General features: G+C 38.4%; 4 protein-coding genes across 5 annotated transcripts; 1 reads left to right on the forward strand and 3 right to left on the reverse strand.

Moving 5' to 3' along the window:
* The first annotated feature begins 12,028 nt into the window (after positions 1-12,028).
* LOC105040138 (putative mannan endo-1,4-beta-mannosidase 9) lies at positions 12,029-19,345 on the forward strand. The gene is made up of 5 exons (XM_010916538.4): positions 12,029-12,614; positions 12,810-13,004; positions 17,711-17,833; positions 17,977-18,182; positions 18,767-19,345. The coding sequence occupies exons 1-5, from the start codon at positions 12,282-12,284 to the stop codon at positions 19,185-19,187; spliced, it is 1,278 nt and encodes a 425-aa protein (XP_010914840.1). The 5' UTR covers positions 12,029-12,281; the 3' UTR covers positions 19,188-19,345.
* A 1,349-nt stretch (positions 19,346-20,694) lies between these two features.
* Positions 20,695-29,401, reverse strand: LOC105040139 (glucose-1-phosphate adenylyltransferase large subunit 4, chloroplastic/amyloplastic). 2 transcript variants are annotated; one of them, XM_010916539.4, is made up of 16 exons: positions 28,863-29,396; positions 28,364-28,492; positions 27,609-27,782; positions 27,414-27,506; positions 27,024-27,107; positions 26,874-26,929; positions 26,252-26,345; positions 25,977-26,089; positions 25,450-25,522; positions 25,155-25,235; positions 24,967-25,053; positions 24,782-24,886; positions 24,109-24,215; positions 23,969-24,029; positions 21,102-21,243; positions 20,695-21,004 (listed from the first exon to the last, which is right to left on the reverse strand). In XM_010916539.4, the coding sequence occupies exons 1-15, from the start codon at positions 29,115-29,117 to the stop codon at positions 21,142-21,144; spliced, it is 1,614 nt and encodes a 537-aa protein (XP_010914841.1). In that variant the 5' UTR covers positions 29,118-29,396; the 3' UTR covers positions 20,695-21,004; positions 21,102-21,141. The 2 variants fall into 2 exon arrangements, with proteins under 2 accessions (XP_010914841.1, XP_029118864.1); XM_029263031.2 differs by having other exon boundaries at positions 20,695-21,243; positions 24,119-24,215; positions 28,863-29,401.
* A 19,157-nt stretch (positions 29,402-48,558) lies between these two features.
* Positions 48,559-49,438, reverse strand: LOC105040141 (uncharacterized). Its single transcript, XM_029263032.2, has one exon. It carries the CDS (start codon positions 49,184-49,186, stop codon positions 48,839-48,841), a length of 348 nt encoding a protein of 115 aa, XP_029118865.1. The 5' UTR covers positions 49,187-49,438; the 3' UTR covers positions 48,559-48,838.
* A 3,591-nt stretch (positions 49,439-53,029) lies between these two features.
* Positions 53,030-57,431, reverse strand: LOC105040142 (2-methoxy-6-polyprenyl-1,4-benzoquinol methylase, mitochondrial). The gene is made up of 9 exons (XM_010916542.4): positions 57,300-57,431; positions 56,983-57,156; positions 56,006-56,132; positions 55,850-55,911; positions 54,990-55,145; positions 54,754-54,898; positions 54,371-54,442; positions 54,006-54,114; positions 53,030-53,490 (listed from the first exon to the last, which is right to left on the reverse strand). The coding sequence occupies exons 2-9, from the start codon at positions 57,086-57,088 to the stop codon at positions 53,389-53,391; spliced, it is 879 nt and encodes a 292-aa protein (XP_010914844.1). The 5' UTR covers positions 57,089-57,156; positions 57,300-57,431; the 3' UTR covers positions 53,030-53,388.
* Between the last annotated feature and the right edge of the window lie 14,658 nt (positions 57,432-72,089).

The raw sequence follows: 72,089 nt of genomic DNA on the forward strand, positions 1-72,089 counted from the left end.
ACTCCCACTATTTCTACAAATTCCAACACTTCTCGAATTGGAAAGTGAAAACCCCTACGCGACTTAAGGTTTCTAATGAATATTGCGGTCCCATTGATATGAGCACATCTTACTGTATCCGAAATATTAGGCTACACTATACCGATGAGTGGACAACTCTTGTCTAATATTTTTCTAAACATGTTGCAGCCAACTTCGATTTCTAATTCATGGAGCCTCACCGTGCTCGAAACATTGGCCTACTCCTTAATTAAGTCAGACCCACTGTTTATGTGAAATGAAGCCGTCATTGAGACCATCATCATATTCAGAATATTGAGTCCAACCCCATCTCTATCTTGTAGCATCTCATGCCAATAGCATGGTTGCATCTTTTCGATGCAACTGAACCATCGTGACCAGCCAAGAATAATCAACCTTGGGAAAAGCCCACACAACTACAATGGTGGAAGACTGTAAAACTTAATATTTGTTGAGAAGTTTGATTTAGGTCTTTTCTACATAGTCACAAACATCTCATGTAAATAACTGGTCTGATTCAGGTCAGCACATCTTATATCTGACTAACCTGATTTAGGTCAGTACATCGTATATCTGATCTAACCTAGTTTAGATCAATACATCTAATATCTAATCCAACCTAGTCGGTATAGGTGCATTCGAATGACCAAGCAATCTTATTCAAGACATGATCGACCAAATTGACTAGGTAAGTGAGATCGGTGGGAGGGTCAGCTGATGCTTATCTTAGACACCAACGAATTAGTCAGATAAGTATGCTTTCAATTAAAAATCTATGGTCAAATGCCAAACTTACCTTAGACACTAGTTGGTCAATCAAAATCGAATAGGTCAGCTTAGCTACTCGGGCTCGAGCCATTGAGTCAAATTCGGTCTTAAGTCAATCAATTCATATCAAAATGTAAATCGATACGATCAACTACAACTAAAATCAATTTTGAGACTCTTTGACCTAATTCTAATCAATAATTAATCAGATTCGATAAACTACTCAAATCAACAAGGGTTCTAACCTAATCTAATAAAAGAACCTAATTATAGTCAATCATTAGACCTAATTTGTTCAACCCACATCCAAAACCCCATATTTTATGCAATAAATTTTAGATCTTAAATTCTCAATTTTAGATCTTTTAAATTCATATTTTAATTTTCAATTAAGTGCATTATATCATGGATTTAGTTTAGAAATTGAAACAATTTCAGATCTAAACAATTTTATGTTTTGTATTTCATACAAAATTTTCTATCTACTGTAATGAGTTGACTCACCCTGAACTCGAGTCAACTCATCATAGTGACAAACAGAAATCCTGTAACCTCAGCCTGCACAACTGAGTCAGCTCACCAGCAAATTGAGCCGACTCGCCAGGATCTTGAGTCGACTCAAATAAAAATTGAGTTGACTCAACAAGTGTATCAGCCATAGATTCAATATTTCAGATCATATGTGCATTATTAAAAGATCTAGTTTAGATGTGAAAATAATTTTTTAATCTAAATAACTTAAAATGCAACATATATAAATAAAAAAAAAATTTCACTGTTTTTCTTCATGAGATATCACAAGTGGCACTCCTACATGCCATAAGAGAATCCGTCGATTGGACAAGAGAGGGACTTTAATATCTGCTTCTTCTTATGATCGGACGGCCATGGTGATGTACCCATTATGAGTACTAGGCTATTAAGACAACAAACTAAATCTATATATCACATATGTACACTTTAATGCACATATCTTATATGCACAAACAAACAAATATTTAACACATCTCATGTACTAACAATATCCAATTCATCTCATATATTATTAATTAGATCTAATCTAATTGTATAATCTAATTTTTTAGATCTAAAATAGAAAATTCATTCCATGCATGTTAAAAATGATGTGGCTCTAATACCACTCACAGGAATTTTTTGGTGATTCGCATGCAAAAATTTCATCACATGAATGTAGTGCAGCAGAAGATAAATATTAAAATAATTTTAATATTAAAACATGTCTTGATCTAATCAAGAAATTATCTAAGGATCGATTAACATACATGAATAAATTTCATTAATAGATCTGAAATCAATATCAAGGAAGGAAGATGGTTACTTTAGCAGCTTTTTTTTTTCTTACTCGAATCGGATCCTACGGATGTCTGAGATTTCTGATGTAGCTGCACAAATATTCAATCTCTGTTGGTATCTATATGGAGATGATCTGATCAGAGCACCGAGGCCATCGGAGTGCTAGCACCTTGTAGACCTCACTCCTTTTGCTTGGATCTGGATCATCTTCTTTTAGATCTTAAAAATTGGACTACAGCACGAATCCTTCACGCTGATCTGAATGAACAAGACCATCAAAAAGAGAAGAAAACATCCTTTACTTCTCTTCCCCTCTCTTTGATTTCTCTCTTTCAGATCTCATCCAGAGGGAGAAGGGGTGTTAGGAGATGTCAGAAGGGGAGGGAGAGGTGGCGTGCGGCAAGAAAGAAATCACATCTCTTCTGGAACAACCATTCAGCACACGCCCATTCCTCTCATCTTTTATTTGTCGCATTAATAAAAAGATTCCAAACAAACACCATGCCCAACCAGGGAAGGATTGACCCAATTTGAATTTCAAATTCAAATTAGAATCATATCTAGAAGGTAGTTCACGCCCAACAAGGGAAGGCGCACATCCCATGCCGCCAAGAAAAGAAATCATGCAAAAGAATAGTGGGTGTGGTCTTTCTATCCTTTATTTGTCGTACAAATAAGGATCCCCATGCTCAAATACCAGATAAGGATGATCTTGACCAATTCAAATCAGATTTGAATTGGTTTAGATCAAATCTTATCCATAAGGAGAGGGAAGGTGCCAACTTGCACCTCCACACGCGCATAAGGAAAAGAGCCGGTGATTTCTCATGCCCCACTTCCCCTTTTTTGCATGTAAGATGAGAGAGAAGCCCAATCAAATTGGGCTCAGGTAGTCAACTTTAATTGGGTTCAAATGGGATTCAAATAGAATCTAATTCGAGCCTGATTCGAATCTAATTCGAAAAGACTGTCAATCTTGATCTAATCAGGATTGTAATCTAAGTCCTACTTGGATAATTAAACCTAATAGCTTTAAATTAAGTCAAATTCAATTAAATTGAATATGATTTAAATTAATTAAAACTTAATCCATAATTTAATCAAGTCCAATTATATTACAATATTTATAATTAAGTCCCTTATACTAACAATTAGCAGTTTCTAAATTTGTAACTCTTACAAATTGATCCAAACCATTAATCTAATTAAAAATTTGATCATGATTCAAGCTATTGATCAGGATGAACTCCTTTTGTATGTAATCTTTCAGATTTTATTCTGTCTGGTAGTAAAACATACCATGATATTTATCACAGTATCATCGAAACTCCTTTCAATGAGCTAGAACAATTCCAACTCACCCCAACAAAGATTGTTGATCCAAAAATGATCCTAGTGAGATCTCATGATCCATCAGTGATGTCTAATAGCATATAGTGGCAATCTGATAGAATAGAAAGATAAATCCTTAGATGTTGTTACCTGGGATTAAGTTCTTTTATCGAGAGTCCTGACAAGATGTAGGTCATGGAAACTAGTCAAACCCAAAGCATCCGTCATATGCCAGACTTAATTAGCTCAAGTCCAATCATAAATCTCAGAAAAACTTTTTTTCATAATCACGCTACTATAGCCATAGATTTGTGGACTCAGTCTCTTAGGTCGCATAGGATTACTTCTCAACTACTAAGATCGATAGATCTCTTATAAGTACACTCCTACTCCTACAACGAACCTACTGCAACCAATATACACCTCAAGACTCCATATGGCTAAGAGATCGAATTATGGTGTAGTCAAACTATAGCAACCATACTATGAGTAGTCGAGGCACCGCAGGTCAAAGAACCACTCACACAACTACAGCATTGCGAAGTCACTGATGAGTGAGTAGGCATCCATGTGACTTCTCGTTCTTGATCATACTCAATACCGTGATTTTCTAACAACCATTTGTACTCTCGCTCCAGTGTCATCACACTATAGACTCAAGATCTGTTTATCCAAAGAAAAGCGATCCATGCACCAATCTACTCCGATCTATCACTGTCCCTATGATGATCATCGACTGAGAGCAGTTTAGAAATTAATCTATAATGACACATATTTTAAATTCTCAATTTTTGAGAATATGTGTCATTGACTATTAACTTTTTGAACAATTCTAGGAGACATTACTCTAAAATAAAAATAATTATCTATAATTTTAATTTCAATAAATCAAGTACAAACTTATGTTCTGAAAAATTATAATGTGTCAACCAATAATTGACTTTTCAGATCACACATCTAACATTCCAGTGGAGTGGAAGCAGATCTTGGTCACCCTCATTCCAAAGTGGCCTGACGCTTTGATCCCGGAGCACTTCAGACCTATCAGTCTCTGCACTATCCTGTACAAGGTGTGTGTGAGGATTTTGGTAGGGCATCTGAAGTCATCGATAATCTCTGCCTGCAAGTGCTCCACCTATTTGTTGAGTATCTCTTTAAATTATTCCTATGTCCAATTAGACTAGAATGATGAGCTATCTGGCTACATGAAAGAATAGGATGCGGAAGAACCTTCAAGTACAGACATTGCTTTCATTGTGGACCCAAAGCACATAATCGATTCTTATTGGGTCCTCTAGTTGCTTCCATCCATGCATCAGTATCAAAAGGAGACTGCAACGAGATATCATGACCATACTTGGATGAAATGATCGATGCATAAGACTCCTACAAGTACAATAAATTTAAAAATTTTTTAGTAGTAAGAAATATATTGAAATAAAATATATTCATGCCTCCCAGTAACTTCGTTTAACTTGGCATTAACATATTCTGACTATTCCTTCAGCAAATAAATATGTTTGAACAACTAAGAAAAACATAGTGCAAAAGATCATTTAAGAAAATATTGCATTGGAAGACTAATTGTTATAAAGACTCTTCAAACGATAACAAATAAATATAAACAGGCTATTAAAGCTAGTTTTGGAATGTTAAAAATATGGACACCCAATGTCTAAAGGATTATCAAGACAAACATGTAAAATTGGCTAAATCGTTTATAAAGAACGACTATATCTTTGACGAACAACAAATAGTAACAAAAAAATGAATTAAAGCTTTTAAAAAATATGATTGATTTACTTTAAGCATGTTTTTCTCAAAGCAACAAAGCCATTGAAATAAATCATGAACAAACATCTGATAAGAGCTATTTGGAGCTACTTTCTCCATATAGCATAGCCTTCAATGCTATATAACTTATATAAAAGAAATTTTGAAATGGTAAAGTTGACAGTACCTCTTAGCTTCTCCTTTCAATTACTTTGAGAACTCACTGAAGACTTGACAAGGCCTTAAATTTGTGTGTACCATGGCAGTCGGCAATGCATATTAGCTGCCTAACCAACAAAATGATACTGATGTAAGTAGACAAAGTTATGACCAAGAATTTGTCTCTGGACAAATCCAAACTGCAAAATGAATAAGCATAATAAATAACAATTTATTTTTATATTTATAATTAATAAATTCTACGAAGAATTACTACAAAAAAGCATTATTACCTCTTCCCATCTACTGCAATGAATAATGGAAGCAAGACAACAGAATCATAACGAAAAGAGGATAGGACCTGTTGCCTATTCCTTCCCACATTCCCTTCTTTAACTACATATGTATTAACAAATAAGAATTAAAAGCATCCAGTTTTTGTCCCACTAAGTGACCTTCGGAGCTCCCCCCCATCCTCTTCTCCTCTCTCTAAGAGGACCTGCTATCCATATAAAGCATACCCAATGCTATGTCTGCAGAGATTAACGTTGATGGTATGTGGCATGGTACCATGATTTGAAGAGGATGACGTTTGGCAACATGATTTTGATTAACCATGAGAGAAAGACGACCATATAACAATAATTTTTGAGAGTATTGTTGGGGGATAACACGTCGACAACTACAAGCTAATGGAAGTGGGGATCTCAGACCCTGTCTGATATGACATACCCTGAGCACTATTTGAGTTCCATTGATAACCGGTCGGGAAGCTCACCGACTGGACGTCCCAAAGGAACGCCTATGAGAGAAAAAGATATAGATGATACTAAGACTGTTGGGGGTTGGTATCCCACTCAACTTTGCCAACCACTTGGAGGAATCGATCTCTGTGAGGGTTTGGCATCGCCTTATCTGTTTCGGTCTCCGCAGCGAGCACATCATCAAGAGATACGAATCCTTGGCCGTCTACTTCGGCGAACTATTAAGAATCGAGCAAAGAATCTCCGCTTGGAGCTCAGGTTGAGGAACATCAAACGATTCCCCGTGTGGACCAGCTGGACTCCATTGTCAAGTCGCGTCACTCCGCCTATCAATTGCATCACCTCCCTTCCACAACTACACACCGAGAGAATTTATGACCGCTATCAGAGATACTTAAAATACTTCACACAACTCCATGTGATGAGATAAAGTCATAATGACCCTTTGTCCTCTCATCCTTGAGTTTAATTCTCTCCTCGTTGAAGAAGAGACTTCTGCCAAAATTACGGCACCGATTCTTGACTCAACCATAGGTTCTGACACCCTACCGATCTATACGTTACCCGATCCTCCCCAAGATGGCACGCGGGAGCCAAGCATTGAACCAAGGATGGTCTGATCGTCTTCGAAGATTTTGAGTCAATCCTTACATCTAATCAGTCTTTGGATTATACACTATTACAACTTATTGAATATCGGGGGACTGATCCTTTTTCGAGCCCCATGCGATGGGCTAAACCGATCCTTAAGTCACACCGAGCCCCACTTGTCCGACCCTTCGCTGACCTTGAATAATTCGCTCCGGAGAACCTTGTAGCCTTCTTCCTGGCCACTGACCTCCACCATAGTCAACCAATGGATAAGCTAATCTAAGTGAATCAACTAATGAAGACATTCATAAACTCTTGAGTTTCAATGTATTGGGCAACGACTTTCCATCTAAAATATGAGTTAAGATGCACCAATTATGATTTTTGTTTGCATAAGTCAAGTCAGGATATACCCTTTCAAGTCATTATCCTACTTGTAACCCACGTGCTGGATAAACTCACATCACCTAGCCTCCCCTAATCAACTATATGCCGCACAGCTTTGCATGATGGGATAGTCGGAATATCTTTCCACCCCCCTTTGCTTGACTTTAGGCCCCCCCCCCACCATTAATGAAAAGAGTAGAGGATTCTTGAGGAACGTACAAATAATGAGCCATCTGGGCAATAAGCTCAAGGTCAGGAAAAACTCGGTTTTGGCATTATCTCTAGGGATTCTGAGCCGATCCTTACTCCTAACCGAACCTCGGATCCTTCATTATTATAACCTATCACTCTAAAGGTAGTCCATACCATATTGACCCTCCGAATAGGATGCCCTAAAAGTCCGATACCTATAGTCCTGCTCATGAGCAGGTTCGGACCAACTGGCCGATCCTCCCCACCTGGCCAGCACTCTCCATGTAGCAGTAAAGACTTCCTGGCCTCCAAACATCGACGTCGGAGGAATCGAACATTGGATAATAAAACAGGCTCAAGAACTAATTATGATTCTTATCCGCACGTGTTAGGCCAGAATATATTACCGCCATTTTGCGTGCCATCCACATGCCCACCAAGCCTATGTCACATCATCTTCCTTACCAACTGTGCGCTGACTAAAGATCTACTTGCCAACTGACATTATACGTATGGCTCATTGCGTCACCAATCTCCCTATAAGTAGAGATAAATAGAAGACCTTCAGGTACGTATATGCGCCTATTATACTAGTGCCCTCTGGAGATTTTCTTTTCTTCTCCTCTGTTGTACCATATTTCTGACTTGATCGTCGGAAGGTCCTTATCGGAGTCAATTCCGATCGAAACTTATTTGCAGAAATGCCATTTTGATGGCCTCCATCCGTATTCGTGCGTAGTCGGAAATCTTCCGTAACAAGTATAAAATAAGGTGGCAGCCTTAGAACATAATCTTGTAAATATAGCCACCAAGAATTACCATATTTGAGAAAAATATAGCATTCTTTCACTGGCAGCTCCGAACATCAATTTTACTTTATGTATGCCTGCTTACAGGAACAAGCAGAAATTACAATTTTTTGGAACAGCAGGGTTTTAACTAAAAAAATAAATGCTTTCCGATGAGATTCAAAGGCCAACTAAAGAAAATAAAAAAGCCCATGTGTTATAAGCACCAAGAACCTAAAAGAAATCCTTCACTTGTAAATTATAGGGGCTCCGTTATCCATGATGCAAACAATCAGATCAACAAGTACCAACAAAGTCATAGAACCGTTAAAGATGTGGAATTTCAAAATCAAAGAAGCACGCACAAGCAAGCAATTTATGCAATAGCATCAGATTCATTTTGTTCATCATGATCCAACCAAATTCCCAACGCAGGTTATGTATAAAAACAAATTGTAATTAAGTGGCTCGGTGCCTGATGGATTTCAAAATAGACTGTCAAAGGAAGACCCTGCAGGGAGAGAACAAGAAAAATTCAATTATACCTAAGAGCAAAGAAAGAAATCTGTCCTTAGCAGTCCCAACTGGGTGGGAGGCTTGGAGCGGTGCCCGACTAGGGAAGCTTTGACGATGGCTAGGGTTTTGTGTTTTGGGTATTTCTTTTCTTTTTTCCATTCTCGGAGTCTTAATCGAGTGGGAGGTTTGCAGCGGAATGAAGAATGTGAGGAAATGGTGCGTGAACAAGACGATGGCAGAAAACCCATATTCTGGGGCAAACAGGATGATTAGGGTACCGTCGACCGCTGACTTCTTGCTGATCGGACAAAAGAAGAGAAGATAGTAGAAGAGAGGGAGAGAGCTTCCGCTGCTTAACTTCTGAGAAGAGAGAGAGAGGGAGCGAGAATTTTCCACCATTTTTCCTCCATTTTTTCCATCCTCAAGAGTCCCAACGAGGTGGGAGGCTTGGAGCGGCTGAACAGGGAAGCTTAGACGATGGCTGGGGTTTTGTGTCGGATATTTTCTTTATTTTTTTCATTCTTGGAGGTCTCAATCGGGTTGGAGGCTTGGAGGTATCTGGATAATTCATATTTCGAGCGGGTTGGTCAAGCGGCAAACAAAATTTTAGATTTAAAATCTGTTAATTCCATCTTAGATCAAGTCGGAATGTACGTAGATTGGACCAAAAACTTATCAATCCTATTCCAATCTATTTGAATTAATAAAATAAAAATTTTGATTTAAATTCAATCTATTCATTAAACAGATAACCTAATCTGATCCATATAATCCATTTATTGATAGATCAAATTAAATTAGATAGGTTAAATATATTAAGTAAATTTCAAACAGATTTAATGAATTTAAATATGTTAAATGGGTCGGCTTAAATACCATAAAAATAGATTAAGTATATTTTAAATAAATTAGTGATCCACAAGGATCATCGGACTTAATGTGGATCATTTTGACTACTATGGATTAGTGATCTAGGTGGATCACTAGACTTGATGAAGCTATTGGCTCAAAAATTGGAGTAGTCCAGCTCTATTGAATTGTTGATGCATCAATATTATGAAATGCATTGTCCCGAATCTCATTGGTGTTGTAGGATCTGCAATGGCTATTATCATTTACCAAGATCGATAGGGCTGTCGGCTAGCTCACCATCAAGAAGCACTTCAATGAGCTCACTGTTGATGGTACCCCACCCTGTTCCTTATTTGGTCAATGCAAGTTCCTCTCTCTCGGTTTTTTGTTCTACATTCTTTTAAGACTAGCCCAAACGAGTTCGGGCTAGGTTCAAGCCTCAGTTTATAAATTGGAAACCTTTTGCTTTTTAATCAATTATTTTATATTCTGGTATTGCAAGTAATCATGGAGTTTATAAATTTTAGACTCTATGAGGCATTATACAAGCAATTGACTAAGATATAACTTAAGATTTTGCAGATGCTATTCCCTCAAAGTGTGAGCATAGAAGACTAATCATAGCATGATACCAAAAGCATTAGTAAAAAGCTTTAAGAACTCTCAGAGCCCAAAAAATGCATCCATGGAGAATCCATGCCAAGAGTGAAACATTTATGATCCCTTGGAATAGATTGATTTCTTTTATGGGCATAATATTTTTATGGATCCAAAAGAATTGCTCACTAGGTTTGGATAGCAAGGCTTAGTGGAGCTTAAAATTTTATCTTAATTTTCTAGATGATGCTCTGGTCCAAAATATTCTCAAAATATTATTGCATATAATTTATCTTTGCGTATAAAACCTGATAAAAAATACAACGATTAGTAGAAGAAAATAGTCAAGATCAAGAGAATCAAGAGCTAACCTCATCAAAGACAATAATTGGTTAGGCTTTAGTAGTTAAAGTAGTGGATGAGCTATTAAAGGATTTGTAGTTCAAATCCTTTTATCCATCTATTATAAGTTTTTTTTTTTCAAACTTGTAATGCTAATTTCTGATAGATTATCTGTCACAAAATTTATTTCTGTTTGTTAAAATATTTCCGATCATTTTTCTGTCAGAACAACTATTTCAATAATTTAAAAATTATTGACATGATGCTTCTGATGAAAATTTTCCATCAGAAATGTTACTGACAAATAATTTATCACTAAATCGATCACAAATATTTTTTATATATTTTTTAAGTTTTTAAAAAATATTTTTAATGAATTTTTTAACAAAATTATTTCTGACAAATAATCTATCAGAAATTTATCAGAGATTTTGAGATATGTTAATTATATTTTGTTGCTTCTTTTTTGATGGCAATCTGCCAGTAATCCGTCAGAAATTTTTGACATATCATGTCTGTCAGAAAATTCCGTCGGTGAAGCTCTTATTTCTAGCAGTGTGTCCCAGGTGTAAAGCTTCATACTGTCTGGACAGATATCACTTTCATCAGGCAACAGCTTCACGCAGGGAGGATCTATCTTGAGGGTGATCCTGCTACCATCATTGTTTGGATCCAGGGAGGTGCAAGGCAATTCGGAGTTCATCCACTTATTCGGGATATTTGGACCTCCTTTCGTCAAGCTGTTGAGGTCAGAGTTCAGCATGTTTATTGGAAAGTAAATACTGTAATGATTGGGTGGCGTATATGTTGCGGAGCACTTCGGTGACTGAATTTGGAGACAGGGTGAGGATTGTCTGTTGGTCCTGCGGAATTTTGTGTATTTTAATTTTTTTGACTGCTTTTGCATCAGATTAGTGTGATCGTTCGTTTGTAAAAGAAGAAGAAGAAGAAGAAGATGATGTTGTGAGAAGATTCTAGTACGAAATGGCCTGCTTTGGATGCCCACCTATTAAGCAAGAAAGGAAAGTCGGTTATCCATTTATAACTCTATATATGTATTCACACACTTTTAAATAGCCCGATCATGGAGCGGAAATTCAGAATAGCGTGACGGACTAAATCAGCCCTGCCAGGTCGGAATCAATTCCTTGTCCTATATATGCTACCCAAAAAAAGAGATTCCTTGTCCTAGACGTCAAGGGAGTGGTGGACCGCCCATCCGACCGAGCGTCGGCGGGCGGAGGAATCGCCAACGCATTCCATATAGCTGATTTTTATTAGTTCTCGGGTAGACTCATTGGCACGTAACGGAACCGGCCATAACAAATCAAATAAAATTTGTGCACTAAGACCCAAAGAAGGGTCATATTAGATGGATGATGTATAGAGACCGGTTCGGTAGTCATTCGCCGCATTATCTCTTGTATTTAAATAAAATTCAACATGGTGCCTGGTCCACCGGACGTGGTCATGTAACAATTTCCCGAAGGAAGGTTCGCCGGTTGGCCATAGCTAAAAACTTTGCGTACAACCGGGACCCACACAAGGATCGCAGGTTGAGGAAAGGTATGAAGCCAAGACCCGGTGGAAGGAGACCAAAATCTGAGGAATGCTTAACGAAATCCCTTGCTTTCAGCAATACATCTCTCTCCATGCTTACATGATTCATTGCATCCAATCTTGGCAGCTTATAATAATAAGGAAGATGCTCCGTGGTGTGTGGGTATATATATATATAGCATATGCCTTTTAGGCCCTGATGAATAAATGTCCCTTGCAAGAAAATTCCATCCACGCCCATATTAATTAATTACATCCACCCAGGCGATTCATCATATATATCTCGGTGTCTCGGCTGGCTAGCTAGCTTTGATTCCGATTGACGATGCAAGGAAACCGATTCTTCTGCAGCTTCTCTCTCCTGATTCTGCTGCTAGCTGTAGCTTTTGGACATGGTAGAGCTCACGGTGGCGGAGGTTTCGTGACGACCAACGGAACGGGCTTCGTCATGAACGGGCGCCCGTTCTACTCGAATGGCTTCAATGCTTATTGGTTGATGTACATGGCGTCCGACCCGGCGGGAAGGAGCAAGGTATCATCTGCTTTCCAACAGGCCTCCAGCCATGGGATGAAGGTGGTCAGGACTTGGGCTTTTAGTGATGGCGGACATAAAGCCCTGCAATGCTCTCCGGGCTCTTACGATGAGAATATGTTCCAGGTATGCTAGCTTTTTGCATTTTTCCCGCGAATGCTACCTTCATACATACTTCGAGATCATGCATGCATGCATGGGTAGGGAAACGCGTATGTATGTGAGCATGTATATATTTGGTGGATATTATTATAGTACATCAATTAATTAATAAGGATTTCTTTCTATCCTCATCTCTGAATTCCGTGAATGCTTTTTCAGGGATTAGACTTTGTGATTTCTGAGGCCAGAAAGTATGGGGTCTACCTGATACTGAGTTTGGTCAACAACCATGAAGATTTCGGGGGAAAGAGACAATACGTGCGGTGGGCAAGGGACGAGGGCCGGTCTACGGGCTCTGATGATGACTTCTTCCAGAATGATGTTGTCAAGTCTTTCTACAAAAACCACGTCAAGGTACATACTGCTCTCTTCTTTGTCCCGTTCCTCTAGTGCCCTCATCGATCCCTTGATATGGCCTCGCGATCTTTCTCTTAAAAAAATATTGTAGCTAGTCTTACTGTTCTATTGGACGTACCTTTGGTATTTACTGCAAATTCTCTAATAAATAATCTGTAAATGTAATATATATTAGTGCCATACACGTAATGAGCAACACTCGAACACGTTGGCCCCGCATCTAATCGAATATAATCTTACACGCACCCGCGCACACGCGCGCATATATATATAAAAGATTAGATTAGATGTATAATACATTAATTAAATAATATTTTATTAATAATAATAATAATAATAATATTTTAATAAAAATATATTTTAATAAAATAATATTTAATAATATTTTTAGAAGTTTAATAATTTTTAATGATATCAAGATAAACAATATTTATTTATATAATAATAATAATAAAATAATATATAAAAAATAGAGATGACATCTTATATTGACTTAAAAGATTATAAAATAATAAAATAATATATCGGTATTAGAGATGATATTTCATATGGAGGTATAAAATAATAAAATAATCTCTCATCGTATCATGCGTTAAATTTGTTTATTAGAGATGGATTATTTTCATCACCTAAACTTCTTAATTTGTTCCGCCGCTCCAAGCTTCCCACCCAATTGGGACTCCTGAGGACAGAAAAATAGAGGAAAATCGAGCATATGGGATTTTGTTTTGAGTTCTGGCGGTGTGAGTTGGTCCCAGGAGGTTTTGAGAGCTTTATCTTAGTAGAAGCATGATGTTTTGTAGGTTTTGTTTTCCTTTTCATTGTCTAGCCTTCCCTATTTGGCCGCTCTAAGCTTCCCACCCGATTGAGACTCATGAGGACGAAAAAAAAAAGGGAAAAACAGGGAAAAAAATAGGAAAAATCAGGGAAAACGAAGGAAAGACGGAAAAACAATTAAGGGTAAGACCTCTCCCCCACATAGATGATCATTTTTTTCCCTTTTCATTATCTTTTTCAGAGATTTGTGGGAAAGGAGAGCACTTGAGAGAGATTAGAGGGGTTTCTTAGGTTCTGATTGGGTTTTTTTTTCAAGCATACGGGATTTTGTGCAGGTTGTGGCGGTGTGAGTTGGTCTCAGGAGGTTTTGAGAGCTTGATCTTGGTGTGTGAGTTGGTCCCAGGAGGTTTTGAGAGCTTAATCTTGGTAGAAGCATGATACAACGAAGGAAAAACGGAAAAAAATTGGTGTGTTTTAAATATTTGTGTTGCTAGATATCCATGTATCAATTGTGCGGCAAATGCGTGAACTTGATTAAACAATTTTTAAGCTCCCATGGAGTCTTTAGCTCCAGTTGATTATTATTGCAAAGTTTTCGAGCTTGGTGCTGCCTTACTAGGAAACAGAATCTATCAGCGTCTTATATATATCAGATTCAAGTTAGGAGTCACATTATCATGATTTGGGTTTAGTGAAGCATTGTTCAAAATATATCACTAATGAATGTTATAGAGAAAATCTGGCTGTAGTCAGAGAGTATGGAATTGACAAAGGAACATTGGGTTGAAAAAGATTGGGCATACATAATTCTTATTGAAAAGTTTCACAAGAAGGGATGTAAATCCAGAATTATTCATGATGAAGGTTATTTTGTCAGGCAGTTGAAAATGAATCAGTAACCTGGTAGCTGTTTCTTGGTAAAAGAAAGCTTAAGAATAATTAGGACAATTATTTAGAACCAGACCCTTTTTGTCATGGTAAGTTTCCACTTTCATTTTGTATTTCTAATCAGAGAAGAGGTTGACAAAACCTACAGAAGTGGCTCAGAAAAAATTTTATTTTTACATTAGATTTGTTTGTTGAGACATACGATTCTTAGGTATGGCTGGTTGGGCCTCTGCATGACTTTTTTTTTTGCCTAAGTGATAGATAGCATGGAGTAAATAGGGAGAATGTTTGCAACCAAAAAAATAAGGAGGATGTTCATTCATGGTTGCTGTCATTCTGCATGTGATTGTCATTTAGGATAATCTACATTATGGAGTCATGTGATGTTGCATCAATTTTGATGCATGCATATATTAGTTTTATGTATTGTCAACCAATGTTCCTGCCAGTGTATTTATGCTCCTATTTCTGTTTTCTGGTTATCTTTATTGGCGTGATAAAATATGATAATTTTTGACATATCTAACTTTGACTTAATTTCATCTTAATCTGGTCAGAATAAACCCATGCATAATTGATATGATCCATTAATGCACATGGTTATACATTATTGGCTTCTAACAATTGACTTCTATAAAGGAACGGGATCCTTTGGGGTACTCAAAAAGTACCGCAGAGTGTTATGCATATATCAGGACATCCATCAAAAAAATATATATATTGGGACATCCATAAAAAAAAGAAACGATTATGTGATGTTTATCTAAACTATTCAAATATCTTTAGGGTTTATCCATTCCTCTTTTCTTAGTATTTTAATACGCGCGTGTAAGCGTACGCGGCCACCCATCTTTTGATAGACGTCTCTGAAGCATACATAACATCCTGCGGTACTTTTTAAATACCGCAGAGGATCCGTTCCCTTCTATAAAATATGAAAATTTTCAAATTTTATCTTTTGGTGCATCATGAAGTTTTGTGAAAAGGATTCTTTATTGGGATTATACAGAGAACTGAAGGATATTGTGGTTGTCAAAAGAGCAAAATGAGATGATCATGTTTTTTCCTTTTTATTATCTTTTCTAAAGATCTATGGGAGAGGAGAGCACTTGAGAGAGATTAGAGGAGTTTCTTAGATTCTGATTGGGTTTTTTTCCCAAGCATATGGGATTTTATTCGAGTTATAGCGGTGTGAGTTTGTCTCGAGAGGTTTTGAGAGCTTAATCTTGTTAGGAGCATGATATAACAAAGACAAGATAGAAACAAATTAAGGGTAAGACCTTTCCCCCACATAGATGATTATTTTTTTCCTTTTCGCTTCTTTTTCTTTTCGTTTCATTAACTTTTTCAGAGATCTGTGGGAAGAGAGAGCAGTAGACAGAGATTAGAGGGGTTTCTTAGGTTCTGATTGGGGTTTTCTCAAGGATATGGGATTTTGTGTGAGTTGTGGTTGCGCGAGTTGGTCCCGAGAGGTTTTGAGAGCTTAATCTTGGTAGAAGCATGATATGTTGTAGGATTTGGGAATTTTTGGTCTAAAAGATTCTTTTAAAGCTATAAAATTTTAATTTTTTGAGGCATTATTCTTGTGATAATGATCGAATTTTTACTTATTACATTCTTTTTGCTACTCTTGAAAGGGCAATATCTTTTGCATAATGCGATGGTCTATAATGGAGAGAGGAATGTCATGTTCTGCAAAAGTGCAGGCAGTTAGATATTTTTTTTAATAATATATTAACAAAATACTATAGAATAATTGAAACTATGTTGATGCATCAACTCTATAATTTATTTTTCTTTGACCAAATTTCTTTTCAACTTATTATAAATCTCATATTAAAGATTGTTCTTTTTGTTTGAAATATGTAAAACTTACTATTTTAAAAGTTATCATGGATCTAAGTCTGTTTTATTCTTTTCTTAATTTTTTTTAATAAATTTACTAACTTTCTAATTTTTAATTTCTTTCTCTTTTTTTTAAAGAGTATTAATTTCTTTCTCAGGTTACTTCTAAGTTTTATGTTGTGAATTTATATATTAGAATTGTCAAGATAAAATTCAGAAAAGCAGAGCTTTCCTCTATGTCATTTTGATGCTTATAGAATATGTTCTATAAATCTACCTAATCGCATCATTGGTTTTAGACTTACTAATATTAATAGCATAAAAAAATATTATTATTATTATCGATTAAACCCCTGCAATGTCGGAGTTGAGTGCTGGTTCTAAAACAAACCAATATGAAATAGATATATATAAAACAATTTTTCTGATAAAAATATTTATTAATAAAATAAATACTTCATCTTAATAAAATGTATATTAATTATCTTCTAAGTATTTATGTAATTAATAAAAATAATATTTAAAATAATATATTTTCTAAATAAAAGATATATTCCATGCATCATGCGGGTAATATACTAGCATTTATAAAACTCAAACAATAATATATATACCATCTGTTTAACAATCTTTTTGGATGATATCAATTTGCTATATTGTTTAGAATCATTATTTAAGGTTTTAAGACTATTTTCTTGAGAAAAGGAGAGAGCATTCCACCTTTTTCACAGAATTTGGGGCTTCCAATTTTAGAAACCTATTTACCGTTCTTACCAAAAAATTGTATCTGACACACACATATATATATATACATATATATGCACACATACATAAATAAAACACATGCATAATAGATCTACACGTGCATTCATACATGTATATGTAGATACATTTACACATGGAATCCTAGTGTTCCCATATACATAAAACATAAAAGTAAGTATTAATGCACACGTGTACCCCGATGCATATGCTGAGTTTCTACGCCTAAAATTAGTTTTCATACAAGACCATGAAATATTAAAGTATCTATAAATATCCGAATCAGTACCATTCTCTTTGTGTGGCCAAAATATTTTACTGAGTTCTTGAACATCTATATATGTTTGTTGACACAAGATCATATTGCTGTGATATTAATTTTGCCTGCACTGTAATATGACTAACTATTAGATTCCGCTTGCTTGAATCAGACAATCCTCACTAGGAACAACACAATGACAGGAATGGCGTACAGGGATGATCCAACCATCTTCGCATGGGAACTCATTAACGAGCCCCGGTGCCAAAGTGACCTCTCTGGCAGAATCCTACAGGTTAATACATCATTTATCTACTCATTCATAGCCTGTCAACATTTACTGAAATATAGCAAAAGAAAAAGAAAAAGAAAAAAAAATATATATATATATATATATATAACTATGTCACATGTACAATAATTAGACTGCCTTAACAGGATTGGATTACTGAGATGGCTGCTTACGTCAAGTCCATAGACAGCCGGCATCTGCTTGAAGTTGGAGCTGAAGGGTTCTATGGAGATTCGATTTTTGGAAGGAAGCAATTCAACCCTGGGGGCTGCGAGGTTGGTACAGATTTCATCGCCAACAATCAGATCCCCGAAATTGATTTCGCCACCATTCATGCGTACCCTGATCAGTGGTAAATCTCAGTCTTCATGGCCACAGCTTTTCTACTTGCTTCATTTATGATGGATATATATATATAGAGAGAGAGAGAGAGGTATGTCATAAGCTGACCCTGACCATATGATCGCCAGAATAGAATGAAGACAGACCGATGCGTTGCCTGGGTTTGAATGAATAGTATTCTTGTCCCGTAAAACCACACCACGAGCAACCCCAAACCCCAGGAGTAAGACTAATCCTCCAGCCAACGGCGCACACAACACCATCACCAACACCGGTTTAATGTCTAAACCTCTCCGGGTGGTATGACCATTAATTGTACCGTTGCTCCAATTCAATAGGTGAATGAGAGTTGCGAGAAATTCAAGTGTTGGACGAGCTCGATCGAAACGAAGTCCCCCAGTAAAATAATCTTGTCACCTCTCACAGCTAAATATTCTGGTACAGGTCCAATAAAACTCCCACACTACACGAGAATTGATGATATGGGTCGGACTTAAAATTGCTTGAAATAAAGATGCTACTTGATGGAGCAAATCCTCAACCTAGCTACTCTACCTAGCTCCATTCATGAGTCTTTGCGCTGCTCGCGTGCAGGATCCCAGGATCAAGTGAGCAGGCTCAGTTGGTTTTCCTCCAGCATTGGATACAATCCCACATTGGAGATGCAGATGCAGTTGTGAGGAAGCCACTAGTCATTACGGAGTTCGGCAAGTCCTCCAGGCTTTCAGGCTACACGGTTCGCAAGAGAGACACCATGTATCGGATGGTGTACAACTCAATATATGCATCAGCCAGAAGTGGCGGCCCCTGCAGAGGTGGCCTATTCTGGCAGCTGTTGATTCAGGGGATGGATGGCTTCAGAGATGGCTATGAGATCATATTTTCTGAATGCCCCCTCATTGAAAATATCATCTCTCGGCAATCCCGTAGGACCTCAAGCCTAATAAGCACCCCATATACACATCAAAGACGTGAACATTTCATTCAGAAACAACAGCAAGGGAGCTGCAAGTAGCAGCAAATGAGCAGACCACCTGAGAAACATCTCTCTCTCTCTCTCTTTTGGGTGTACATGTGAGAAACTAGTTCGCAAGGGTAGGGATTTTAGAGATTTGTTGCCCACTCTAAAGCATTTGAAACAGTTGCTCTGGGACTGAGCAACACATTCTACTATGCAAGGATCAGGTTAGGGTTCCCTCCTATTTTTTTATTAAGTTTATTTATCAGTTCTTTTTGATCTTGACAATCAGTAATATGTTATTGAGCGTTGACATATTACCGAGCTTCCTCTCCCCAAATCCCCATGGAGCTTCCTCCCATCCTAAATAAACGTATGGACGCACGCCAGTCCATGCACACGCGTGACACACACACACACCAACACACACACACACAGAGAGAGAGAGAGTAATCATGTTGGCATGGTCAGCTCTTATACATACAAAAGTTAAAATTTTGATTTCTTTGTGCATAACTGTGACAAACCTCATGATTGTCAATTTTTTAATGTAATCTATGTTTCCTCTCAAAAAGATGTGATCAATGTTCATGATAATAATTCTGTGATGCTTTGTGAAGACCCATTCATTTGTCAGATTTGATTTGATTTTAATATATAAAAGATAATACCTATTCCGATGATTTTTTTTTTCTTTTTTTTAAAGTGTAAACGAGGGAAGTGTAAGCTTCCTTAGATTTATTGTTGGTCCAAGACGTTGCGATAAAATAAGGGAAAGTCACTATAGCATAGCTACTGCGATTAAGTTGAATCTACTATTTTTGCTTGGTATTAATACATCCAAGGTCCATTTTAAACTTAAAATAGTTTCTAGCTCCCTTGACCATTTGCATGATTTCTCTGATGGAACCCTTATTTATTTTCTTTTTGGTGCAAGATGCAGTCTATCTAAAGCTTGTCCAAGACAGTCTCTCTAATATTTCCTATTTCTATCTTCCATAATCAATTTGAGATAACATCAGACTTTACAAATACAGGATACTTGTTACGTTCAAACTAGCAAATTTTGCAACTACATTGTCAGACGTATGTAACAATTGCGTCATATATATGCAGATTAAATTGTGTTTCCATTGTCTACGCTGGGTATTTCCAAAAAAAAATAAGAGATAAAATGTTTTATTTTAAACCTTCACCAGCCAACCGTGGTTTACTTGGTGGCTTTTCCAAGAAAGCATTAATTTAAATCCTTTTAAGAACCAATTTTGAAAATGAAGTCTTCTTTCCAACCAAAAAAACACACCTTTCCACGACTCTTCAGATATCAGTGAACGTTCATTAGTTTGACCCATCAGTGCAAAATATGATCAAATATTGGACTACATTGTATCTTAAAGACTTATCGATGAAGATGAATAAAACCTTAAAGAAAGTGACAGTGTTATATGCCTTGTAGCCATCCTCCTTTTCAAGTTTTTATATTTTTTTCCCCTTTTGATCCAACAATACATGTGCCAGGCAGAGAATAATGCATGAAAAATTTGAATTTACAAACCAACACCAATAAAAATTGTACTAGTGCAAAATTTCATTATTTTGTTCTCAGGCATGATACAGATGGGAAACAAATGGTTTAGGCTTGATGTTATGGTTTTTACATGGTATCATCAGGATTTTCATTTATTTAGGATATGCCCGGAATCACCATTACATGCATGGCTTATTCATCAATGTATATCCACGTGAAAAAGATTCACGGGAGGGTGATTACAAACCGAGCAGAATGGGGTTGTTTCCCATGAGCCATAGATGGAGATACAGCTGCTGCTATGTTGATGGTACTGCCGTGGAATTCTTAGTTGCTGTTGTTCCATCTGAAAATGGCAAAAAAGATTACTCTGAGCTTAGCATAGCAAATCCATGAGCCTCCATCACGTTACACATTATGAATAGCTGATGATGGATATTTACAAGTATCTCCAATTCACTGAACATTGCTGCAACAAAACCTCTAGATGATGGTACCATCTGGAATAACAGAGTTCTTCAACACCACAGTGATTCCAGAACGAATATAGAATCCATCTGTTGGTTTATCAGCTTCCTCCACATTCTGGTATCAAATACATGATAAAACATGCAACAGGTTAGTATGCAAAGTTCACTTCCCACCAGATAAGTGGAAAAAAGAAACTAAACATATAAGGGAAACAACAATTAAAACCGTAGGCATTATTTTATGCATGACTGAATACATAGTCTACCATAACTTCTTCCCCATTTATGTTATAAATATTTCTATAACATCTTTAAATAAGAAATGAGAACAAAATCCAAACTCATCCAGAGATTCTATAAAAATAAAGCTCGACAACTATTTATTTTCCTGCAGTCTACCATAACTTCTTCCCCATTTATGTTATAAATATTTCTATAACATCTTTAAATAAGAAATGAGAACAAAATCCAAACTCATCCAGAGATTCTATAAAAATAAAGCTCGACAACTATTTATTTTCCTGCAGTTGAACTTTTCTTTGTTGACCCCTACCTTTGCTGCAGTTAAGTTAGCCCCTGTACAAACTACTCTAGCTGCAAAGATTTATTTTTATTTTTTTGTATAAGGGAAGCTGCAAAGAATTCAACATCCAACAGAGTGTGATGATGACTTGCACCCAACATGTATTCAGAAGTAATAACATTTGCTACATTCAATCCTCAACAGAGCAATGGATGACTGCAAAATGCCATGCTGTCTGCGCACAGCCACCTCAAGGTCTCAGTCCTGAACACTGCGAACAGATACAGATAATAATAACATACATCAACTCACTTTATACTGTCTTGACTCCTTTAGTTAGCAAACCCATTGTGAAACCTACTTGTGGGTGCATAAACATCTAGGTAGAAGTGTATGATTTAAATCGATATTCTTGACTTGCAGTGTAGATATTGAAACTCCTCACAAAATTACTCTGCTTCATCTGAACTTTGGATGTATGATGACAAGCCTTCCACAGATTCTACTTGCTATGATCCTCCTCTAAACAATTTATTGCCATATTTCCAAACAGAATTTTCCTATATCACACATGTGGCACGCTGGTTCATCATTGCTCTTGCTTCTAAGTTGTTATGATGTGTTTGTTTAAACTGGTCAGTGTACCAGTAACATTATCAACTAATGCTCTCTTTTGATTGTCATCCACTTAGCTTGAGCTTCTTCTCTTTTTCAAGCTTTAAGCCAGTTTGATGTTATTTAGGCCAATGATTTTATTTGTTACTGGTCATCAACCAGATATAATGCTTCAAAATTCTCTTCGTTTCAAGGCTAAGAAAAAGGCCATTGTCTTGGATGTAGAGGCTGACAAGTGCCTTTCCATGGATACCACAATGTTATTTTGCTTAGAGGCCCTCTTATCCACATGGCATCCATCAGTCACGTAGTCATATCATACCAAAATACTACTTACCAAATTACAAAACATCAAAGACAAGTGCATAAAGTGATCATCATTTCATTTGGCAGAGTCAAACTGCTAGGGCATTCTCCATCTACTATGCTTCCACCTTATAGCTTGGCATCTTCTTTGCAAAGTTTCATGTCATTCAGAAGTTCTTTTAAATAAACATCTCTCCATGAGTTGACCACCGAGATATCAAAAATCCTATTGTGGAAAAATAATGTCATAATGTCTGCTCCTATATTATAAGCGCAAGTACCTCAAAGGAAGGGGTGCACATAGGTTCGGTTGGTTTAGGTTGGAGGCTAACCTAGAAGCGGCCCAATTCTAATCAGTTCTCAATTTTTTGAACTGAAATTGGACTGATCAATGTACGAACCAACTGAATGCAACCCAATTAAGGTTGGGTTGGTTCTTGGATTATTATCCAAAATTTTGGAAAAAAGTACTTAAAAAATTGATTCTATTCAAAAATATATTAAAATCTAATAGATGAAAATAAAATTTTATGTCCATCAATTTAACCATAAGTATCTTACACATCCAACCATCAAAAGAGAAAGAGATGGTAAAGACTAAAGAATCTGGAAAGAGAGGACACTAGGATCAAATGTTGCACAATATACAATTATAGTATTGTATTATATATAGTATCAATATGCATATGTTAGATATGGATTGGGTTGGGTTAGGTCAGGTTACGCCACCACCATAAAAGATCAGAACAGGAGCCGATCACCGTATCCTCCTCAGAACCCAAACCGAACCAACCCAATATTAGCAGTTCAGTTTCATTCTCAGGTTGCTCCAAAGCCATGTGCAGTCCTACTCGAAGGCAAATAAAATAGTTGGGCTGACACTAACCATCTTTCGGCTAGAAATATCTTTGACGTCATGTACTAGTGACTTAACTGACAAAAAATATAAAAAGAATAACAAATTTAGTAGTTTTATTATTTATGGGTGCCATTGTCTCAGCAAACTACTATATTGTAATAATTAATGTTCAGACTTAAGGATTGCATAATGCTTCTTAATAATGATTTAAGTCTATTGGCATGGGGCTGGCACAGCACGTCACACCCATGACAATGCACATCAGGTGTTGAAAAAAAATAAATAACTTAAAAACTATGAAAACTATATTTAATGTATTTATTTTTTGAAGAAAGGACTTAATGTGTGCCAGTGCCAGTACTTGCCCAGAAGAGCAGCCTAAAGCCATGCTTCATATAACTCATTCTTATCAAATCCAAACAGTGGATGACAAAGTATCTGGATGAGATTCAAAGTTCAGGTTTAATATTACGATGCAATGAATCGATTGTTTTCTGCATGACTAAAGCATATATAGTGTGCTTGAGAGTATCTTACATCTGCATTTGCAATGATCACGCTCTTTCCGATCCTGCCATTTTTGTCGATGATACAGTTCCTATTGCAAAGGGGCAGATTAGGTGGATGTCAAGGTTATCTGAATCAGTCTATAAAATGAGCTCTATCACAAACGCTACCTAATCTTACTGTTCTCTCCAACGCCAACTGGAACCTTCCCCTCAGCCAGGAAAGATGCTCTCTCTGCCTCAGTCTGATAATAGTCTGCACCCATCATCATGGTATCCTGACAAACAGATTCCAACAGTCAATTTGGAAAAAAGAAATTCGAAATCGAGAACCCATATTGTGAAAACAAAACTTACAAAACTATCCTAACATCAAGATAAAGAAAAGAATTCTATTCCCCCAACAGAAATCAAATTTTCATGATCCCTACTAAAGAACAATTAAAAAAACTTTCATACAACCCTTTCACCCACAAAACCTCTTCCGGAACAAAATAGAAGAAAAGATAAAATTTCTACATTAAAGTATAGAAGCAAAGTGAAAAATTACATAAAAACAAAATCAGAATGCCATAAATTTAAAGAGCATATAAATCTACCTAAATTGTACGAGTAGATAATTCCTAATGATTGGTCCATCAGAATCAGGTCTGTTTTCTTAATTTTCTTACTTACAGAATGAGTTGTGTTTTTCAGGAAATTAACATATTAATGTCATAAAACCTCCTAAATAAATTTTCCAAGCACATGCTTAACTTGATTAATAGCACAGATCACAAGTATAAATGGTAAAAAGCTCCACATCTGCAAAGGATTTGAATTTTATGCATGAGAAAGAAGTTACCTTAAGCTCCACCCCATACTCTAATCTTGAGCGAACACCAACTATGGAATGTTCAATGCTGCATTGTGTCAAGAAGCATCCATGTGAAATTATAGAGTCTACAACCTGTAGAGAACATACATATCATGGTCAAAGAGCTTCCTATAAAGTGCTTGCAGCCAAAAACTCAAATGATTGTACCATACCCTGCATTGTTCTATCTTAGTTGGTGGTAAAAACCGTGGTGATGTAAAAATAGGCTTCTTAGGATCATGAAAATGAAACTTGGGAGACTTCAAAGAACATTGTACAATCAGTTAGAAAAGGATATCAGAATCATCTTTTAGTAGACTAAGATAAACTTATACAAAGAATTAGCTATCTTGAGATGTACCTGATCAGTGAGAGACAAATTTGCATCAAAAAATGATTTTATTGTTCCAATATCCTCCCAGTATCCATCAAATAGATATGCCTATCCAAGACAGATGCCCACTTCGTTAGTTAGAGAAAACTCAGCTGGGTTTAATTTATTAAAGGAATTCAGCCCCTTTTCACATCAAAATTTGTATTTGACAGAATCACCAGTTTTGAAGTTCGCATGCTGGCACTATCATGCACCAAAACAGCTGCAGGTTTATAGTAAGCATATCCACATTCAGGAGCATGACTTTGTGAAAGCTAAATACCTGCACATTGTAGTCTTTAGCAGCCATTGGTATGATCTCTGAGCCAAAATCATTAGCAGTAGGATAGTGCCATCTAAAGGAAAGCAGAAAAGCAGTGTTAGAAGAGATGAGAAACATCACCATCCAGCTACAAAAGAAATTAATACCTTAAAGAAAACCTCAAATAGAAATATATGTTAAATAAGAATCCATGTTAAATCTGATTATCTGAATATTTGCAGTCTCACTGCATTTGTGATATTTCTATGCATCTCACTGCATGTTCAATGTTATCATAGAAATTTGTTGACATCAATAAAAGTATTCTTAGGCATCTTAGAGACAACCTTTAAGGAAACTAAAGACCATATCCTAGTTCAGGAATAACTTACTACTAAGTTCCATTTCTACACTTTAAATTGTCCACACTTCAATGTTTCTTGTCATTCACAGTGCTCAAAAAAAAAGTGCATATGTTTGACAGCATGATTGAATGGTAAAACACACAGCATTTTTCTGTTAAAAGAACAAGTATGACTAAGAATTACCTTAGAAGCTTCAGAAGGACATCTATCTTGAACACATATATTCCCATTGATGCAATGTATTTATAATTTTTTGCATATTCAGGAGGCAATCCTAAGACAGTTGTGTCTACTTGCTGCAACATTGAAAACTCAGTTAAACATGAGTTCCCAAATACAACAATATACTTGCCAAAATATTTTAAGATTACTTTCCTATATTTTAGTTGGAAAGTTCGATTACCAATTGGTGAATTAGAATATAAAAGCAGAAACTTATGCAGATGAAAGATATATACCATAGTCCTCAGATTTTCACCCTTTGGCTTTTCAAGAAACTGATGGATTCGCCCCATTTTGTCAACCTTCATCAATCCAAAATCTGAAGCACGACTGCAGGGGAGAAAGAAAAAAAAAAATCAAGACAGATCATTATTCTGAGAAAAGGGGAGGCTAGGCCATCCAATTTGAATTAGAAGATAAGGGAAATATGTACAGAGAAACATGTATAGACAGGTTTGTCATATAAAATGTCGCGCATACGACGTTGACAGTTGACTGCATAATTTTTTAAAAAAAAAAGAAAAGAAAAGAAAGAAAATGAAAGAAAGAGAGGCAGCTGCATATAAAAAATTGCATTCAGGGTAGATGCAAGCTATCATGTGCAGACCTGGATATTCAGCTAATATACACATGTAGAAGCAAGGTGGTGCAGAAACAAAGGAATAAGCTTTGTGATTTCCAATGGAAACTGGATAATTGTGTCGATGTGGTTTGAGAAGTGTACAAAAATTCATGTACGGCATCAGATTCGTGCCCCCACAGAAAGCACTGATTCCAATAGGTGCATTGTTATTCATAAAGAACAAATTATTAAAAATGTTTGTGATTAAAGTCAAACTGAAGCTCAGATTAAGTTACCTGTCATCAATTGGGACACAAGAAACAGAAATATCTGCCCCACAGTTAATGTGTTTCTGCAAAAAAGTACAAATTCTGAATCAGTGACTAATCATGCAGATTTACATCCCATATATCAATGCTGTATTCAGTTAGAAACTTAAATCTAACCTGCACAAAGTCCATGTAATTCATTCGATACAGATGATCGCCAGACAAAATCAGTATGTTCTCTATATGTCTAAGTTTTGCATCCTGCATGGAAGCAGAAAACATAAATAAAGTGGGCAATAGCATTATGTGCAGGCATGCATAACCAGACATAATGCATATGCTTTAGAGGTATTGGTTGCATACTTGATTTAGAGCATGAGAGGACACTAAATAACATGAAAACTCAGAATTAAATGATGACAGCAGCATTATGTGCAAGCATGCAAAACCAGCCGTATGGCATCTGCTTTAGAGGTGTTGGTGGCATACTTGATTTAGGGCATGAGAGGAAGCTAAAATAACATGAAAAGAAAAACTTAAATAAGGTGGCACACACAAATTGCAAACCTCAAATAGCCATATGAATTGCCTAACAGCATCTGCTGTTCCCTGAAACCATCTCTTCCCAAATTCTCCGGGTGTTTGTGTTGCTGCTAGCACCTAAATAGAAACAAACAAAACAAAAGTTAATTTAGCAACTTAATCCTAGTATGGTGAAGAGAAAAGAAACTAGCATCAAATTATTGATATAATGTAGCATACCTCTACAAATCCATCACCAAAATTTACACCGTTACCTAAGTTATATGTCCGAGCAAGATGGTGATTCAGAGACTGAGAGTTAAATTGAGTTAGAACATAAATTTTATTTATTCCACTGTTGATGCAATTGCTCATTGGTACATCAATAAGCCTATAACAACCTCCAATTGGTACCTGATAGCCACAAACACATGTTATAAAAGAGATACAAATGCATAATTTGTATTTTTATATTTATACAATAACGCATATAGGAGAAACAGAAGGATTACAAATTACTACAATAAGTGTGCCATAAAAATTAGTTCTTGGATGTTTCTCCAACAGATAAATAAAGTCTGTGCAGTTCCAAATCCATAGGTTTATAATCAAGGAAACAAGGGGCTAAGCTTCTGTAATTATCAGCAAAAAGCTAAAATAAAGGCAAATTTAAGCCAATCAAAGCTTGACATTTTTATAGAGATTTCCAGGCTTATGTTAATTTATCCTACTCTGGCTTTCTTTTCTGATAATTCCTTTGCAGTCATAAATCAAAGAGTTTAAAATCTCCAGAAATATAGCAGGAACACAGAATAATATCTGATAGGAATTTAAATAGACCATGACTTCGGTGCTGGATGAGTGATTTGAATCCAATGAGTTCATGAAACAATAAAAGGAAAAAAAAAAACCCAAAAATACTAAATGAAGCAACATTTTATGCTCCAGACAGCATAAGAAACAAAAATATTCCTCAGTTTCTCAAGAATGCTTACAGCTGGTTTCGCCCTTCTTCGAGTGAGAGGAAAAAGTCGAGTTCCAGCTCCTCCGCCTAATATGATCGAGGCAACAGTTCCCGGATCGACTAGTGGCCTTTCGAAGGCCGGCGCGTCAACGGGCTGTGCCTAATTCAAGAAAAAACAAAGTAAATCTTCTACCAAGTAATAAATCGAAGGATTGAAACCCCATTAAGCATCATGTGGCTGGTTTTGCATCAAAAGTGCATAAGAATCCAATCTTTCTTGCTAAAACATATAAAGAAAAAAAAAAGAAAGAAACAGTATGCGCACTGATATATAACACACATACAAGGAGAGCTCACTGAGTCAACCTTAATGGTGCAAAGGATTAAAGCCGACCCCCATACGACAGAGAAGGCTTCGAAGAGGCAAAAACAAACAAGATGTTCCTAACGCAGGATCTATCTTAAAATGGGCTAGCCACCAGATATCAACCAATTAAAGAGATGAAGAAAAGAGAGATAGAGAGAGCTACCATGAAGTTTTTGGCAACGTCAGCAAGAACAGAGTTGATGGTGGTGGCGACGAGCGGCTTGCCAAGATCCCTTCTGAGTCGACCATCTCCATGATTCCTGGGCGACCCTCCTGCGCGGCAAACTCTCTCGCCAAGAAAGGATGACGACCCAGCAGACACCAGAGCTCTGCCCCGGAGCCGAGGGAGAACCAGTGAGCAGTGATCGCCGCCGCCCGACCCGAGAGCCATAGTGTGCGTGGGCAGCGCCTCCGCCATGGCCGATAACTCCAGAAAATCCAAGGATCGCTTCTAGCTTCCCTCGCTCGAACACCCAAGAAAAAGCCCAGAGAAAAGGAAAGGAAAGGGAAACCCACCGGCGCGGTAAAGATGGTACCTTTCTTGCTTCACTCTTCACTCGCTGGTCTCTTCGGATTCCAGTCCTCCACGCCCGTTTCTGGTCCTGGCACCGCCCCTACATAAAGGAAAGATGTGCGTGTGTGTGACAGAGAGAGAGAGAGAGAGAGAGAGAGGAGAAGCGCCCAGAAACAGGAAACACTGCTCGCTAGTATGTGCATGCCCCAGCTGCTGGGTAACTGGAGGCGGCACGTCTCTTTGGCCAACTCACCTCGAAATGCAGTGATTTATGAGAGGTTGCTATCGATGCTTGGTTGCTGCAATGCTACTGAAGGGAGCCTAAACACTCTTTACCCAAAAAAAAAAAAAAGAAAGAGATTTTTATAGACTCAGTACATCTTGAAAACAAGATAACCATGCTTTAAAACAATCAATGTCGGACAAATGCAAGAAAGACGAGGAATAAAATAGTCGCATGCATGGTGAAGGAATGGGTGGGTTACTTCGTAACAATATGCAAAGAATGTCATCAAATTCTATAGAATCTAGATTCGGAGCACTCATAAGAGAGAGGAATGTGAGATAATATAAAAAATATTACGAAGACATGGAGAAAGCGTCCATTTCGGATTAGTTAGCATGCACGGAGCAAAGAGCTGAAGATCTCAGCAGCAAATATAGGAAGATCTCAACTGAATGGGACCGATGGGAGAGAAAAAAATTTGTAGCTTTTCGTGGGGGCGAAATTTCCTCAACACGTGGCTACTCTCTAATGGGCTGTGTAAGAGATTCTGCGCTGCCTTTTATTCACGAGTTCGTGAGGCTGAACTCCAACCATAAAAGTTATTATCCCTGACTCGTCACGTGATACACATAAACGCAGTTACGCAGCTACCTTTATCACTCAAAAGCACAAGCTCGTGCGTGCATGTATCCAGTAATTAAGGCTGCAAATACATCGAATTACCTCGTGATCCGCTCTGATTCCCGTAGATCCGATTAGAATCATCTTAAAAAGATCCATGAATCCTGTTCAGATTCTAAAATTGATCTCGTCCTATTTTTTGGATCAAACTTAAATTTACTAAATTTTAAACCAATTCGGTCCGATCCATAAAAATTTTAAAATTAATTTAAATTTTAAAATAAATTATTCGATCTAATTCGATCCGATCCAAATTCAATACTAAATTTGGACTCATCTGAACCCAAACCCACCCTCTCAAGTCCTGAGATTATCTCTCATACACTGTCTTGAAACAAAAGGATGCTCTCCCTACCCCAGTCTCAATGCATTTTTTGTGGCTGCTAGTTCCTGTCATGAATGGTAGAGCCGGAGCTACCTACCCATCATACCCTTTTTAGAAGGAAATTCTGTTGTAATGCCTGTATATATGTTCAAGTTAATGAGAGATAATTGAAGGTGCAGCTCAAGTACTACAGCCGCCCATCTTCGCATCTGTGTAAAAAAATAGAAACTTTGAAATACAAAAGCCAGTTCTGCAAGAAATTAATTCAACCATCAAGTTTACCTTATTTGGATCAGGGCCTAGGTTTATAAACTAAAAAAGTCACATCATAATGGGATATGCACCCCACCATGATAGATACTGAACAAGTGAGCTCACTCCCAAAATAAGATGCCACGGGAACAACCGAGGAAAACATTGAATTATCAGCGCACCCGAAACTCTTGCAAAGCAAGCTAAAGCCCAAAGAAAATTTTGGATCTAATGGACCCACAGTAGGATGAGGTGGTGTCCTCTCGCAAAGGATGGACTAGTGCAACAAAGAGCAAAAAGGAACAAACATGGAGCCCATGACACATGATTAGGTGGGAAGCCATAGTTTGAATAAATAGTAGTCAATTCAATTAGGCAATGCAGAAGCAAAGGACATGATGAAGAACTACAAACAACCAGCCATGTTAGATCTAGACATTATAAATCACATGTTATGAACAGAAGGTGTATAGCTTGCATGGAATAGAGGAAAATCCTTCTTGCTGTTTGTGACTGTTAGCGGTCAATGCATACACTGAAACAGACTGATAGTTGGACTGCCAAGCAGAGCAGCTAGGATCATGCTAACAGATGACAACAAAATTTTGATCCTCCACAATCTCAATGCATCCTAAATATTTGATCCTCCACAGTCTCAATGCATCCTAAATTTTGCAATCTATTTTATTATTATTTTTTATAACTCGAACCTGAACCGATCCAGATCTGGATCTGAATCGAATCCGTATTTCATGGATTAGGACTGGATTATATATGAACCCAATTCGATTCGAATGATTCATTGAATCAAAAAATTGGATCATGAATCCGACCCGATCCGATCTTCTGTTGGGCTGGATTTAGATCCAATATTTAGATCTGATCAAAAAATCGGATTGGATCAGGATCACTCATGACCCAATCCGATCCGATCTATTTGCACCCCTAACATCAACAAATATATGCATGCCGTGCGCTTGTATATGTCAATATATATATATATATATATATATATATATATATATATATATTGTTTGTATATTTGTATGTATGTATATATAGACTCCGATAGGTCAAGTCAAATAATTATAGGCATCCTTCCAAAAAAAAAAAAGCCATCCACAGACTAGGTAATCATGAGTTTGATATCGTAACAAGAGCATAATATATTGATTTTGGAGAAAAATTGAATACTTAAAAATTTCTCCATCTTTTTTCAACCAAATCTCTAGCTTTCATGAAGTTTAGTCCCACATTGGAAAAAAAAAAAAATGAGAAAGGAGTTTATTTTGAAGATCCTTCTCTTGGGCCTATGAAAACATGCATGTGGCCTAGTCCGGCTCACATGATTGTGCATGCATCTGCGATGTGGCGGGCCTCCATTTTGTTTCTCCGATCTTTATTTTTTTTATTTTTCAAACATTGTGTTTTATCCGTTGAGATTTGTTAAGTTGTTTCCATCCATTTTGCGATTGGTTGAGCTATTTCAACCCATTTTGCGATCGGTTAAGTTGTTTCTCACTGAGATTTGTTAAGTTATTTTCATATATTTTGTAATTGATTAAGTTGTTTTCATCTGTTTTACGATCGGTTAAGTTGTTTCCATCCATTTTGTGATTTGCTAAGTTGTTTCTGTCCGTTTAGATTGGATCCTTTGATCGTTCATCTGCTAGTCGAAGCTCTATCATTTTTTCCATGGTCGTGTCCACAAGAGAGGTCTCCAGTTGTATCTTAGGATGGATTTCTCAAGTCTGATCCCACATAAGAGTCGGAAATCGCCTTAAGACAGTACACTACACACCTCCGATCTATAAGCTTTAGATTGATTTAATATTAATTTAATATTAATATTTATTTGTTAGTTTAATTAGATTGCAATCGGCTCTCGTGGGAAATAAGATTCCTAACAATCTAAGGTGAGGCCTATTCTGATTGTGATTTAATTATTAATATTTATCAAATGGCGTGGCTGAGTGAAAGAATCGAACCCTACTAGACATGATCAGTGCCATGATTATAAGTTCTGATGTACCTCAAAACTTTTGGAAAGAGGCTCTTCTATCAGTCTGCTATATCCTAAATAAAGTTTCTCCTAAAGATAAAAAAAAATATCCTTTGAACTGTGGAAAGGACATCTTTCTAAGTTTAGTTACTTCCGAGTTTGAGGGTGCTTGGTTAAAGTTGGAATTCCTAAATCAAAAAGAGTTAACATAGGACCTAAAACTGTTGATACTATTTTTGTTGACTACTCTTTAGATAGTAATGCTTATGGGTTCTTTGTTGTCAACTCTGAAATATCTTTAATATCAAACAATATCATTATTGAATCTAGAGATGCAATCTTTTTCGAAAATATCTTTTCTTTTAAAATTTAAATTTCTACATTAATCACTGATCAACCAATCTCTTCAGATTTACCACCATCATCATCATCTATTCCTACTCCAATAGAATTAACTTCTGAATCTGAGCTTAGGAGAAGTAAGAGAACTAGGGTTGAAAGATACTTTGATGATGGCTTCTTTATCTTTTTGATAGAAGATATCCTAATTTTTTTTCAAGAAGCTATGAACTCTCCTGATGTTCTATTCTGGAAAGAGGTAATAAACAATAAAATCAAATCTATTATTGAAAACAATATTTGGATTCTCACTGATTTACCTCTTGAAAACAAATCTTTAGGGTGCAAGTGCATCTTCAAAAAAAAATTGAAGATTGATGGTACAATTGAAAAATACAAAGCAAAGCTTGTTACTCAAGATTTTGGACAAGAAGTCAGTATTGACTTTTTTGATACTTATTCGCCTGTAGCTCACATTACTACTATCCGAGTCCTACTTATCTTAACTTCCATCCATAAATTTATTGTTCATCAAATGGATGTTAAGACTATCTTTCTACATGGAGATCTTGAAGAAGAGATTTACATTTATCGACCTAAGGATTTTTCTATGTCAAGTCAAGAGCATAAAGTTTGTAGATTTGTTCGATCTCTCTATGAATTAAAGCAAGCTCCTAAGTAATGGCATGAAAAGTTTGATCAAATAATCTTTTTCTATGAATTTCAAATCAATGAATTAGATAATTATCTTTATTACAAATAATTTGATAATCAATTTATTCTTCTTTACTTTTATATTGATGATATTTTGATTCTTGTTCTTAATATTGACTTAATCAATACATCAAAAAAATTTTATCACATTACTTTGATATGAAAAATTTAGATGAAGCTGATACAATTCTTGGTATAAAAATTATTCATACTTCTGATTTAATTTATCTATTCTAATCTTATTATTTTCAAATGGTTATTAACAAATTTGGATATTCTGATTCTCCTTCTGTATCTACTCCTCATGATCCATCCATCCACCTCTTAAAGAATATAGAAAAATTTGTGAACCAAAAAAAACATGCTCAAATTATTAGTTTATTAATGTATTTATCTAATCGGACTAGATCTGATATTGCTTGTGCTATTTTTAGACTCAGCAGATATACCAATAATTCTAGTCTAGTTCATTGGACTGCTTTAAAGAGAGTATTTCAATATCTTATCGGTATTATAGATTATTCCTTATATTTTATAGGTTATCCAGATGTATTTGAAGATTATAATGATTCAAATTGGATTACTGATATATTAGATATTAAATCAACTTCTAGCTATATTTTTTTTCTAGAAAGAAGTGTTGTTTTTTGACAATCTTCCAAACAAATAATTTTAACTAGAAGTACTATGGAAGCTGAACTTGTTGTCCTTGATTCCACCGGTTCTGAAGCTGAATGACTAAAAGAACTTCTATCTAAAATTTTTTTAGGACTCATTTGGTTCGCGAAAAAAAATTTTCTTCTCAGAAAGTAACTTCTCAAAAAGTTACTTTCTGAAAAATTATTTTTTAGGAATAAAATTTTGGTATGTTTGGTTGATCATGAAAAAAAAAAAAATTTGACTCCATACAAAAACGAATCACTGAATACAGTGCGTGATTTTCTGCACCATATGCGGTGCATAAAGAATTTTGCTAGGTGATATATACTGTACGGTTTGGCCCATATAATTGTTATGATTTTTTTTTTTTTTGACATGTATAATTATTATGACCTGAGGCGTTATTTTGGTAGGCCCTGGGCTTTATGTTTTTAACGCCAATCGTACCACCATCCTTTAAGCCGTACTCCTGCATCACGCTCACGAGGGCTTTTTCTTTCTTTAATTTCACATTTGGATGACGATCGGGACATCCAGATGGGTTATTGAGTCGGGTTAACACTCAATGTTTGCATTAGGATCCGTTGACCTGAATCCAGATTCCAGATGGATATGGCCAATGAACTGATGTGATGCACCGATTGAGAAGTCCTTCTCTTCTTTAATTTCTTTTTCCTGAGGAGAGAAATAATTTTTTTTATTAAATTAATATTAAATTTAAAAAATTTATCAAAATAATATTCTTTCAAAATTATTTATCAAAATACTATCCAAAATAAAAACATCCTGTAAAAAAATAACTTTCCATACTGATTCACCGATCTGACCGCCAACTGGGGGCCAGATAGACCATAGAATGAGTCACCCTATAGTAAGACGACTTTATGAGTCGCCCTATTATAGGGCAACTCTATAAGTCTCTCTATTATTGGACGACTTTGGCCCTCACCCACTATACCACCATTTCAGGCTCGAACTTTGCTCCTTAATTGAGTTAAATAGTATTCCTTTAATACTTTCTTTTTAGTCATTTATTTAGGCATCAACTAGTTATCTTGATTATTTATTTAGAATAGTACGTAGTGCCTTCCAATTTAGATTTTAGTTTGTAGCGGCAACTTAACATGGGTTGACCCATGGGATTCTCCAAGCATCTCCAATTTGATGAAATGCTAATTTTGGCATTCTCCAAGTATCTTTATCTATTAAATTTTTTTTTGACTTTCTTAAGATACAAATTCAAATTTTTTCAAACTTGTTTATAATTAATATTGCAGGATATTTTAGAAATAATGGATAATAACTCCAACCATATTACCTGTATCAAGGTCAATAATTAATTTTTTACACAACTAACAAAAATTGTAACATGTGCTTTCAGATGAAAAAAAGAATTGTAACATTAATTTCAAAATAATATAATCTAATAGTTGATGATTACAAATTTTTTTAGCAAAAAAATATGTACAAGTATCATAACTATCAAGAGACTTATATATCAAGATATTGGAGCCTCCTTCACGCCCGTCTCTCGTAAACGTGTATCATCTCTGACCGCTGGCGTGATGGCTCTAGCACGGTATCGACTGATGGGGAGGGAGGTGATGGTATGCTCGGCCTATCAACATATGTCTGCCGTCTACTTCAAAAAATTCTCAGTTGACCCCTATCTCTGACCCTCCCATGCTGATCGACATGCTGCTCATCGGGTCAGTACGATGTGTCTCTTGGCTCACTCATACTCTGTGATATAGATACATCATCTATGAGGAGGTCGAAGTCCGAGAAACTAGGGTATGAGGTGTGCTAGGCATATGAAGAGGTACTCAGATCATTCGTCGATGGCACAGTCTGAAGTCGTTAATCCTCTGAGATAACTTGCATAGTATCAACATGATCGTCTATGACATCGGCAAGTGCTCGATCTTTACACCCAACAGTGACTGAATGGAAGCCACTTCTTACCATATGATACAGTGACGTTACCATTTGAAACTGTCAATATGAAAAGAAAAATAAATATTATTCATAAGTATAATAATAACAACATAATAAAATGAGACAAAAGTAAAATGTACTTATCATAATATCCATCATGCTATCCGAAGGACAGAATCTCATCTCGAGCCGCTCACTCATCAATGACGAGATGAATTACCTAGTGATGTCTCTGTACCACTGCAGATATAGATCATGATAATCCATTATAGGAAGCATGGGTGGACCAGCCACAACCAAATCCTCCCGCCGCTCCCATGCATTAATATGCTTCCGATGCTCTCGAACCCAATTATGACGATGCCGCCCTTGTCGATCCAAACTGTGGAGTGCGTCATGAGTGTCACATGGTGGGGGGATGCTCTGATGCATGCCAAAATATCACATCATGTGCTCTGACCAATAAATCTCAATGATGTCAAAGCAAATGAGAGGTGCGCATGTCCTCCATACATACTGATCTGATTGGCATACCTCGAGCAATACAGTCAATATCTCTAGTATATAAGGCACCCATACCATTTGATCATCGCACTGCCGATCAAGCCGTTCCCTATAATATATGATTGTATGTGGCACCGGATTGCTAGCACCAATCAGTCGAGTCCTCCACCTATCCAAAATAAAGTCACTATGTTATTGTATGAAAATATGCAATCATTTAATTATTATATAAAATCAGTGCTACTGATTACATACCTACATCCTAGTGGATCAGTCTGGTCGTGCTGTATGCCACCAAATAGATCTTCAAAACTAGCATCATCCACATCCAATGAGCTATGTCCTACTATATTACCTCCTACCGTCGGCTGGTGGGCTCCTACCCTGAGAAGCATCAGATCTGGCTGTCCAACATATAAATGCTCCCATACCCAAAGCTGAAGCAACATCAACAGTCCTGCTATCTCACATGCATCTGATTTGGTAGCCATGCAGAGCTTGCGATACAAGAAGGCTAAGGTAACGCTGCCCTAACTCAACTGCCACATATGTTGAGATCACGTAGCAGAGGTAAGTACAATAACTACACGTGGGAACCAGACTTATCGATAAATAGATAGCCACTGATAAGGTATAGAATGAATGCTCATGCATACCTCCGTATGGTCTCGTCATCTGCATCATCCGGTAAGTAATAGAATGTATCACAAAGCTAGTGAAATCTTAGTGAAGACCCCGATAACATCACCTCTGGTGGTCTAATCCCAAATAACTCCTCACATAGATCTGACCAGATAATCTATTCAGTACTGATTATGATAGGCCTATGCACCCATAATCCAAAAAGAATGACAATATCTTGCAAAGTGATCATCGCCTCCCCGACGTGCAAGTGGAAAGTGTGAGTCTCCTAACGCCATTGCTCCATCATGACTGTGATGAGGACCCAATCAAGTTATATATCATAAACTCTAAATACTCCATAAAAATTTGATGTATGAAGATATTCTCGAATCCTCTCATGTGGCCACCAGGCGTGCATGACGGTCGAGCCTTTATGTCTACAGCGTAGGGGCCTCATGTCCTCTCCAGAATATATACTGTCACTATGATGTCGAGTCTGGAGATAGAGCACGGTAGGATCAATCGGCCCCGGATGTACATCAGAGTCTGAACCAGCCATATCTGAGGCACAAAATATGAAGACGAGCGTACAATAAAGATAGTAAGAAACATCAAAAATGGTAAGAAATATTAAAGATAATAAATATCTAATATTAATAATAAGATCATTTCATAATTTTTTTAAGCGTTTGCATGACATGATTATATAACCAAAATAGTTTAAAAAGAATACAAACGATACATAAAGATAGTCCATATATCATATAAAAAAATAGATAAATCAATGTCGTTGGGGGCATCTGCATCGGTTATGCCCTATCTCCTCGCATAATTTACACTGTACAATATTTTGGTACTCCATTGTGTCCAATCATTTTGGATCTTCCTTGATTGTGGACGTCCCTTTCTTTATCTTTTTATGGATGGGTACGGTATGAGTCTAGGTGTAGTCCACTCAGGCCAATAACGTGGACCCTCTGGGGGATGGAAGGTAGGTGCATATGACTGCTCATAATATGTAATAGTATAACAGTCGTCAACGAACTGCTTCTAGTCCATATTTTTGCTGGCATATACAGCAAACAAGTAGAAGCATGAATAATGTAGTAACTACCACTTCCTACATGTGCATATGCGTGCCTCTAAGTGGACTGTCTATATATAATCAGGTTCATTGGGGCTATAATACCTTCGTCTCAATCGAATCTCATACAAATATGGTTGGTTATTGTACTTCACCATATAATGCTCCCTAGACTTCAGCTGGCATCCATTTAACTTTTATCTAATCTTATCTGTGAATATCCTATCGATCTCCCTCTCCATGCTGCAAGTACACATCTGACGCTAAACCACTTCGACAGGCGTTCGAAGGAAAGACGAACAAAAGCAATAATGGACAATGAGCGAGCCGCCTTCAACACCTTATTAAAGCTTTCAGATAGATTAGTATTCATTATTCCATACCTACATCTACTTGTGTCATGCACCAGCGATCATTTACTCAGATCGTCCAGTCGATATGTTTTTAGATATTGAAAGCAATTGGACCATATTCCTTCAATGTGTTGCATGCTTCGATCAAACTTTCAGAATTGATTTTACTTTGTAATTTGATAAAAATAAATAAAAAATACAGCATCATAGAATCGATCATTTAGGTTAGCCTCAATATATCTAAGAAATAATCTATAATATCTATATGGTGCTATCTATCCAACAGATTTATCTGAAATAGTAGCTAATATTTTTTTATGCTGGTCTAAAATTATGCCAATCTCCATATGGCCACGTGCCACATAATAGCACAAATGCCATAAAAATTATGACCAACTACTACGGTACTCGCCTTCATAAATGACAAATGCTAAAGGATAAATACTTCTATTTTCATCTCTTCTCACAGTAATCATGAGAGTACCCTTACATCAACCGTATAGATACATTGCATCGATACTAATCAGTGGATGGCAGAACTGAAAGCTCTAAATGTATGGATCAAATACTCAAAAAACTTGATGGAACACCTCTATGTTTGCCGCTGTTGTAGGAAATTTTGTAAAATCTATCACGTTTTCCTCGTTGGCACGATAAACTACAACTAGCTAAGGACCTAATATATTATAAGGCTCTGTCCAATCTCCAAACAGCTCATCCATAACAAGTTATTTAGCTATCCATATCTTTCTGTAAGATATCTCGCACTGCCATGCATCACGTACATAAGTCTAGCAGGCTGATATGGATATCTTTACCCTAACTGATCCTCTAATGATATCGACAATCATGTGTGTATCAAGCTGTGGATGATCTCGCATCACATCTATATTTAAGCATGTATATGGCCCTTTATATACCGTAATCTCCCTTCACTACTGCATCTTGGTCTGAAAGAATGCACAGAGATGTCAATTGCAAGTATCAGACTGTTTACACATGATGCTCTATTTAATCCTATATGACTCGACGATTTTAAAAGGATGGAGGGTGCGAATGGCATATTATTTCATGGCACATTGGACTTATTTTTTTGATCCGAATATCATTTTCTTGCTTAACTCTTTATTTTCACCAAAGAATGGATGTTCTGACAATGCTCCATGGGATGCAGCCTCATTATCGTCGGATGCATCAACTAGCTCAAATTCAAGAATAAAAGGTTCCTCATGTGGTGGAACATCCTCTTCTGCACTATACTCCCTACTATCACTGCCATCAGACTCTGCATCATCATCCTCATCTTCATCATTAGTAGGATTAGGATCATAACTAACAGCAGCTTTATTTTCAAATAAAGTTGTATCGACTATTGTGGTTCTCAATCCTCCAAGTCCGGCATGTGTTGCATGTGGCTGAATAAATTGTACGGGGTCATAAGATTCGTGCTCCACATGCTCCATGATAGCTACCACATAACTAGGTCCGGCTCTCGTATCATCAAATACGATGCTATATGGATATTGATATGCAGACTCTGCACTTACTATGTACTGAGAACTATCAGTTACGGATGCTGCTGGTCCACCAACGGTACATACAGAGATACCTCCGTACTCATAGACAGCTTCATCGATCATTGGAGCTACATCAAGTAAAGATCTCCATATCTCTGATTATGCAAGTAGGACAGGTACAGTCTAAGACACACTCACATACTGTTCACTACTATCCGAAACTCCTACCACTGCTAGCTCAATAAAAATCTCAACTGCTAGAAAAATTCTCAGTGATGGGATGCCAAAGATGATGTTCGTGTTTTGATCATTTTTAATAGGTATAATTAAATATTGTCCAACGATATGAATCAAAAATCTACATAGTAGGATAACTCCATAGTGATTGAGATTTCATTCGGTGACAGTATAGCAGACTCACACAAGTTCTTGGTATGTTACGTTACGGTCCACCATGATCATCTGGATCCTTCCACCATCATAATATGCATGTTAGCGTCATGACTGATCCTCCCATCCCATTAGAAGATAACAATGATAAGACTTGGATCTATTTTATTAGAAATTTATTATGAGAAGTAGCTTAATGAACATATGTTTACGAGGAGGAAGTACTTAACATTTAAAATGACTTACATAATAAATGCATTCTATCATCAACTAATAGGTATGGAAGATCCTATCCCATTTAAAAATTATATTAATTTTATAGGTCAATTACAGTAATCAAACAAAATGCAATAGAAATCGAAAGAAAATTTAATAGTATTTTTTCTTAGTTCTCTCCACACGACTGAAGATATGTAAGAAGAACTAAAGAAAAATAATATCTGAATTTTTTTTTAAATCCTCTGCGTATCATTTGATTACTGTAATTACCTATAAAATTAATTTTAATTTTCAAACTGTCCAAATTGGACAATCGATTGACTAATGTACATAATTCTTCTATCCGTATAAAAATATATAAATATACGGATGCTGTAGAATATATACATTAATCAAAAGATGGATTTATAGTTCTTGCAAATTTTTAAAAATAAACGATTGAGTAGGAAAAAATTGAACATAAAGCAGCGCAAAGCAAGAGCAAAAAGAGACTAAGAAAATACGATATCTGTTCTAATAAGAATTATTAATTGAAAATTAACAATCCAAAATTTTCATCGTAGTTAGGGTTGGAACTGGGCTGGGCCAGACCCTACCTCTACTCGAGCCCGACCTAAAAATTTTTTTCGATCTTCAGATCGGGCTTAGACCCAATGATTTTAGAAAAAATCAGGCCTGAACCCATTTCTAACCATGGACATAGGATTTGTCAGTTTAATGGAGAGAGGTTAGACCGTATAGACCTCCCCTATAATAAAACAAAATAAAGACCTCTCCCTCGAGTGCTCTCCTTTCTCAGGAGCTGATCTCCTGGAGATCGAAAAAAAAAAAGACAAAAAAACCAAAATAAGAACAAAGACCCAAATTGGAACTGATCTCCCTGTGCTTTCCTTTCTCAAGAATCGATCTTCCTGAGATAGAAAAAAATAATAATAATAAAACTGAAGACCCAAACCAGAACCGATCTACCTTAGGTGCTCTCCTTTCTCAGAAAAACCCAAATCGGAACCTAATAAAGACCTCTGATCTCCCTCAAGTGCTCTCCTTCCCCACATATCTCCCAAAAACAAGATGAAATAAAAAGAATAAGAAGCGAAAAAAAAATTAAAGGCTCGGACGAGCTTACCTTTCTGCACGTCCGTTGATGTACCTGGCACTTCCCCGATCTTCCCCCGAGCGAGAGGAGCTCTATCCCAACAGCCACGGATGGAAGATGGAAGGGCATGAGAGAGAGAGAGGAGCTCAAACATGGTAGCTGGAACCCTAGATGCGAAAGAAGTCCCTAGGGGAACTTTGTCGCGATTAGAGATGGCGTGAAGAAGCTAGGGAGAGAGAAGGGTTATAGGGAGGTTTAGTGATAGGATGACTCATATAGTCGCTCTATGATAGGTCGACTTATTGAAACACCCTACCATAAGATGACTATCCCATGTGGCCTTACCCATATGGTAAGAGGAGAGTAACTCAGCATAGAATGTCGTCATATCATAGAGCGACTTATTGTTGGACAGTATTTTGATAAAAATTTGGAAGGAGCATTTTTTGATAATTTTTTTTAAAAATAAATATTATTTTGATAAAATTTTTGAGAGAAATGGATGATAATATCACATGATCTGTCTTGTGTTAGGTTTGCAGGTGGCCCAATCTCATCTGTATTCGAAAGCTTTCTTAGTTTTATATATGATACACGCATATTATATTTTTCATTTATTTATAATCAAGTCTTGGCACTATTGGAAATGGAATGCGATATTCAGAAGAACATGGACCGGAATCCTCTCCAGTCGTGACGTGGAGTGGAGAGAACTCGTCTTCCAGTCATGGCCGTCCATTATTTGGTAGCATTCTCCAAATTAAAGGTTCTCTTATATATGCTGCAGATGAGTTAGTTGAAGTCCAGATCTTTGCTACAATGCCATCCATGCATCTCTTGCATAAGGTTTCATCGCTGCAGAAGGTTGAGAAGGACTAGTACAGTGAGTATGCTTGATTAATATAACGATCAAACAAAGATAAGAATTATTATAGGACTCCCAAATATGCATTCAACGCTGATACCGATGCAAGACGGTCGTACGAGAACGTGCAGCTAATGCAACACCCAGGAATGTAGAATTCAGCAGCTGCAACGGGCAATAGCCAACAACAGTGTCACATAAAAGGATTTTGCACCCATATGATACGGGGAATGACGAATTAGTTAGGTGACTGGGATAGCGACATTACCTTGCTGCTCCCAATCATGTGCGACACGTGGAGCAGCGACAGGTCGGAGGTTTGACACATTCACTTGGAGTCTTGGGTGAAACAAGTCATTGTTTTAGCCGATTGGCCAATCTGACAATGCTTATTCGGTCAGTGATTCAGCCTAGTTTCTTTTGAATGGAATAGGCAGGACATCATTATGACATATATTGATTTGTGATATAAAACATTTCATTTATGATAAGATGTTTCAAGGTATATTTTTTTTTTTTGATTCATGCAAATGTTCACACCACTCTGATGTAAGAGCAGTCCAGAAAATAAGAGCGCAAAAGATCCCGCAGGCCGACGGACAGCTCTCATCTTATCACCAAACCTAGTCTCTAGAGTGCTCTGCTACATACGATTCAACTCAATCTGCTACGCTGTTCACCTCTCAGTAGACATACCACACCACCATTGTAGCTGAGATACGAAGAACAGTTCCGGAAAGCAGTGGATGGGCTTCCAGCTGTCTTGTATTGTCACAGATCCATCAAATGATAGTACTAGAGTCTTCCTCAATGAAAATTCTCTCCGCCCGCAGCTCCTGTCTAACAAAGATAATGCTGATCCAGACGATGTGAAGCTCAGCACTCGAGACTGAAGGCTTGAAGAGATGGGAGCCCCCAGGCATCAACAACCTAGCATCCGGACCTCAGATGATAAATCTTGTACCATCCCTTCTATCCCTAACACTGCCATCAAAATTCACTTTGACAAATCCCGAAAGAGGGGCTCCCAGAAAATAAAAATGACCCTTCGAATTGCTGCAGGGGTAGCAAGGGAGTCCCAGTGAACGGAGGCATCAAGTGACAGGCCAGCAGCATCGAAGTGATTGAACACCGCAGCCAAGCAATTGAATAGCTCTTTCCTGCATCTGATGAGCAAGAACCTTCTTACCATTGATGGCCATGCTATTTTTAGAAAGCCAAATCTGATAGGTAATATAAACATCCTCCCCTCAGGTGAAAGTCATCCTGTTAGATAAACTCCTTCAGATCGTGCTCAAGAAGGACTCTAGCCAATGACCCCTAGTCGTCTCCCAAGACTGGCAGCCCGTCCTCTTCCAAATTAATCTGCCCTTAGACAATGCAGGATGACATACTTCATCGACTCATCTTCTAACCCGCAAATCGGACATGAAACTGGCAGCTTCATACTCTTATCTTTGAGAAGTGCGCGTGTTGGAAGTCGGTGCCAAACAAATTTTCAGAGACCAAGATACTGTTTCAAACGTTTTGCAAGGCTTGATTTATGAAAAATTGAAGGTTCCGTTAATTCCTTCCATGCTCGACACCTTTTGTTGGACCTAGTTTTCTACTGTTCGCACCCCATTGTACTGGGAGAAATAGTTCTGGCTCACATGCTGATGCGATCAAACGGGCACCACAAAGAACCAGGAGTATCATCGCAGCAGCCCGCGCGAAATGCTGCCCTATCCATCAGTACGCAGGAACCATATTCACGAGGCCCCACTGGCTTCATCTTTAGTTCTCGTCTGCCTCCCGTGCCATCAGAATGCGAGCTTATCCAATATCTCCATCTTGCTCTCTTCTTTACAGCATTCAAAATTCAAACACCAACAAAAGCCATAGAGCATCAAAGCAATAGACTACAGATTGCGTTAATCCTGTCTCCTCGAAGAGCTGGCCGTTAGTAATTCTGATAACATGCAAGATTAAAAATTAAAATACAATGAAAATAAAATTAGATTAAAATCTTTTAATCTACACATACATGCAAGAGATCACATCTCAATATACCAAGATTCCTCATAGTTTAAGATTAAGATAAAAATAAAAGAGAGAAAGATCTAATCTTCACCTTACATGGATAGATCTTCATCATAATTCGATAATCGTGGATATCTTGAAGGTTCCTTTAAAGCCGTATACGTATATGACCTCTATAAGTATCTACACGAGGCTGATCTGATCAGGAGATCCTGATCTCACCGGAATGCTAGCTCTTTTACAGAGATCAAGAGATCTTGAAATTTTTTTTCTTATTTCTCTTCTCAAGAGAACAATAGAGAAACCAGAGGAGAAAGATGGGAGAAGAGAAGGCGCATAAGCTTGAGATGTCCAACAACTTGGATGTACAAGAGAAAGAAAAAGAAGGCATCCAAGATGGAGCACGCCCCTCTCTTTATTTTTTTCTCTCTCATGCGTGAACCCTTGCAAGCCATCCTCTTCTTATCTCATAAGAAGAGGCACTGATCTCTTTCTCGTAAGGAGGCGCTTCTATGTTAAAACCCCAACATGTAGGGTTTTAGGGATAAGAGTGCTGGGGTGCTTGGACTCCTTAGGATGGAGTCCTGCCCCATATTTTCTTTAGAGAGAGGGTGCTCTTTTTATCTCACATGCTAAGGAGGCGCCCAACCTTTCTTCACGTTAAATCCCTAAGAATCCTAATCCCCTTAAACGCTTTTAGGGTTTTAGGATGTATTTAGAGGCGCATGGACTCCTTAGAAAAGAATCATGCTCCAACTTCTTGCGCGCCACGCAAAAACATGAGAATAACCATCATGATTTTGGTTGGGCATCTCTGGGGCGTGATCACTACTTGGATCAAGTCAAACACTTAGTCCAAGGTTTGGTCAAAATCCAAATTGATTTGGATTTTATAATAAGTTAAGTATTTATTGAGTCCAAACCTTTTAAATTTATAAAATCCAATTTGACTCAAACTCAGATCAAGTCCAATCAAATTAAATTTCAATTTAATTTGACTAAGACTCAACTTCAATTATTTGATCAAATCAAATAATATAGTAATAATTACAAAAAATATTTCTCCTTAACTCACTAACTGTTAGTAAGTCATCTCTTGTAACTTTTACAAATCAATCAATTTGAAATCATAATTCAACTATTCGATCAGTCAAAACTTCTTATGTATGTAACCCCATAGATTCTATTCTATCTGATAGTGAGATATGTTATGATCTGTATTTCTAATATCATTAAAACTCCTTTCAATGGATTGAAATATTTTCAACTCACCCAATGAGAATTATTGACCATTAAAATAATTCTCATTGATCTCACAATCCACCGGTGACACCTAGCAGCATATAGTAGCAATTCAGTAGAATAGAAGAAATCAAATCTCTAGGTATAGTTACCGTATGATACAGTTCTTCTATTGTGAGTTCCGACAAGACGGAGTTATTAAAAACTCGTCAAACCCCATCATCTATCATATGTGAGATTTATTCAATCCGAATTCATATGGTGAAATCTTATAAATTTTTTTTTATTATTCACTCTTTCATAGTCATGGTTTTCAAAACTTAGTTTCACAAATCACATAGGATTACTCCTTATCTACTAAGATTGATTGATCTCATCTAGGTGCACACTCTATTACTATAACGAATCTACTGCAGCCAACATATACCGTAAGGACCCATATGGCTACGGACCAAGTATACGTACAATCAAACTACAGTAATCTTATTGTGAATAGTCAAGGCATCGCAGGTCAAAGAATTAGTCACACCACTACAGCATTGAAAAAGTTACCGATGAGTGAGTAGATATTTAAGTGACTTCTCATGTTGGTCATGTTCGGTATCCTTATTCTCTAACCACCATCTGTACTTTCGTTCCAGTATCCCCACACTATAGACTCAAGACTCATCTATCTAAAGGAAAATGATCCACGCATCAATTTTATCGAATCAATCACCGTTTCCATGATGGTCCATCGATCGGAAGTAATTTAGAAATTAATCACCAATGACGTATGTCTCAAATTTCGAACTCTTGAAAATATGTGTCATTATTTTATTAATTTCTTAGACGATTTATGAATACATACACAACATGAATGAAATTAAACTATCTATTTTTATTAATAAATAATAAATTTAAATATAAAATTATATTTTAAAAAAATAAATATATCTATTAGATTAACTTTTAGGATATAGATCTGATATTGACTATTTATTTTAGAAGAAAAATTCAGTTATCATCCCTCCTGTGATAATGATAGAAGCTTCTTCCCACAGGATGACAGTACATGACTGGACTAGGGAACTTCATGGTAAGCAAGTGCTCCTTCGCATGCCCATAGTGTACCCCAAATGGGTGCCAAACCAGGTTTTTATGCGCCGTGCACAGGAATCGCTGATTCATTAAGGAATTTAATACCCATTTTTATCACTGATGGCTCGCCAAAAAGGGGACCGGTATACATACAAAGCATTTTAATTTCATTGCAAGCTGTCTCAACTGATTCCCAGTCCCATACACGTACTCATCCAGAGAGCAAGGGTGCTTGTTTCAATTACAAGCAAGCAATTAGAGATAAAATGGAAGTGCTGTGCCTGTGGGGCCTGCGTTGTCACATAACAAAGAAAATGTCTTTTTCTTGCAACTGTAGGCAGAAAGAACGTCAGCAATTTGTCTGTTCCATTCACAAACCAGTGGTATGAGCCAAAGGTTTATTGGGGAAGCCTATATGAGCTTATCTTCCTACCGCAGTCCTTTTGTCCGTCCGTTTATTCTTCTCTCGATTTCAACCTAAATGTAAACGTCACAACCCATTCGCGAGCTCGCAAAAGTGGGCGGGGCAAGATTGTCCTCTTCCCGTGAGAATAAGAGCACCCTAATTCATCAGACATGGTCGTGTGCTCCAGAAGGGTAATATGTCAAAGTTCGTTGATGGATACGTTGAAAAACAGAGAACCAATCCAGAATTCTTGATGCCCGTTATCGAAATCTCTAAAAATCCATTTAATATTGCACTAATTCTCATCATTTTCAACCTACCATAAACAACTTCCTTGAAGTAATTAACCAATAGAAGACCCCAACACGCTCGCGAAAATATTACATGCTAAAATTAAAAGTCGGGGGTTATATTTTTCGCGCGAAAGGAGAATGCACCACCCATTGCGCGAATCCGGCGCTGGATCATAGCCGCTTCAAAATCTGCGTAGGCGGATGCACGAAAAGTTTCACACCAAAAAAAAAAAAAGTAGTGGGATGGAACAACTTCTGGTACTGGAATTTACACGATTCCAGATGGGCTTGCCCCAAAAAGCAAGGGCACCCCGCGTTAAATTTTCAAAGAAACAGGCCGGCTCGTTTCCCCAGTAAGAGACTTTGAAGGCCACCAACCCACTTTTGGCTTTCGTTGAATCAAAGCTTCCGCTGCTGTGCTGTCAATTCGAAATCTCCGACTCTTCCCAAAATTTTGTCGCCGCCGTAGCACTAGAGAGGGGTGAGGGGGTTGCTGATGTTGTTTTTTTCGAATAAAAACAAGGAGGAAAGGAAAAACCTATATTTCTTTAATAAGCAACAGAGGAGGAGAAAGATTTCTCCTCCGCTACCATAAACTTGAGCCGTATGCCGAATTAATTAGAAATGGAAAAAAAAAAAAAAAAAAGGAAAAACGAAACTTCATCATCTTCGTCATCCTTGAGATCGGATTCGGATGTCATCGGGGGCGAGATTCGCTGCTTCTGGTGCTAGTTTGTCCTCTTTCTCGACGGCTACTGCTAGTTGCCGCTGCCTCCTACATATAGTCGTCTTTTTACGAGGACCAGTCGCTGACGCCGCCGGCGCTGGAGCGACGGGGCTGAAGGGCCGCGAGGCGCTGGAAGCTGCAGCGGCGCCGGGCAGCGGAGGGCCAGCAGGCGGAGCGGAGGCGAGCCCAAAGGAGGCGCGGCAGCCTGCGGGCGGCGCGGAGGCGGACCCACACGAGGCGGCGGACGCGGACGAGGGAGCGGCGGACCCGCTCCCGGGGGCTCTGCTTACGGGAGAAGTGGTAGCTGCGGAGGAAGAGCTGCCGGCGCTCTATGTACCCGCCCTGCTGCTCCCAGAACATGTACTCCGATCGGAACACCGGCGCCCCCACCGTCATCATCGTTGCCGATGCCATCTGACGGCTCTCTCGCTTTCTTATTTCTTCCTTGGAGCCAAGAGGAGGAAACTAAACTATCCACTCTACGGTGTTCGCTTACTCAAAGAAAGAGGGTGGGCGGCGAACTCATATCCTGACGGCTGGAATAAGAGAGAGAGAGAGAGATAAGGGGAAAGGAAGGCAAAGGGAAGTCGGCTTTGACTTGAACCTAATTGGAGGGAAGGGATGACCTGTGATGGCTGATTTAGAGGAGGGGATTTGCGTCGTCCGCTCCCTCATTTTACTTTCCACTTCTTTCTTTCTAAATTAATTTATTGTGTGATTGTGCCGTTTCTAGTTGCGTCGCCTACATTTAAAGGTTCCAACGGGTGCCTCTATTTTTACTTTTATCAGGAAAGCGGACGAACGGTTAGATGGAGGTTTTGATGACCGGTCCCACGATTCTCGTGTGCGCCTCTTTCTCCTCTTTCCCTGGCGGCCGTCGTTTTTAATTTTCACTCAAACCATCTCAAATGTTGCCCCACTACTCACGATGCGAACCCATGCATCGCAACGGTGAGAGAGAAGGGTCCAACTCTATCTGTCTCGGCGGTCTAGCGTTTGGCTTCCCTCTCTCTTCTCCTAATCTGGACCTCCGTATTCGCGTGGGGTGTTGGCAATCGGAATCAATTAGGGACGTACGGTGGAAGGTTCAGTTGGCACATGTTGCTTTCCGTGTTACGGATGCCTTCGTAATTAATCGGATCGTCTCAAATCCTCGGTCAACACGTGGTTTGTTCAACGCATGGTCAAACCATGCACCCTCGGCGGATTGAGTAGCTCACCTCCCTTCCCATCCGAACAAGATATTGCCCCGCCACCAGCCTACCATGACGTTGACGATCTACATCCGTTGCTCACCGTGGTCCCTCTTTCTTTAGGGTCGTCTCTTGGAGAGGTAGAATATCATGAAAAATTTATCGATTTTTCTGAATTTATTCATATTCTCGTGCTTCTATAACCCCCCTCCCCCCCCCCCCCCCCAAAAAAAAGAGGTGATTTAGTTTTGCATAAACAGCATTTATCCATGATTGCATAAACAGTATTTATCCATGAATTGGCAGAAACATTTACACACCCTCAATAAAGGTACATTAACTTCCCATCATCCAGTAAAATGGCCATATTTTTTGTTCTAAAATGCTTTCTTGGATTTGAATAATTGTTGTTTGTATATGAGTACTTATATTTTCCGTACAAAGAAAAATGATTGTATTGTGACGGATGACCTTTGCTGGCTGTTGACGAATTCAAATGAATTTTTTTCTTTGCTCACTATCAATTGATAAATATGCAAATTGAGTATAAAAACATAAAAAAAATGAATAATAGATTTATGTCAATACATAAAAAAATATGAATAAATTATTTTTTTATATAAATATTGTTTAGATAACAATCTAGACTCATAGAGACTTATTCAAGGAAGAGAGTGGAGTCCCGAGAAGCACTTGTGAGAGAAAAATTTTTGGCCAACTTAGAAAAATACAGATCTCCAGCTAAATTTCATCCCATCCAAAAGGAGTTTTTAAAAGGGGTTCAATTATTACTGCATATATAAAAAATAGACTACTAGGGCCGCCAACCCATCTCCCCTACATTGGATGCTTTCGGTCTTATAATCTATTTACAAGCTTTCCAAGCCATCTTGTAAAATTCTCCATCATCATTATAAGATTGAAGGCATGAATTGTCTGCTCTATGATAGGTAGCTTTTTGTATCTATCTTTCAAGGATTATATTGCAGCAAACCGAAGTACCTCCTATGTGCCTACGCCCATAACAAGATTGTGTTACATTACCACCCTTCCAAAGAGGAAAAGAAAAGAGAGAAAGCTCTGGATGCATGGTGAGCTACCTCTCAAATTGATTATACAATACCTTAAGAGATTGTCATTTGCATGACATGACACTAAGGTGGCAAAATATTAATCAAATGATAGGTTTAAACTAATCATAAGATTTTTGTCATGATAAAATTTTATATATGACACCACCAAACAAGGATGATTGCCAAATTATAATAATTGATAATACATGGAAAGTGGTTGAGATCATTTTAGAATTTTCTAAAGGAAATAGATAAGCTCTATCTGCTTTGATGTTGAAAAACAAAGAAATCATTTGGTTCACGAGAAGAGGGACGAGGATAGTAAGGTTGATGAGGAAATAAAAAAAAATATATTTAATTAAAATTTTCCTAGAAGAAGGATGGAAAAGTAGTTTCCCTGTTGGAATAAATTTCCTATATTTCATAGAAGAAAATGTACGTAAGACCTGGAAAAGCCACTCCCACAAACTAAAATTTGTGATAGTTTTAATATAAAAGTATATTAAAAACTATTAAAAATTATCACCATATAGAGAGTTCTCTAACTATTAAAAAATGTTAGAACTCTAAAAACCTTATCCAAGCAATATTTTTAATACCTATTTTTAAATATTTTAAATAATAAAATATTTTTAGATTTGAGAATATTTAAAATAGCTATTAAAAATTATGTATATGATGTTTTGCATGCATTTTACGTAACTTTATTAGGAGCATAAATAGAATTTTACATAATTTTTTGAAAAAAATTTTTGTTGAAAAACAAAAACTTTTCGAGAGAAGTAAATACTCAACCAAACATAAATTGCTATGCAAATTATGTTTCTTATGTAGTTTTTCTATTGGCAACCATACATGCAAAAATAAAATTATTTTTTTAGATATTATATATCTAAATATCAATTTTTTAAAAAATATATATAATTTTTTTGATAAGATAGAGAAAATATTTCAGTAAGGCAAAATGCTCCATGGAAACCAAATGAGTCTAAGATCTCTAGAAAGAGCATCCTACCATGCTTTAGGATCAACGAGTACACACGGTCAAATTACAATTTAGTCTGAAACCAAGAGTGATCATATCAAGTGGATGATTCTGAAGCTGCAGAGAGGACCAATTGATAGAATTCTGACTCAATCCCTGCGGTTTAATATCAGCAATATCAGCAGAGAGAACGACACGTTAAACATACTAGAAAACTCGGCGAGACGAGATAATAATAACTAAATCTTGTTTGACTTCTCTGGGAATACGTGTCCTCAGAAGATAGCGGTGATTTCCACTTCCCGAAGCATGAGAACAGCCCATCCCCAAAGCTCGGGCGGCAGTTTGAAGCCGTGGAGTTCATAACTACATAAAATACCAGAAAAGAGTTGAGTAGGTTAAGATAAGGCCAGCGAGCTCAAAGTCACCTTCCGTCTCCGTCCCACCGGGGTATCTGCACGTCAAACATAGGCGTCCCACCATTTTAATTACTACATTTAAATTTGTCAGGTCAAAATCAGAACATATCAGCATGAACAAATTCTTCTCTAATTGCTTCAAGTAGAGGAAAGATTGGTCAATATTTACTGGTGCTTGTAAAATCAAAATGATAACAAATTCACGCAAAGATGAACCTCACTCAACGCATGGCAGACGAAAACAATCAGATGCGGACAAGGCTGAAAATAAGAGGATTCAGAACTGTTAGGAGAGAATAAAGTATCTAGATCATCACACATGCAGGATGATAGGCCTATATCAAACCCAAATATTAATAAAAATGAGAGATGGTTTCCCGTTTGTTTATTTTATTGTAGCCAGTCAAGCATTCCTTCCACCTAGGAGAAATATGTTGCAAGTCCCCTGCATCATTGTATTGAAAGAAAATTCCTCACCTTTCAGATGTTCAGAGAATCACAAAACCATTCGGCAACCTACCAAGCAAGTAGCCTATACCTAATTCCTGTATTAAAGTGAATCAAGAAATTAAGAATGCCTGCACAACTGAAGCAGAACACACCAAAAATAGATGTTTGGTATTATCATAAGCACAATTCAGATGAGGGCACAAAGCACGATACCAACAACTAATTATATACTACTTAATACATGCTTTGCATGATCACTATAAAACTCACAAGAAATCTAAAGATTTCTAAGCACAACATTTATGTTAATCATCAATACAAAACTTGCCTCATCTTTCTGAGACACCAAAATAAATCATAAATTAAGATGTCAATAGAATAAATTCCACTGATAAGTTGCCATTAACACATCTGCATGGATGTCCGGTTCTTGTTTGAAGCCAACTGGCCACTTAACTCTGAAGATTGAGAATCATGACAAGATTGAATGAATCTCCTATAATTTCAGTCCAGATTGAATGGCAACTACACCACCAACAAGGTTTTCATATTCTACTTTCTCGAAGCCTGTGTCAACAATCATGCGAGCAAATGCCTCCTGCACAAGAGAGGAGGGAAAAAAAGGTCAGGGTAAAACAGAATGAGGAGGATGTAATTTCAGAAAAAATAGGAAGGCCATCAAGTCTGCTATGGCCAAGTCTTTTGCTATTCAACCACTGAATAATGCTTCCATAATCTAACCATGCGATAGTGCATGGATTCAGACACACCACATGCATGCGGTCTTCTGCATGAGTGGTAACAGCTTTATTGCAATACAGAGCAAAATGAAATTACGGTTCCAAAGAAGAGAATAAATCACTATTTCATTGTCAACACCAAATTACAACCCTCAGTTCCAAATATTCAGTTTGTAACAACAAAATAACATGCATGGTTATTAATTCATCTTCATCTGCATGCATGCATATACAGCATTACATGAGGTGGAAAATGTAGGAGCAACCAGAAACTAGAAACAGCAAAGATGGAGGGATATACATACTTATAACCTCTTCATATCTACCTCATTCCAAAATTTAAGTATACAAAATGGAAAAAGTTTTATCTCACCTGGTTAGGGAACCGGCGAATACTCTCAACCAAGTACTGGTATGATTCTCGGTCACCAGCTACCAGCTCTCCCATAGCTGGAATGACTGAAAATGAGTAGTAATCATAGCTGCAAAGTGTAATAGAGATTTTCAGATATGAGCTGCAGCAGGAAATTAACAGCAGGTGTAACTCCACCATGCAATTCACTTCACAGATGAAGCTGTCACCTCAACGAGTTGACACATGATCACGACATAACATATGGGGTTGATCCGATTTGCAACAGAGGTTTCTAAAGAGTAATCATGTTCCGTAGAACATACAACTGGAGAAACTATATAAAAAACACGTGTTTCCATGTTTGCAAGTAAAGAGTAACTCACAGTTGTTTGAAGATTGGGAGTTCTACATGACTCAACTCCAGACAAAGGAACCTGCCTCCTCGTTTTAGAACCCTGAAAATCATATAAATGTATCATACTCATGTAACATCGAAGCCAAGAAGAGAAATTAGCGAGTCACTCATTCTTCTTCAAGCACAATAACAAATTATAAACAGTTGTTACATGTAAACCATATTTTACGATATAGTTCTTTATCCCTATTTAAGAAGTGTCTTAAGCATTCTGAAACAAATACCTCATGTGTGCCACTTTAACATAATTCTATAGCATCATACTACATTTCTAGGATAACTTGACAAACTCAAAACAGACATTCACTGCTCAACTAAAACTATCATGCACACAAATTTCAACAACTTCACCTGTAAGCCTCTGCAAGAGCTTTCTCAATGTGAGTGACATTTCTGATCCCGAAAGCAATAGTGTAACCATCCATTGATTCATCCTCAAAAGTCAAAGCTTCTGCATCACCCTCTATCCAATGAAGGCAGTGATTTTCACCCAGCCCTATGTAACAGAAGTTGAATTACCAGAAAAAGGGCATAAGATCTTAGGAACAAAGTAAGTTGAAATGATGACATAAGAGATAGGTATATACCTCTTTCAATAGCACGCTTCTTGCCAACATTCAACATATTTGGGTTAATGTCGCATATGTATATTTGTGTTTCTTCTTCTGTCTCAGCAAGACCATCCTGCATGGCCCTGCGGCTGACACTATTTATACTTTCTAAAACACGAAATGCTACATCACCTGCATGTTCATAAATTTGCATGTCCAGATTCAAATAATTATCTCTATGCAAAACCTTCAAACAAGTAAGCTGCAATATGTGGTTGTTGGATGCAATGAGACATAATGAATAATTTCTCAATAAATAACAAGGTACATAATGTTGACCTTCATGCAGAAAGGTGTACTGATAAAATTGAAAGGGTAGGCCTTGCGATAAAGAACAACTTGAGAATTTGCAACCACGTATAATGCAAGAATGCGGTTAATTTTAAGCAACCAGGTGTAATTCTACTTTTTTAACCCTGAAAACCAAGCCTGTGTCACTTGTGAATAGTACCAACCATTATTATGGGGACCTCCTTCAGATTTCAACAACCATAACAACCAACTTATCAAGTACAGACTGAAATTTGGTTAAAATGCATATAGATAACCTATATTTGCTTAAAAGTTCATAATTGAAAAGGAAACCACATTATGAAATTGCTGGTTAAAATGTTTGATCCGACTAGATCCATGCTCTATGGTGAACAAATACTGGAAAATGAAATTTAATAAAACATGTCCATTTAAACTATCTGTTGGTGATTGAAGTCAGCATGTAGAAAAGATGATTTGGTTATCTGTGTACTAATCACCCCAACATGAGGGGATGGCATGCTTGACTAAATGCCCTGTTACTATAAGCAAAAGCAACTAAGCCTACAGCAGCATGATTTTACCTGTTCCACCAGCCACATCAAGATGCTTCATTCCTGGAAAAGGATGCAATTTGGAAACCAGCCTGGAAAAAAGCATTAACAACAAAGAGAAGAATCAGGATCAACCATGACGTATTTGGTTGGAGAGATGCATAGATCAATGTCAAATGGCCCAACCTATCTTTCCACAGCCTATGCAATCCAGCACTCATCATATCATTCATGAGATCATAGTTTGAAGCAACGCTACTGAAGACATTACCAACCAATTTACTTTTTTCTTCTTCTGGCACTTCTTTGAACCCTGCACAAGAAGTTATCTGCCTCTTGAACAAAAACAATGAAAATTATGGATACATATTTCAATATGAATACAGTCTTCGCCTTGTCAGCAACAACATAATTCACAGCAACCCGATAACCACTATAATGCATATATTAAGAAAGTAGGTGCCCTGAAACTTGATTATGTGCTTCAGCATTAGTACAGTAACAACACCTTCCTCCAAACTAATGAATTAAATTGACAATATTATCCAAATCATTCAGTGAATTGCTTTGCAATGATTGGATTGATCGATTCAAAAAGTTATTAAATTATCCATGTTTTTAGTCATTCAATTCAGCACTTATCAATAAACAGTTATGCAATTCGAAGTAGTAACCCTATATGTTTCAGGCGATGGTGTTTTTTTCTTTCTCTCTCTCCTTCTTTCTTTACACTTGATTGAATATATAAATATACATGAATATATCAAAAAATATATCAACTATCTGGTGTTCTTGTTTTTTCCCCTCCTTTTCATAAGCTTTGATTATCCGAATACTTTTCAAACTTCTGGCAGATCCAGCACACTATCTGAATTCCATATTTCTGTCTCTGGCCAAATGGTTCCTGAACCCGATTATCAGCAGGTATAGAGCTATTAATGAAAACCAGGAAGATAGAACGCGACTGGTATCGAACTGGGAAGTGAAAGGGGAGAGAGAAGAAAAGTGGGTCATCCTCCAACATCATACGACGCTCGTAGCGTCCAAGCAATCCGTGGCTATTCGTGCATGAGAATCATTTATTCCAAAAATCGAACTAATTTAGGCAAGGCAAAAGGAGAGATGCATCATAATGGGAGATTCGGAGAGGGCTACTACTGTACCAAAGCTGGTGGCGTGGGAATGGAGAAGAGCAGCACCCCGAGGGAGAAAGGATCGAAGGAGATTCAGATCGCCGACGAGTCTGATCACACTCCGCCTCCACGCCATCGTGCGCCTCGTGCCTCCAAGAAAAAATTGCTCCTGGGGCCTCCCCCTTCTTTCCTGTTTTATGAAGCCTTCCGGAAGAAGATACGAGATTAGAGATTTTTTCTTTTTCCAAAAACAACAAGAGAGATGGCATGGTGAGCGGGGAGAGGGTTGGTGACGGCCCGATGGGGAAGAGAGCCTACTCCATGGGATGGAAGAGGAAGAGGAGTACCAGAGGGAGGCCGTGGGTGATGCCAGCAGAAAAGCGACGCCGATGAGGAGAACGAAAGACGGGAAAGAGGGAGACGCCCGGCGGAGAAGAAAAAAAATGAGGCGGAAAAGCCAAGCGCGGTTAGATCCGCAGTCCGCACCGCCCAACGAGAAGTAGTGGTGCGCGACACGGCTGGAGGAGGGCGCCTTCTCAGATCTCCATCACAGACCGACCGCCTAGGGCACCACGGCCCAGATTGAGATGGCTCTGCAACCCTATTGTCACGCGCACCATATAAAATTTGATTATATTTATTTTTACTATAATATAAATTCTAAATATATTTGGTTGTATTTTCTTGTTTTGGATCACAGTTTTCTTTGTTGATGCATCATTCCATATCAACTAGGTGTGCGGCAGCATAAAAAATAATTAGCTTATAAACTCATGTGATACATGAGATTTAAATAATATTTAATTTTATTTATTTAGTTTATTATATCTATTCTATATATATTTAAAAAATATATTATAAATCTTACGTATTAAGAGGATATATTTTTTATTCTTGAAAAATTAAAAATAAAATAATTTTGCATATCATGTTCATATGAAAAAAAAACTATTACAAATATTTTTTTTATTCTTATTGAATACTTTTTTATGATATGCATTGATGTTGTTCATATATTTTATAATAAAGATTTTTATATATTTTATGCTTGAGACTTTGATAAAATTTTTAATTCTACATATTACAATGTACTTTATTTTTTAAATTTTCTAATATTTTTCCATCCACATACTATAAATCAAGATATTTTATATATTTGCACATAAATTTTTAAAATTTATCAAAAAAACTATGTTAAAACTATATAGACCTAAATATGCAATGTAGCAATCTTGTATTTGATGCGATAATACAATGAAAAATATTTCTCTTGTCTAGATTTGTTTTATTTGCAAATATGGAGCTATGACTCCCAAAAAATTAAAATAAATAGAAAACATATTTAATTTATTAATATTTTAAAAAATAAATATTATCATAATCATGGTCTTATTATGCGCCTAGGCAGCATTGAGTAGGGTTATTAATAGTGGCAAAGCTTGTGAGAAATTCAAAACACAATATATGGTGAACTCTATACAACAACATATGGAAACCTCTGTATCCACTGTATCAAGTACTCGTTCCTACCTCTCTCCGCCCCACCACCGCCTCCACCACATCTTCGTATTGCATGCACTGGGTACAATTGGTCCGCGTTAAATCTCATGGTGGATAACACGCCACGCTACCTCTTGTATTTCACCAATTCCCGATTGCATATCATCCATCGTGCATGTGCTCCGGGATTTACCCCCAAACCCACTCTTTCCTCACCCACTCCCTCCCCCGTCCTTCCACTCTAGCAAGTACTCCGTCCTCCTTCGTTTCTCCCTCCCCTCCACCACTCTTTCCACCCTCGCCCACTCATATATCGCCCCCTCCATATCCGCCCATATGTGATGGTGTGCCACCACTGCTAAAGCTACTATATCACCATGTGGAAGAGATTGAATGGACGTGGCCCCGTGCTCCAATTGAAATGGATGCTTGACTGGCCGCTGGCCGCCCTCATCCGTTCGTACATCTCCCCACATGTGCGATTCATCGCCCACCTCACCTCACTAGTGCCACTGTGGAACCCTATGAAAGGGGCGATATCGGTCCACTACAATATGTCGGAGAATGGCAACGCATCCCTGATTGCGAGATTGCGACGCGAGAAATCACGATTGTAGTAGAACCCGCTCGCCTCCCCAGCGCCACCGTCAGTGCCTCCCTCGTCAGATCCAGCACCATTCTCTTAAGTCCGTCCATCGCCACTGCATCCATCTTGACCTCTAGTAGTGCCCGCACCGTCGTCGCCACGTGCAGTGGCATCAGTCCCCCGCCGGCCCTCTCTACCTGCCCTACGTCTGCTCCAAAGAGTGAATAGGGAAGCTATGAAGCGGTTTTGGGGGGCCTTTGTCCTTAAGAGCGGACGAACAGGAAACTTGGCTGTGAACAGGGAAGCTATGGGTGAACGGGGAAGCTTAGGCATTATTTTTTCTACGTGGCTCCCTCTCTCTTTTCCAACATCGCACATGTCAAATGAAGCTTTCTCCATTATGCAGCCTTCAATTTAGTATATATATAGATTAAAAATAATAAAATAAAAAAAATATAATATAATAATTCTCAAATATAAAAAAATAATAATAGTTTAAGGTTGCAGAGTACTACCATGATCCCACTTTACATTATTGGGCTCGGTTTCCTGGCTAGGCCGAAAAAGTGTACGAACATTGACTAGGGCCCAGCCCCATTTGCATCTCTAACTGGATGTACAGTAGATGATTTACATATGGCAGAAGGCTAGAGTGGCATGCAGGGTATCGAGAAGTTTACCTTAGCATGCACAATATCTTGAGAAGTTTACGTTACGCGCTCATGAATTTAGGCAGCATGGGGTTGTATTCTTTTCTTTTATTTTTTTCCCCTTTTTTGCTAGTGTTGCTATGCAATTTGGTTGAGATCGGAGAAAAAATAGCTGAGCCTCATACAGGGATGCTGACACTGGAGTGATTTGCAAAATAAATTCAAATTGAAGATTTTCGCTCCGACGAAGATCCTCCGATGTTCAAATCAGATTCAGAGAACAATAAGAACAGCAACAAGTTCTCTGAGAGAAATTGCCTAACTTACGTTGATTCTCGAGGCTTTGATGATTTATATAGAATGCTATTCGATAGCTGGTCAAACAGCTGTATGATTGTGCGATCCTAAGATTACAGGGCCATTGCACATGCCATTGTGGGTGAGATAATCCAGCCCTTAATTGCTTCCGTGGAGTGAGGAAGCCGTTACTGGCAATATATTGGTGAGAGATTTGAATATCCTCAAAGATCGTGCTTGACCTGTTGGCCTTCTTAAATTGAATGAGTGGTATCATCTCATGGTACATGAGGATCCTACTTCTTAATTGCATACGCTATCAATCAGGAGCTGAGAGTATGGGAGATCTTAGCCTTCATATACTTTTTATGTGGGGGTATTTATTGTTTTAGGCTTTTTCTGCATGGTGTGGATGGCTGCCATAGCATAAAGATGGCTAAGTATAGAAGGATAGCTCAGCTCAGCACATAGCTCGGGATGGCTCAGCTCAGCACATAGCTCGGGATGGCTCAGCTCATATTAGGATAGCTCATATCAGCATAGATAGTTCTTTTCAATACATAGCTTAAGATAGCTCAGCTTATATCAGGATTACTCATATCAGCATAGATAGCTCTTCTCAGCACATACCTTAGGATAGCTCAGCTCAATACATAGCTCAGGATAGCTCAATCATATTAGGATAGCTCAGCTCAGCATACATATAGCTCTTCATAGCAAGCATATGGCTCAGTATGCCTCTTCACAGTAAGCATATGGCTCGGCATGCCTCTAAATCTACGTCTCGAATATGAATCCGAGGTATCTATGATACCATCGTAACATTACCCCCTGCTCTTAAGTCTGAGAATCAGGCAAAAGAAGTACTGCTGAAATAATGCCTCAAGCCTAGAGACGTCTATCCACGCATCCCATTAAGGCATATGTTCCTCATTTAATGCGGGCAGCAAAAGCAGCTAAAGAAAAGCTTAAATTTTGAGCTGATCTAAAGCCTTTTGAGCTTAGGCCGATCTAAGGCCTTACAAGTGGCATGTTCGCTCTGCTCTTCATATGAGGGCATCTTGTGCTGCTCTTCACATGAGCATCCTATGTTCTGCTCTTCTTCGTGTGAGAGGTAGCGTGTGCACTGTTCATCTCGTGAGCAGCAGCGTGTGCATTTCTCATTTTTATGCGAGAGATAGTATGTGTCCGTAGGCAGCATGTGCACTTCTCGTCTTCACACAGGCGGCATCTTTGCTCTACCCATCTTGGGACGAGAGGCATTGTTGCTCTGCTCATTTTTAGCCTATCAAAGACTAGCTCGGATGAAGATCGATGGGCTGGAGGATCCGAAGATGACACAATGGGCTGCAAAGGTCCCGTAGGTTGTCATCTGCAGGAGTACAGTTTGAAAAAAAACTCGACGAGCTGGTCCGGATACATATCGACAGGCTGATCCGGATAGAGATCGACAGACTGGAGGATCCGAAGATAACTCGATGTACTGCGGAGGTCCTGTAGGTTGTCCTTCGCAGGAGTACGACTTGAAAAAAACTTGACGAGTTGGTTCGGATAAAGATTGACAGACTGAAAGATCCGTAAATAACTCAACGGGTTGTGAAGTCTCGTAGGTTGTCCTTTGCAGGAGTATGGCTTGGAAGGAAACTCGATAAGCTGGCTCGAATAGAGATCGACGGACTGACCCGAATAGAGATTGATGGGCTGGAGGATCCAGAGATAACTCGACAGGCTGTGGAGGTCCCATAGGTTGTCCTCCGTAGAAACACGGCTCGGAGGAAAAACTCGACGATCTGATCCAAATAGAGATCGATGGACTGGTTCGGATAGAGATCGATAGACTAGAGGATCTGAAGATAACTCGATGGAATGCGAAGGTCCCATAGATTGTCCTCTATAGGAGTACAGTTCGGAGAAAAACTCGATCAGCTAGCCCAGATAGAGATCGACAGGCTAAAGGATCTAGAGATAACTCGACAGACTGTGGAGGTCCCATAGATTGTCCTCTATAGGAGTATGACTCGAAAAAAAACTTGATGAGCTGGCTCGGATAGAGATCAATGGACTGAAGAACCCAGAAATAACTTAACGGGCTGCGGAGGTCCAGTAAGTTGTCCTCCGCAGGAGTACGACTAGGAGAAAAACTCGACGATTGGTTCAAATAGAGATAACCAGACTGGAGGATCTGGAAATAACTTGACGAGCTACAGAGGTCTCATAGGTTGTCCTCCGTTAGAGTATAACTCGGAGGAAAACTTGACGTGCTGGCCCAGATAGAGATCGACAGGCTCTGTCTGAGGTTTGTAGTTACGAACCTGGACATAAAAAATGATAGAACTCGTCAGACCGACTTTAGCTGGATCTTTTGATTTTTTAATTAAAACAATAGGTAATTAGACTGATATTACCCTATTTTGCTTAGGTTGGCCTTTTGGTGATATTGACCCTTTGAGGCTAGTTTTTGGAGGCCTCATCTTAGTTCTCACCTCATCATCGTGACCTTAGTTCGATCTTCACTCCAGCTTAAGTGCTTTGAAGACCTGTTATTTAAAAAAAATGATACAGGATAATAAATAAGGTCCAAAAACTTGTTTCCATGAGAGTTGTAAGCTTTATTTGGGAGCTTTTAGATTTTACTTGACTCCTATTATTTACTTTAGTTTGGGCTTATTTTTGCTTCAGATTGACCTACATCTTAGATCTGCATGATCTCACCTTGTATCTCGGATCTGCAGATTTATCTCGGACCTGCATGCTTTTACCTCGGATCTACAAATTTTTACCTCAGATCCACATGCTTTACCTCGGATCTCAATGCTTTTACCACGGATCTGTAGATTTTAGCTTGGATCTATAGATTTTTATCTTGGATCTGCAAGCTTTACCTCGGATTTGCATGATCTCACATCGGATTTATATGATCTTATTTTGAATCTACAGATTTTACCTCAGATTTATAGATTTTTAGCTCAGATCGGCATAGAACTTGGATTGGTTGGATCTCAGCTCGATTGGATCCTGATTATGACTTCAGAAGTAAAGAAATTGCTTTTGAGGTTGCCGTGAATGGACTCAGCATCGTCTTAGCTGTTATATTAGTAGAAAGCCAAAAATATGAAATAAAAAGTAAGCTATGAACTCAAACCACAGAGGGAAGATAAGAAACAGGGCGAGCTCATCGTTATCCTCAATAAGAACTTGTCTCTGAAGTTTTTCCAATTGCTAGCTCCGGACTCAGTGGGTCCGACCTTCGATGTCATAAACCATGTTGCAATAAGAATGCCTGTCAGAGAAAAGTTTGGCAACCACCTGCGATCTCGGAGTCAAGAAATATGCGAACGACGCCCAACCTCACTTGCCCCACTTTTGCATTTGATCTGGAGCTTTCATCGTCCCATGCATCTCTGAGTGTAGAGGCGGTGGCGGCGAGATAAGCGACACCAGAGGTTGCCATGGCGTCGACATGTAGGAGGCCTCGGAGACATGCAAGGGGTCTGGGATCCAGACTGGAGCTGCCTTGGCTGGACAAGTAGGAGAAAGGTCCTTGGTGCCGTGGGATGCCGAGCTTGCTTGCAGGGTGGACCATTGGAGGATGTCATCAGCTCCAACGAAAGCATTAGTCCTGTAGGTAATTTCAGTAGGGGAAGGCTCCGGGGCCGCGAGCGGAGATGCTCGGATCCTCAGATGATCCGGTGAGCTTGGTGAGTTTGGCGCCAATGGGGGGAGGTGCAAGCAGAGAGACTCATCCACAGTGAATCAGAGATAGGGTTCAAGCCTTACTTTTCCTATTAAGAAATTGGGATCTAGCCACCACACGACCGTCGATTCAAAGGTTGGAGCAGGGAGAGCTCGAAAGTCTGGATCTCAGCGAGGTCGATGCCGACAGAGGAGAGGCACGAGAGAGGGGACACCTCGTAAGTCCAGACCTCAGCGAGGTCGGAGGTGTATGCGGAGATGACCTTATGGCTGCGGTCTCGAAAGCCTGGATCCGACGAGGTCGGAAGGGCTGGAATCATCGGTTGGAGGCACGAGAGAACTCAGATCTAGAGGAACTCGGGGCCACCAACCTGGCTGAGCTCAATGCTGGAGGCACACGAGCACATGGGAGGAATTGGGACCATCGATCTGGCCTTGAAATCATTGGAGAAGTGCGTGGGAGGCGTTGGTCTACTTCGCAGCCATCCACTCTGACGAAGTCGGAGCTCGGGTGGAGCCGATGTTTGGATGCCGGACACGGGGGAGGCAGTGGTGTCGGCCCTGGGCAATAGGTGCCCAGTTTCCCATTCTTCGATGACTTTTCTAACCTGCAGGGGAAATAAAGCAGCCCCCCTTCCTTCTTCTTCTTCTTCTTCTTCTTTTCTTTTTTTTTTTTTTTTTTTTTTTTTTTTTTTTTTTTTTTTTTTTTTTTTGGCTCAGGTGTACTACTTATAGGTCTATTTTGGGGTAGCTGAAGGCCCTTGGCACCACCCCCTCCTTTTGTCTCTCTCTTTTTCTTCTTGTTTGACCTTAGGTGCTGGTCTGTAAGAAAAAAAATGAAAAAAATAATTGATGGAGATCAGGGAGTCTTTTTTACCGTGAGAATCATTGAAGTTTCTCCCTCCTTTTCTTCTTTTTTTTTTGTGTGTGTGTGGAGGGACTTCAGCGCCTCCATGGGAGGATTCTCAAATTGGTCGAGCTCGATGCCAGAGGCATGTGGGCATGTTGGAGAAACTGGGACAAAGAAATCCAACCAAGTTTGAGCTGCTCTGTTCCCTTTGTTCAAGAATATGGAGTAGTCTGGTTGCACTTTGATTGTGGAAAGAGGTTCGATCCACCTCTATTTAGGAACAAGGACCTTCAACCTCGTTTAAGAATGAGGTTTGGCTTGAAGCTGACGCCCGTGTTTAAGAACAGAGGTCTTCACCTACTGAAGAGTAGGTCGGCATGGAGTTGATACCTATGTCTAAGAACAGAAGCCTTCACCTACTGAAGAGCAGGTCGACATGGAGTTGACACCCGTATTTAAAAATAGGGGTCTTCACCCTCGTTTAAGAATGAGATTAACCTCTTGTTTAAGAATTGGAGGCCTTCAAAGTTGGACGGCCTTTTGCTCGTATGGGGGCCTCAGATTCATCCATAGGTGACATCGACACTGTTTATGGGTGTAACATGCACGTGGAAGGGCCTCAAACCCTGGATCAGATGAGGCTCACCACTATCAGGGGCATCGGACAAGTGAGGTGACCTCGGACCCTTAGATTCAAGATGAGTTTGGAGCGAATGGAGGCGAGGAATGAGTAGGTTAACCTTTGGGTGGAGTAGCTAGGGCTGGTAAAATATAACCCAACCTGCCAACCCAACTTGTGTTCGATCTACCATAAACAAATTTGAATTTAGGCTAAACAGATTTAGATCATAAACGGATCAACCCATTTAATCGGTTTAATAATTAAGTCAGATTTGAGTTTTAGATATCTGATCCATTTAACCCATTTAATATTCAGATCGGATTGAATTAGATAATCTATTTAACCTGTTTAACTTATTTAATCTATTTTTGATCTATTTAATCCGATCTTTTTAACTTGTCTAACCCATTTAAGACCTGTTTAACTTGTTTAAAATCTGTTTAACCTGTTTCTAACCCATTTAATCCAACCTATTTAACTTATTTAACTTGTTTAATCTAACTTGATCTATTTAATAAATAGATTAAACGGATCGGATCGGATTACATATTTAATAAATAGATCATGTTCAGATTTGAATTTTTGATCCAATAAATAAATAAGTCAGATTTGAGTTGATGATTTTTTGATCCGATCCGCATTGATCTGATCCATTTATGATCCGATCCGATCTGATTGCCACCCCTATGATCTCTAGATCTGACAATTGTCTCCTCCTTTCTTATTTGAATCCTATCAAAAATTTAAATTTAAAGTTTGAACATAAACCAGAAGGCAAAAATAATTCGAAAATCAATGGATTTTTATAATCTCTTTTTCTATTTTATTGATTCCCTCATCTTCATTACAAGTGGCAAACACTACGCATAGAGGTCGGGGTTGGCATAGGTGCGAAAGCAAGATGCGTCTTCCACCGCACGTCATTATTTTGCTACATCATTTGGATCATAGCGGTCCAGATGTATACTCACTGGATCAGCGCATTGAACTGATCCATGCTTATCTCTGTGGTCGATAGAGAGGGCGGTGCTGGTGGTGATGGCGATACGGGGTCTTACTATCAGAACGGGCTCTCTTATTTTTGGAAGAGGTATCATTAGAACATCGTGAAAAAAATTTATGTGGTGCCATCTCATGCTCACTTGGCTTTCCAAAAAATGGGCCTGAGTCCTCCATGTGGAGGGATCGATTGTTGTGATGTCGGTGCATGATTTTTTTTGACACCAGCGGTAGTTTGAGGGGCAGCAGATCACCTCGATTGTTTGATGATGATTTTCATTGATGGCATAATATGAAAGTATGCCCTTCCTCTATCTGTTGCTGCTCGATTCGATCAAGAATGGAGAGAAAGTAGTCGAGCGTCGCGTAGGGATACTAGTGCTAGAGTGACTTGCAAAGTAAATCCAAATCGAAGATTTTCACTCTGATAAGGATCCTCCAATGCTCATATCAGATTTAAAGAATAATAGGAGCAGCAACGAGTTCTCTAAGAGAGATTGTCTCACTTATCTTGATCCTAGGGACTTTGATGATTTATATAGAATACTGTTAGACAGCTGGTCAAACAGCTGTATAATCGTACGATCTCAAGATTGCAGGATCGTTGCACATGCTATTGTGGACGAGATAATCCAGCCCTTAGTTGGTGGAGTGAGGAGGCCATTACTGATAATATATTGAGTGGGAGATTTGAATATCCTCGAGGATCGTGCTTGATCTGTTAGCCTTTTTAAATTGGATGAGTGGTGTCATCTTATGGTAAATGAGAGTCCCATCTCTTAATTGCATGGGCTATCAATTAGGAGCTAAGAGTATGGGAGATCTTAGCCTTCATATATTTTTCATGTGGGGATATTTATTATTTTTGGTCCTTTTTGCATGGTGTGCATGGGTGGCTGCCATGGCATGAAGATGGCTAAGTATAGAAGGATAGCTTAGTTCAGCATATAGCTCAGGATAGCTCAGCTCAGTATATAGCTCAAAATAGTTCAGCTCATATCAAGATAGCTCATATCAACATAGATAGCTCTTCTCAGCACATAGCTTAGAATAACTCGACTCAGCACATAGCTTAGGATAGCTCAACTCATATCAAGATAGCTCATATTAGCATAGATAATTTTTCTCAGCACATAACTCGAGATAGCTCAGCTTCATACATAGCTCAGGATAACTCAATTCATATCAGCATAAATAGCTCTTCTCAGCATATAGCTTAGGATAGCTCAACTTAGTATATAGCTCAGGATAGCTCAGCTCAGCATAGATATAACTCTTCACAGCAAGTATATATCTCAGCATGCCTCTTTATAGCAAGCATATGGCTCGACATGCCTTTAAATCTATATTCCGGATATGAATCTGAGGCATCTATGATACCACCATAATAGCTAGTAATATTTAGCATTTGCTGTTCCAGTGAGATGATATAACTTATACATCGAAGGATTCCATTAGAAAACTCTCGATAAGTGGACTTTCTCTACTTGTAATATTTTAGGACGTTCCCAGAGTTTTGACTGAAGATCTAGCCATTAGCAATTGCTTCGAGATCTTTGACAGCTAGCTGGGCTTCTGAATCACCATCCTTAGCTCTCTAGCTCACCATCCAACTCATTAGTCTGAGTCAGATCAATCTCAGTGGCAACAATCATGATGTTCTTTGCTTCTCCCATGCTCTTTTTTCATTTTCCTAAAGCAATAGGTGATAAGAGGAAAATGAGAGTGGATGTATCAAATTATGTGAATATATTTTTCAAAAATATCTATCACAAATATGTTAAGTGCTAAAATTTGTCCAGGGTGCTTTGTGTTGGAATTGGGGCTTTGGAACAGACCACTGAGCAGCGATAGTCCCAAGAACTCGCTCACTAGCGGCGTCCTCTCGGCATGCCATCGAAACCACCCTCAGGATCTGGAAGTGACCTCCTAAGGTGGCATTATTGTGTTCTTGCGGCATAGCGATCGCCATCCCATTCAGGTTCGAAGAAAGAGGAGCAACGTCAGCACTCCTCGGCTTCCTTCGATGTGACTTGACCCTAGGCTACTCTCTATGCCTTAGAAAATCACGTCGAGAAGAAAATCTTGCATAGAAAGTTCGAGAGATTGAGCGCCATCTTGGCAAAGTGCAAATGGAAAGCTAGAGGAATGACAACGATCTTAGCTTAAACTCCTGGCCCCCTTTTCTTGCACAAGTTAATTCTATAGAAACTGATTTCGGATCGGTTCAAGAAGCTGTAGATGGAACCATCCAATGGCTTTTTAGATCCCCTTGAGGGTTACAAAGCCTTTATGATGCTTCAGGATACTTCAAACGTCCTCCTCTGCCTCATCTTTCCGGCCACACTTAAGAAGGAGGCACGAGTGTGGTACTCCGGACTTCAATCAAAGTCCATTTATTCATTTGAGTATCTCGAAAAGTTATTTATCGCCCACTTCAGTAATAACTGAACCTAACAAAAAAACTCTGACAACCTTTTCTTAATTTATCTGAAAGAGGGTGAATCTTTACACGACTATGTGGCATGTTTCAGTGAGGTCATATTAGAGGTGCACAATTTTGATGAATCCATCGCGATGTTGGCGATCAAAAGAGGACTTTGAAATGAGCGCCTCATCTTCTCTCTCGATAAAATATTCTCAAAAAATTATACCGATCTACTAATGCGGGCTCAAAAGTATGTGCATGCGGAAGAGGCCTGAATCGTGTGTAAGCAATTGCTGAGGGAGGAAGGACTCCCAACAAAAAATGGAGTCGAGAGGACCCATGCGTGACCTGAGCTAAAGGAGAATCCTCTTGACAGGCAAAAAGCCTTCAGTTGAAAAGTCCACCTCGGCCAACTATGCTCGTTTGATTGCCCTCCGAGCACAAATATTAATGGAGATCAATGGCCAAGGGTATCTCCATCGACCTCCACCAATGAAGTCTCCATCTACAAGAAGGAACAGATGGAAGTATTGTCGCTTCCATCAAGATCACAGCTATGACACCGAAGATTGCCTCCAACTGAAGGATGAAATTGAAGCCCTGATTCAAAGAGGTTATCTTTGGAAGTATATTCGAGAATACAAGGGTCCTGCAAACAAGAAGCCACTTCATCACTAGTCTAATGAGAAAAATAACAATGACTAATCAATGATTGGTGTCATCAATATGATTTCGAACTTCGACAGTGGGAGGAGGGTAAAAGATCGAGCTGAGGGCTTGAAGAGACAATGGACCGAAGAAGTTGTTTCTTTTTCTAACGATGATATCCAAGAAGTTCAAATTCTGTATGTTGATGTTGTCGTCGTATCAATGACGATATCCGATTAAGATTTAAAAAAAAAATAAATTATAAAAATCCTCCTGAAGTTTGTGTTTATTATAATTGCACTCATCAATTTTCAAAATCTATATTTACACCCTTGAAATGTAACAGTCTTATTCAGAAATGTAAAATGACCAAATTGCTCTATCTAAGTCTGTCCTTTTTTTTTTTTTTATGGAATGGAAGGTGAAACCACCTAAGATTTTATTCAGAAAACACAGGTTACAAGCAGGATTAAGAGGACTGGTTGGCCTAGGTCAACCAACAAGAAAAAACTCTATCTCCATCCCCACTTTCTTCATCCGTTACCTCCTCCTCCGACCACCCACCAAATCCCCCAACCACTGCCCCTTCCCTCACCCCCTCGGCAACCTCGTCCCCTTATTTTGCAACCGCCACCGCTTCCTCGACTAGGTCTCGGATCTCCTTTCCACCTCCCCCACCGCCACGGTCGAGGTCCACGGACCGCTCGGCCTCTCTTGCGGTGTCGGCACTGCCTACACCCTCGTTGTCGACCACCTCCTCTGCTCCAACTTCTCCAATTACATCAAAGACAATCGCACGTGCACCGCCCTCTCCGACCTCCTCGGCGACGGATCTTCAACGCCGAAGGCCCTCTCTGGGCTCTCCAGTGCAAGACCACCAGCCGCGAGTCCACTACTCGCTCTCTCAAGTCCTTCATCACCGACGTGGTTCGCTCCCAGCTTCATAGCGGCCTCCTCCCTTCCTCTCCGCCGCAGACACTGGCGAGCCTCTCGACCTCCAGGATGTGCTCCGTCGCTTCTCCTTCGACAACCTTTGCACCATCACTTTTGGAACCGATCCTTTCTCCCTCCATCATATATGATAACTCTCAGCATCGACCTCATCACCATGATTCATTCTTTCTGGCTTTTGATGAAGCCGTCAAGATCTCGTCGGCACGACTCCTCTTCCCCGTGCCACGGGTCCGGAATCTGAACAAATTTCTCAACATCGGCTCTGAAGTAGGCGATGATACTGCATGTTTTGCAGCAAAGCACAACACTTCTGTAGGTTGGGTGTAGATACATAGGAGGAGGAGAATGGAAACAGTAAAGGGACAAGGGACAGGTTCTGGGGTGGCGTGCGCGCAGCCGACAGCAATTTTCTGTTTCATAGTTGAAAAAGTTTCATGGTGTGGCCCCGAAAGCATGTTGTTTTTAGAGTTTTAATAGATTAACTTTGCTTTATTAGGGTTTTAAGCTTATAGCTGGGGTGTTGACAAGTTTATTCATGGAAATATATAATTTTGGATGATTTAAGACTAGATTTATATCTAAATTCAGATTTTCTATCCTGGCTGTGCTTCTGGGCCGGAGCTTGCATTATACTCATTCAGCACGATTAAATCTTGAACATGGTAAGTTTTTCTGGTTGGAAAAGCTAGTTTATTTGTTGGGCCTTTAAAATTCAGAAACATCCGGGTGTGTCATACATAATAGCGAACAATGTACGCGCCGTTATGTTTTGGCTGTCCACTTGTGCAAAGTTTTGGACGGTCAACGTTTCGTGGATGTAGGAGGATAGGAATAAAGGATCTTCTTTTTTTTTTTTTTGTTAGAATTAAAGGGCCCATGTATCGCGGTCGCCGCGAAATTTTTCCACGGAACATTCGTAGTGATGTCTGGTGTCACGCGCGCGGTGAGTAACAGCACTGAAGGCGGAGTCGGGGGAGTCGGAGAAGGCGGAGTCGAGGGAGCAGTCGTGTTGAGGGGGGACTCGAGAGGATGTCTCTGGCACACGGAAGAACCTCCAATGAGAACAGCACTGAAGCGAGAGAACAATGAGGGTAGGATGGACCGGAGGAGGGGAGGATTTTTATTTTGAAGGCTATTCCGGTCATTTTAGAAAAAATATATTATATGGCACTTGAGTCTTAGTTTGGATTATAAGCTATGTAACAGTCTGAGTTAAACTGTAGGATCAAAATAGACGTAAAGTGTGTAGGTGTAGATTTTTAAAATTATTAGATTTAAGTATAATTTTAATTTAATTTTAAGAGATTTTTATAATTTATTCAAAAAAATTAAAAAATTTAATAGATAATAGAAGCTCTGCTGATATGTTATTTTATGATACATTTTAAGAAATGAAATTGCCAACTGATCGACTAAAGAAAGTCAATACCCCTTGGTCGGATGCTTTGGGGATTTCATAGCAATTAAAGGGGAGAGCACTCTACCGATTCTTTAGAGATTTTATAGTGATTAAAGAAAGTCAATACCCCTTGGTCGGATGCTCTGGGGATTTCATAGCAATTAAAGAGGAGATCACTCTACCGATTCTTTAGAGATTTTACAGCGATTAAAGAAAGTCAATACCCCTTGGTCGGATGCTCTGGAGATTTCATAGCAATTAAAGAGGAGATCACTCTACCGATTCTTTGGGGATTTTATAGTGATTAAAGAGGAGATCACTCTACCAATGACCACCGGAGTAAAGCCTCGATAAAAGATCGTTTAACTCACTTTCTTCGTCGTCCACGTGCCTTTGGCTTACAATATAATACATGGACGATCAGGGCTAAATGTGCTGCAAGCAATTATTTCCACATTTTATTTGCTCGCCAGATTTCTAACCCGAAATGGGGTGAAAAAAATCCTCGGAG

The sequence above is a fragment of the Elaeis guineensis genome, chromosome 1 (genome assembly GCF_000442705.2).
Source record: "Elaeis guineensis isolate ETL-2024a chromosome 1, EG11, whole genome shotgun sequence".
NCBI classification, from domain to species: domain Eukaryota; kingdom Viridiplantae; phylum Streptophyta; class Magnoliopsida; order Arecales; family Arecaceae; genus Elaeis; species Elaeis guineensis.

Excerpts from the sequence above, each read along its gene's own strand:
- LOC105040142 (XM_010916542.4), bottom strand. The coding sequence starts at position 57,088 with ATGGCGTGGAGGCGGAGTGTGATCAGACTCGTCGGCGATCTGAATCTC. Across the intron at positions 56,133-56,982 it reads TTCCCACGCCACCAGCTTTG|GGTTCAAAGAAGTGCCAGAA; the intron begins GTACAGTAGTAG and ends CTTCTTGTGCAG. Across the intron at positions 54,443-54,753 it reads GCTCTTGCAGAGGCTTACAG|GGTTCTAAAACGAGGAGGCA; the intron begins GTGAAGTTGTTG and ends TATGATTTTCAG.
- LOC105040139 (XM_010916539.4), bottom strand. The coding sequence starts at position 29,117 with ATGGCGGAGGCGCTGCCCACGCACACTATGGCTCTCGGGTCGGGCGGC. Across the intron at positions 24,030-24,108 it reads GGAGAGAACAGTAAGATTAG|GAACTGTATCATCGACAAAA; the intron begins GTAGCGTTTGTG and ends CCTTTGCAATAG. Across the intron at positions 21,244-23,968 it reads TGATCATTGCAAATGCAGAT|AATGTGGAGGAAGCTGATAA; the intron begins GTAAGATACTCT and ends ATTTGATACCAG.
- LOC105040138 (XM_010916538.4), top strand. The coding sequence starts at position 12,282 with ATGCAAGGAAACCGATTCTTCTGCAGCTTCTCTCTCCTGATTCTGCTG. Across the intron at positions 12,615-12,809 it reads ACGATGAGAATATGTTCCAG|GGATTAGACTTTGTGATTTC; the intron begins GTATGCTAGCTT and ends ATGCTTTTTCAG. Across the intron at positions 17,834-17,976 it reads TCTCTGGCAGAATCCTACAG|GATTGGATTACTGAGATGGC; the intron begins GTTAATACATCA and ends CTGCCTTAACAG.
- LOC105040141 (XM_029263032.2), bottom strand. The coding sequence starts at position 49,186 with ATGGCATCGGCAACGATGATGACGGTGGGGGCGCCGGTGTTCCGATCG.